The 72089-nt window shown below is 39.1% G+C and overlaps 1 protein-coding gene and 1 long non-coding RNA gene across 2 annotated transcripts; both read right to left on the bottom strand.

Annotated features, from left to right (window-relative positions):
* Nucleotides 1-25295: 25295 nt before the first annotated feature.
* LOC26514523 (cyclin-dependent kinases regulatory subunit-like) lies at nucleotides 25296-26449 on the bottom strand. The gene is given in 1 exon segment (XM_032455635.2): nucleotides 25296-26449. A coding segment is annotated over 1 exon segment (228 nt). The 5' UTR covers nucleotides 26151-26449; the 3' UTR covers nucleotides 25296-25922.
* A 412-nt stretch (nucleotides 26450-26861) lies between these two features.
* Nucleotides 26862-28679, bottom strand: LOC116656192. Its single transcript, XR_004311197.2, has 4 exons — nucleotides 28434-28679; nucleotides 28152-28378; nucleotides 27832-27942; nucleotides 26862-27766 (listed from the first exon to the last, which is right to left on the bottom strand). It is a non-coding gene; the product is annotated as an uncharacterized LOC116656192 (long non-coding RNA).
* Between the last annotated feature and the right edge of the window lie 43410 nt (nucleotides 28680-72089).

Genomic DNA, 72089 nt, shown 5'->3' with positions numbered 1-72089 from the left:
ATGCAGGAAAAAGTTCAGGAAGACGCAGCGTATGGCGGAAGTCTGTATAACAGGCAGTCTACGCACTACGCCTAGTGATGCCCTAGACACTATACTTGACCTACTACCAGTGGAACTGATTTGGGTAAAGACAGCCACTCTGGCCGCAATAAGACTGCGGGAGTCAAATCTATGGAGCAAAAATAGTTTCGGTCATACCAGACTGGACCTACACCATTTCATGCCTGAGGGGGGTACGGATTACTGTGTGCCCGTCGACCAACCCACCACTAACTACAAAGTCTTAATCCCCTCGAGGGAGGAATGGGATGCCCGGATACCGGGACCGGAGGGCTCCATTCATATCTATACAGATGGATCAAAACTTAACGGCCAGGTGGGAGGCGGTTACTTTTGCGAACATCTGAGCCTAAAGGAGTCCTTCAGACTCCAGGACCACTGCAGTGTTTTCCAGGCTGAAGTAGTAGCCATTAAGGAAGCACTTGAATCCCCAGCTCTAAGGGGCAATCGGGGTACAATATGTATCGTCTCAGATAGTCAAGCAGCGCTGAAGGCACTTGACGGATTCTCATCCAACTCCAGGGCAGTCATTGGACTGTCGCAGATCTCTCAACGAGATGGCTGAACAGCATGACATCTACCTCATCTGGGTTCCCGGTCACAGGGACCACGAGGGAAACTGTGCTGCAGATGAACTAGCTAGGGCAGGGACTACCAACACTCTCCTATCGGAGAAAGAACTTGTAGGCATACCCTTGGCTACTTGCAGGCTAAAGTGCAGGGAGTTTTTTGACCTGGCAGCCAATAGGAAATGGAGTAATCTCCAGACCTGTAGAACATCACGTCTGATCTGGCCGACACGCTCTCAGAAAAGATCGGCGAGACTTATTGATCTCACCAGAACGGAATGCTGCCTAGCGATTGGGGCAATCACTGGGCACTGGCTGATAGGCGAACACGCGGCCAGGCTTGCAGTCCCCCACAATGATTTCTGCAGGAGCTGCAGGGATGAAGAGGAGGTAGAATCGGTATCGCACCTCTTATGCAACTGCCCGGCACTCGGACGCAGCAGACTCAAACACTTCGGGTCCGAAGAACTCTCGGACCTTAACGATCTCTCAGAGATCTCTCCACGCGGACTGGTTGCCTTCATAAAGAAGCGAGGGGGTATTCTATGTCCCCCTTGCATCACCGCCCTAACCTAACCTAACCTAACCAACGAAAATAATTAATTGATAGTCGAATAAATCTATAGTCGAGACACTGAGTATTTAAATATTTGTTCGCCAGTTATTTTATCTCAACAATTTTTAAAAACAAAAGGTGGCTGTTTACTATAAAATTTCTAAACCGACGAAAAGAAAAGTACATGCACTCGGCTAGACGTTATAATTCGATATATTCAACAAAAAATAACTTAAGCCTAGCTTATTTATTGCGGCGAAGCGGGGCGAATTCATAAGACAGCGCAACTGAGCTTTTATTTCGCTTCCGCTCCGCCCTATGCTAACTTAGACTAGATTTCAATTTGTTTTCGACTTCAGTATTTAATTATGCTACACAAGACAGCGCAACTGAGCTTTTATTTCGCCCCCGCTCCGCCTTATGCTAACTTAGACTAGACTTCAATTTTTTTTCGTCTTCTGAATTTTATTATGCTACTAATCTAATCTAATTATGCTACAACCACCTTTATCGGGCAGTTGGTCCCGCAGTTCTGGGCTTCGAGGAATTGAGGGCTTTGTTGTGCCGCATAGCCTCAATCATTAATTCTAGACCCCTTGTGTCGATTTCAGAAATTCCTGCGGACCTAGATGTGCTAACTCCGGCTCATTTTCTAAATGGCGGGCCGCCCACAACGTGCATCAAACCGGACCTTACTGCCCTAAACTTCTACCATCTGGATGGGTGGCAGGGAGTCTTCTTCTTGCAGCAAGTTTTCTGGGTGCGTTGGAAGGAGGAGTATCTCACGCTGTTGCAGCAGCGTTCCAAATGGCGCACCCCTAGCCCTGTAATTTCTGTTGGTGCCATAGTCCTGGTGAAGGGTGAGAATCTACCCCCAATGAGGTGGCCTCTGGCCAGGATACTGTAGCTGGTTCCTGGGCGTGACGGAGTGAACCGTGTAGCCATACTTAAGGCAGCGGTTGGAACGACTAAGCGTGCGGTGTCAAGGTTATGTCTCCTGCCTCTCAATGATTCTGTTGAAGATCCAGACTTCAAGGGGGAGAAAATGTTGAGCCAAGCAGCCAAAGACGAAGCTATTTAAAATAATATATATTTTAAATCTGAGGAGCAACGGCGTGTTCATCGCAGTTCTGTTTTTGTTTATTTTTCCCCCGTTCGCATGCGCTTTACAGGTATTTGTAGTGGAAGCGCTTTGGGGACCTTTTTTGTAGAGCAGCTCATCTTGCAATGCACACTAGCTCATCTTGCATTTCTTTGCGTTCCCCCGCCACGCCTATTTCCAACGAAATGGTAAACAAATGCATTGTTCTGAGTTTCTATTACTAAGCTTTGATTTACTTGTATTTCGGCACTGATTTGAGCGGCTGCGAGTTTGGTTAGATTGAACCCTCGAATAAAAACATTGAAATTTGAAAGACATTTATTTGTAAAATCGTTTATTTATTTGGACGCTATTAAAAAATATTAATAGCGCAACAATATATATATTTATATTATGTAATATATATATTTATATTATATATAAATATATTATATATATCAGCTAATATAATAAATATAGTAATAATATAATTATTGTTAAAAGGAGCCCCTTATAAAAATGGTGTTACTCCAATGAGTTCCGTTTCAAAATTTTTTTTATTTCATATTCTTCTCTTACAATAAAGATACATGAAAATCTTAAACCTATTTAAAACTACTTATCAACGGACTGCACGCTGACATGCTATGTGACCCTTCTTAAGTGCTTCAAGTGCACCACATAAATATTTGTTTAGACTGCAGGAGATCGTTTTCAAACCATGCTGTTAATCACTTATTCCCATGGGTCCGATCTCTTACATTCTATGTTTGGAATTCGTATCGTGTTCAATGCTTGAACAATTATTATATTATATAAAAAAATATAATTTAATATAATAAAATAATTTGCATTTTATCGATCTTGTCCTCACCAGGCTATGTACTTTCTCTATAGATACGCCTTCAAACGAATAACTCAGGTTAACAATCTGATTGTCTTATTAGATTTAAAACTTTAATTTACCGACCATATATCCACCATGGTTAATAAAGCAATGGGTATGCTTGTTTTTATTAAAAGATCGTCAAAAGAATTTAATGACTGGTACATAACATAAACGTTAAATACATCATTGGTCCGTCCGATTCTTGAGTATCCAGTGTGCCTGGAGTCCTCAATACGGAGTACACTGGAGTTCCTGACTTTCGCCCTTAGAGGACTTAATAGGGAAGCAAATCTTCACCTCCCCTCTTATCATAGTAGACTTTTACTAATCAACTTTCCATCATTAACAAACCGTAGAACGATGCTGGGTGTCATGTTTCTGTATAATCTTATTTCTGGCGAATACTAAACGTACTAAATGTGTTTACCAATAACATTTAAATTTTAACGTTCCTAGTAGAAGGAATAGAAACTTTCATCCTCTACTCCTCAGCCATTCTATTTCGACATATACCAAACACGATCCGTTTAGGTTATTATGTTCGGACTACTGTCCTCTACCACTTCTTGTCACTTTGCTCCAAAACAAAAAATCTAACAATCTTAAATCCCTTATTTTTAACGCCATGTTTGTGCAACACTCTTCCCCGTGATATCTCTTAAACTATCTCGTATCTATCTACGCGATAAGAGCCGTACGTCACTCGGCAGTGTCCCTCGGTCGGTTGGGCGGGAGGTGGGCTATACCTGTGGGAACCACGCCATTGAAGCCGAGCGGCCGAGAAGAGTCGTCTTCAACCAACAATAACGATAAGATAAAATAAAGATAAGACAAACTTTACTTACTATATGATCGGTGATCGCCAATGATTTTGTATTAATAGTTATATATAATAACAGAACAAAATGTATTAACAAAAATAAAAGTATTAAATAGGAAGGAAACCTTATCGAATTTGAAATCGGGTCCACCGAGCGCTATTCCTGACCAATTTTTGAATTAAAAATTTTTTATGCTAAGGCCGATGTCATAGTTACTGTAGAAACTATTGGAGTTAGAGACGATAAAGACGATCTCTTTGATCGATGTTCCAACATTCCAAAGATGTGAAATTCTAATAAAAGTTATCATTCCCTCTTGGATCGGCTCTTGTAGTGGGTTCCACTGGCGGGTCCCTCTGCATTATCGCGTTATGCCTTATCCCCCTTTTGTCCACCCCTTCTTTCTTTGATTTTATTCATAGTATAGGTCGGACTATGGTCGTTATGAGGGTACGAGTTGAATATGTCAAAAATTATGAAATAAATGAAAATAATTTGAATTAAATTAAATCGATAAATAGTTCGTTGTCAGTCAAAAATGATCTGATAAAAATGAACAGATCGCTTTGGCTTGTCCACAATCCCCTGCGGACTGCGGTGGATCTAGAAAGCGTATGTATATTAACGTAACGTTTCTTATTAAATCCACGTAATGATGGTATACGATCTTGCGATTGCATTCTACTTCATATATAATATATAGAGATAAGCTTGTTGTACTTTATGTTCCTACATATTACATAAGTTGAAATGATTTAAACCAAATTTAGTGGGAGAAGCTATTTTTAAATTAAGATTAAGAATTTTTTAGCTGAGTAAATTTAATGTGAAATAAAACTATACTAAATGGGCACATTAACTTATCTATTTTACTGTATAAGGGTAAAGGCAGCAGGGCCAAGCAGAAAAACTACACTACCACATTTTCGAATATCAACCGATGGAAGAGCAGAAGGCACGGTAAGGTTTAGCTTGTGATGGTGCAAATTCTCAGCGGGCATGGCTGCTTCAGGGGCTATATCCACAAAATTGGCCATGTAGACCCGTTCTTCCAGTTGAGGTGTTGACGAGACGGCGGTATGTGCTGCCCTTCTGCATACTGTTCCGTGATGAGAATGAATGCGTCAGAATGGATTTCCGAGATGCGTCAGAATGGGCTTCCGAGATACGTCAACTGGGAGTGCTGGGAGTGTTTCTGGACGAGGGCACCGAGTGCTATGCACCTGCGAAACAAAGCATTTTTTGTACACCCCCTTAGTTTTCTCACGATTTTCATTAAATGGTGACTGGAAATAATTATTTCCAAATTGAACAAGCTTTTGGTTCAACTTTATAATTCGCTATATTCTTATAATCAAACTTCAGCCCAGCTTAAGTATCTACGAATCTTTGAAAAGACAATATAAAGGAATCTACTAAAAGAAACTACTTTTAAATGAACTGACTTGGATGCAAAACAAACAAATAGGGCAATGTACGACCTATAGGGTGGCCTACCACGAATTTTCAATTTTGTATCAATAGGGTCACAAAAATCAACACCAGATACTTCTTTCTCATTTACTATTCAAACACGCTGTCGCAAAAGACTCCCAACTTGGGAGTCCCAAGTGCTTGTGAATTAGTTAAGTAAGAGAAAAATCCTTTTATCACTTCCAATAAATAGGAGGTAGAGGACATTGCGGCTAATCCGAACGCCTTTTTTTGCTTCAATCTGTAGAAGTTCTGGTGAGAGATCAAGCTGGGGACTCGTTGGCCACTTATCTTCCGGTTTCTTTAAAAACGATGGACCTGTAAACCAGATCGAGTCTACAGTCTCTTCTACTCATCACCTCTTGACACTTTATCTGCCGGGTTCCGTGTATTTGATAAATGCCGCCACGTGATATGAGGCAAGCTGTTTCACGCTGTTTCAAAGTGCAGTGGAATTAACTCATATCAATCTGGCTTTTTAAGCCATAGTTCCTGAAATATTACCATTTCTTTAGGAGCATCATCTTTAGGAACCCAAGCGTAGACGGTAAGAAAATTGAACGTAATTAGTAATTTGATAGTGAAATAAATATTTAAAGCCATGTGGAATGGAAAATGACGATGGATGTTTAAATTCATCCTGGACATCAATTAATGGAAGAGCAGAAGGTACGGAAAGGTCTAGTTTGTGATGACGCAAATTCTCAACGGGCATGGCTGCTTCATGAGCTATCTCCACAAATTTTGCCATAAATAGGACCCTTTTATGTCCTAGCCTTTGCCATACCCCCACCGGCCGCAGGCCGCTGAAAAATATGACTGGAAATAATATCATTATATAACAGTTCAGTTTGTATGATTATTCAATTGTTTTTGTGCCCCCACCCTCGTAAAGTCGATCGGTCCTCTGCCGTCATACGAGAGACAATACTATCCCTCTCTCCCGGAATCTCCCAATCACACTGCATCATAAAGCGTTAAGCAGCGGCCCCGTTGTACTTACTTCGTTCGATCGTCATGCATACCGCATTAACTTTCGCCCTATTTTGTCATATGACAAATATATATAATAATATAATTGATTTGAATTTGGTGCATTTTATTATTATTGTGCTTGTGCGCTCCTCAAAGCCTACTCCTTACAGCTATTATAAAGGCTCAACAACTAAATACTCCTTTAAGCAAGATAGTGTCTCTCGCTTAAAGCTATTGACTGCAAACTTTACACACATTCTTTCCTTCGATGCACGCACTTTATAATTCAAAACGGATCGGCAGACACTTCATATAGCTGTTATATAACTGATAGACAGAAAGTCATAACTTTCATGTTTATTAAAACAGAAAGGGCACGTTACTTAGAATTATTAATGTGGATCAACAACCAAATAGAGTTCGTTTCTCAGTACAATAGCCAGGGTACATGAGTTATTCTGCGTGCTGCTCAGTTCAATATAAATCAGTTCAATAAAGCAGTTATAAAATCAGTATATAAAACATGAAAACAAAATAAATAAATATATTCTATATTAGGATAACCTCCTGAGTCGATATAAGCATGTCCGTCTGTTAGTCTGTTTCTACGCGAAAGAGTCTCTCAGTGTTAATGCTATCGCATTCAAACTTTGCACACATCCTTCTTTCTTTTACACACAGTATATACGTAAATAGAATAGCTGTCATATAACTGATTGATCGAAAATGGCTTAATTTTAGGGTTTTTTAAGATAGAAGATAGACTTTAAACAGATTCATTTTGGGCAAAAATATCAGATGTACCAAATTTCATAAGGATCAGCCCACTATATCCTGCAGCTGCCGTAGAATTGCATGATCGGAAATGACATAGCTTTTAAATAAACAATAGTCAAAGTTAATACAAATTCCATTCGTACAAAATAATCCAATCCTACTACATTTTGGCAGCTATAGAATATAGACCGACTATATTCTATAGAATATAGACCGACTATATTCTATAGAATATATAGATCAAAAAAGATAAGAGTTAAACATGAAAATTTGGGACTTTTACCAAATTGTTTATTGTAGAAAATTTTTTCAATAGCGAAATTTTCATAAAGATTGGTTCACTACATCTGATCCGATATTTATCAATTGTGAAAAATACTTATTAACTGCAAGGGTTTATCAATATCGGCTCCGTCTAAAGTTCGCAAAGATCAAAAAGAAACCCAGTAAGCAATACACCAGACGAGTCCCGTTTTATCGTTTGTTATGCCGCCAATAAAGACTACAAAAATTAAATGGAGATTGCATACAATGGAAACTACATACGTTTTTCGCAAAGCTTTACGACTTGTGTTTATTCGTTTTTTGCTTTTTGCAATTTTGACACATGCAAATGTGGAGTAATTGGTTTCATTAAAAGCTTAGGATTTGCTGGAAATTTAAAAATTTATAATAATCTATAATTGGCAGAGTCGGATTTTTTTTCCTTTTTTAAGCAGAGGAATAATGTAAAATTCCTTCTAAATAAGGGCAAAGATCGAAGTTTCCAGATATAGATTAAAAATATTGTTATGCTCTTAATAGTTTTTAAGAGTTTTTAACAGACCGAAGCATCTATGTCATGGCTAGGCTGATAGTCCGTAATATGTGAAGTTACAACAGCCTCAATTTCCACTGAATACGTGCTAAGGCGGCCACCGTTGTAGAGCATTTGGAACGGCAAAGCTGAAGTTCATTCGCCAGCCGCGACGAGATAAGATGCGGCCAGGCAGGAAAACTCGGCCAGGCAGGAAGGCTCCAGAACGACCAAAAACGAGTACATTGGCTGTTGGAAGGAGCACTAGCTCAGCATTGATCCTGGGTCACAACAGTGTTGATTGAGCGGTATGGGTTCGCAACAGAAACTGCACCAATGGGACGTGAGACTCGTGCGGGTGAAACATGCCCGCGAGGGTGCAACAGAATATGATGACGGTGATTGCACGTCGAGCAGCGGGAAGCTAAGCATCCGCGAGCGAGATGGCCATCCTCTAGGCCAGAGGTTCCCAAACTCTTTTCTCCCATAGACCACTTTCAAAACTTTGCTGGATCCGGTGGACCCCCTGCAGCTAAATAACTATCAATTTTCGTAATCAACGACGAATCAACAGTTTTGGAAAAAAAGGTTAAAATTTATTGCTTGATAGGGTTTTAATCATTTGATAATAAAGTCACAAATCAAATGATTAAACTGAACAAATTTTAAATTTTAATTGATTGTGCTGCGAACGCATGTCAAAAAAGAAGAGTTGGCCAATCGAAAAAGTAGCCCATAGCACAAGTACCAATCAATTTTTACAAATTTTAATTGAAAAACGTCAAAACTAAGTTGCAAAAAGAAGTAGGTATATCCTTGTGTTGTAGATATTTATTCAAATATTAAAATTATTACACTAATCATATAAAAAAACCTCTTGACGAGGTAAAGTACCGGTGACGAACCTGCATGCGAAACCCAAAATATCTGATATCAATTTTAGTGACGAAAATATGCTATATAGGTGTATAAAAATGCATATAAAAAATATTCTTGTTCGGCACGTGACTGATTTTTTTTGTTTTTCTTGCACGTGCCGAACAAGAATATTTTTTATATGCATATAATATATATACATATATGGAAGTAACCTCTGGACAGGCGATTTACACAGTTAGCAATACTTTAATTGTAAGGATAAACATCAAAACTATTTTTTTTTAACTCTATAGATTTTGACATTCAAGAAGGTGGAATAATTAAAAACCTTTCCAAAGACGTAAAGAATTTTTCAATAGCTTCAGTGGCTCTGAAGTTATGTGTATTTTTAATTTACAAAGGTTTTGGAATTTGGTTAGTTTAAAAATTTTCCCAAAAATGTATTTAAAATCCAAAATTGTTTCGTAGTTGTGGGAAACCAAATTATTTTAAAAAATTAACAGATGAGACCCCTTTCATTATGAGAGTTCCACTATATAAAAAATTATAAAAAAAACAAGAAAGGAAAGCTAACTTCGGGCGGAGCCTTGCAGTTCAGTCGCAGTCCGCTAGGTGGCGCCACGCATCTTATATTATTAGATATATAGCGGATCGTATATAGTCGGCCGATCCTTATGAAATTTGGCATATCGAATTATTTTGCCCAAAAAGTAATCTGTACCAGTCCCATCTTTCTAACTTAAAAAACACCAAAGTTATGGCATTTCCGATCAATCAGTTATATGGCAGCTATAGGATATAGTCGATCGATCCCGGCCGTTCCGACATATATACCTGCAAGGAAAAAAAGGATGTGTCCAAAGTTTCAACTCGATAGCTCCAAAACTGAGAGACTAGTTTGCGTAGAAACCGACAGACAGACGGACAGACGGACATGCTCATAGAATATATATACTTTATAGGGTCGGAGATGTCTCCTTCACTGCGTTGCAAACTTTTGACCAAAACTATAATACCCTCTGCAAGGGTGTTAAGAGGAGCCCCGTAAATACTCGTGATACTCCAATGAGTTCTGTTTTAAAACTGTTTTTATTTCACACACTTCTCTTACAAGAAAGATACATGAAAATCTTAAATCTATTTAAAACTACTTATCAACGGACTGCACGCTGACATGGTATGTGACCCTTTCTTAAGTGCTTCAAGTGCACCACATAAATATTTGGTTAGACTGCAGGAGATCGTCTTTCAAACCATGCTGTTAATCACTTATTCACATGGGTCCGATCTCCTACATTCTATGTTTGGGATTCTTATCGTGTTCAATGCTTGAACATTCTGCAAAGGGCCACAAAAAAGGTGTACATTTTGGATATTTTTAAATTTGTTTTCTTCAATATTAGAAAACTATTATTATTATAATTGTTCGATGACAATATGTCGTTAATTATATCATTCTATTGCATATTTTTAAATATTTTAACATTGTTTAAGTTATTTTATTAGCTCCCATGTTCAACTTAATGTTTGAACATCCTGCAAGGGGCCACAAAAGTGCTTGACTAATGTTTACATTTTTAAATTAATTATTATTTCTGTTCGATTTCTTAGTGGACTGTAATATATATTTTTTTTAATTTTTGTTTTTAGTGAACATCTTGAAAATTTTTATTATTATTATTATTATTATTATAAAGAAATTGCCAACAATTATAAAGTGCAGGCAATTTTGCTATGTGTTAAGCAATAGCTACAATGGCCTTCTGCTTAAAATCTGTTTTATACTATATAATAGGTGTTATGTAACAATGATGGTATATAATATGATATTTCTGGCGATAGTGGTTTTTTTTTTTACTTAAATGTATTTACATGTATTTCGAGTTTATATATGTACATATATTATATATGTGTGAATTTATTATAGTTATGTACAGTAAAGTTGCGTCTATATGTTGTTGTAGAGGTTTGTGGATTTTAGGAATTGGATAGTTGTGGTTATATTTGTGGGATCTACTATTTCTTCTAAAGTTTTTTGGAGGAATTTACATCTGTGTTCAATGTAGGTAGGGCATTCTAGGAATATGTGTGATAGGGTAAGGTTAATGTTGCATTGTTGGCATATGGGTGGAGGAGTTTTATCAAAAAGGTGGCTATGTGTCAGTTTCGTGTGACCTATTCGAAGTCTCATAAATTTAATGGTATCTATTCGAGATATAGTTGGTTTTAAAAGTGTGATATTTTTTTGTTTTTTTGTATTGATGTGTTTGTAGTGTGCAGATGTGTTGTTCCATATAAGGTCATGTTGGGTTTTTATGTGATTGCTGATGTATTTAAGGATATCTGGTAGGTTGTAGTTAATTTCTGATATTAATGGCATTGCGAGTGCTTCTTTGGCCGCTTGGTCTGCAAGCTCGTTGCCCATAATGCCGGAGTGGCCTGGGACCCATATTAGGACGAGTTTATATTTGTATCTATAGATAATTTTTCTAATTTCTAATATATAGTAGGTAGAGTTATTTGGGTTTTCTAGTGCTGTAAGAGCTGAGAGAGAGTCGGTGCATATAGCGAATTTTCCTACTTGTTTTTCGGCATATTTACATGCGTGGAGAATGGCTGCTATTTCAGCAGTGAAAATTGATGAGTAAGGTGGCAGGATTTGCTGTGTTATGATGTGATGTGTAGAGGTTACGCTGTAGGTAACTCCACTGACGGTCTTGGAGCCGTCCGTGTATAAGAATGTGTGCTGTTTGAGGGTATCTTTCATTTCTTGAAACTTTTGCTGATATACTAATGGTGGTGTGTTTGCTTTTGTTGAAGTATGTAACGATTTGTTTATTTTAGTAACGCTATAGGTCCACGCTGGTGTGGTTTCTTTTCTAATTGTTATAGGGATAGGGTATAGTTGTATTTCGTTGCATTGGTCGATCGTGTCTTTTAGTGTCGATGATAATTTTGGGATTCGTTTTTTTTTTTGAGATTTTTTTAATTATCTGTTCTAGAGGGGTTTTCTTAGAGGTGGAAATCATTTTAAAGTTTTTTAATATGGCATGTTTAGTTCTTTGTTCTATAGTGCTTATGTTAGATTCGTAAAGCAGGTTGTTTATTGGCGAGGAGCGAAATGCCCCAAGGGCTATTCTAATAGCTGAGTGGTATATGGTTTTTATTTTGTTAAGTTTTGATTTGGGTGCCTTTCCGTATAGAAATAACCCATAATCAATTTTTGACATAATAACAGAGTTAATTACATAGATAATGGTTTTAATGTGGCAGTTGAAACTTGTGCTAGAGAGACATTTTATAATGTTTAGTCTTTTAGATATTTGCATTACTAGCTGATCTATGTGTGCGTCCCATTTATAATTATTGGTTATAGTTAAACCTAGTATTTTTAGTGATTTTTCGTTTTTTAAGTTGATAGTGCTAGTTATTTTGAAGTTGCATTTTTTTTTGCGACAAATGTGTAGGTATTTAGACTTCGGAATAGAAAGACAGGCTCCAGAGTAATTGCACCATTCTTGAATGTCTGTGAGCAGTGGGTTTATGTTTATTGAGGAATCTCTTCTATTATGAATTTTTATAATTGTATAGTCATCAGCGTATGCTGTAAATTTGAACGATTTGTGGAGACCAATGATTCTATTGATCTTGTTATAGGCAATTGCAAAAAGGATTACAGATAATGGTGATCCTTGTGGGATTCCATTTTCCAGTGGTAAGGGTTGGGATTGTATATTTTGAGTTTGAACGCAAATTTTTCGGTTGGTTAGGAAGTTTATTATATATTTGATCATTTTTGGTCCTAATTTCCATTCAACGAGTTCATCTATGATTGTGTGAATTCCTATTTTGTCAAATGCTTTTGAAAAGTCTAGTGAGATTATTGAAAGGTGACTTTTTCTGGATAGGGTGGTGGTAGTCAGATAATCTAGCGTTGCTAGAGAGTCTGATACAGATTTACCCTTTCTGAAACCCATTTGGTGACTATCGAGTAGTTGGCTGTTGTTAACTAACCACCATAGTCTTTTAGATATTATTTTATCCATTACTTTGGATAGGCAGCTATTTAGGGATATAGGACGGTATGAAGGTATTTCTGTTTTGTTTGAGTCCGGTTTTAGTATTGGTATAATGTTGCTTACTTTAAATTGCTGTGGAATGTGTGCGTTGAGGATGTTGTTGTAGAGTTTAAGTAGCCTTTGCGGTCCCTACCTGGTGTTTTGCCTTTAAGTTGGTTTATGGCACTTTTCAATTCAATAATAGAAATATCGCATTCTAAGGGTTGGGTTAGAGCGGATGTACTATGGGAGAAATTGTAGTTTAAGTTTTCTTTGTGTGATCTAAATGTGGGATGGAAGTTATTATTAAGTGATGCATTCGACCAGAATTCACATAGGGCTTTTGAGATGTCATATTTATTTGTATGGGTATCGGTTGTATTATTAGGGTTAATTAGACAATGGATTTGAGTGTTAGTTTTGAGTCCACAGAATCGATTGATTTTTTTCCATATTGTTGGGATTGGAGTTTGTGGATTTATGTCTGAGGTAAATTCGTGCAGGGCTTTGCGTTTTTTTTGTTTTATTTCTCGTTTGAGTATTGCGTTGGCCTTTTTGTAAGCTATTATATTGGCTGTATTAATATTGCGACACATATTTCGCCAGGCTAATTTTTTTTTTGTTTTTAGTGTTTGTAGATCGGTGTCCCACCAGGGGACTTGTTTGGGTGAGTTTGGGTGATATTGTGGTATGGATAAATGAGCACTGTGTCTTATAATGGTACAAAGGTGGGCAGTTTCTTGGTTTATTTGTTGGCTGAGTGGTCTGTCGTCGGAAAATTGTTTACTAAATTTTTGATAGAGGGGCCAGTTGGCTTTTTCAATGTTGAATTTAGGTTTAATGACGGAGGAGTCCGTTGATATATTTTCAAAGAGTTGGATTGTGATTGGGAAGTGGTCACTACCTGAGAGGTGGTTTTCAATTGTCCATTTAGAGTGTAAGTATAGTTCAGGGGAAGCTAGAGAGAGGTCGATATGTGTAAAGGTGTGGTGTGTGGTGAAGTGGGTGGGGGAGCCATTATTAAGAGTGGTTAGAAGGGATTGGTTTATAAATTTGAATAATACGTTTCCTCGCGGGTTATTATATTGTGATCCCCAACTTTTGTGCCAGCTGTTAAAATCGCCTGTTATTAGGATAGGAGTGTTGATGTAATTGTAAGTGTCTTGTAATTCTTGTAGAGTGAATGGTTTGTTAGGAGGTATATAACTAGAAATTATAGTGAATTTGATTTTAGAATGGACTGTTACGGCGATTGAGTCAAAGCTTATATTGCGGATTTGGGTTTGTTGTTGTTGTAAGGAGTTGTGGATTAGGAGAGCTACTCCGCCATAAGGGTTGTTCGAGTTATTTATGTGGTAAATAGTGAAGTTTATTGGGATGGGAATATTATTTGTAGAGTGGAGGTGAGTATCTTGAATGGATATTATTTTAGGGTTGTGTTTTTTTATGAGTATCTGTAGGTGGTTATAATTGTTGAGGTAACCATTTACATTTAATTGTAATATTTTTAGCATGTTAAGTATAAGAATATTGGTTAAGGTTAACTAGAACTAAAATAATTTTGATTATAATTTTATAATTCTAAATCTTCATCTGTACTCATTAAATACTTATCGCCAGATGTCTTTCTTTTGGTTTGTTTATCATTTTTGGTTTTTTGGTTGTTTTTATCTTTCGATTTTAAGGAGGTACTTAATTTATTTGATTTATTTGCGAATATTTTTAGTTTTAGTCCGTCGGAAGTTTCAGACCGTGCGGCGTGTAATGATGTTGATGCACTGGTGTCCATGTGTTCTTCAGAGGAGTCATCGTAGGTGATAATTTGTCTGGTCATAGTGTTTGGTGTTGATGAGTTTGTTTTTGATGTAGTGATTGAGTTAATATGTGTTTCTATAGCTGGTGTTATTTGTGTTGAAGTTGCTGCTATTTGGGCGTATGGTATGGGTGGGTGTGTATGGCGTGTGTTGTATATAGCGCGGGCTGTCTTGTGGTCTACTTTTTGGGTTGTTTTGATTGCGGTAAGTTCTTTTTGTTTTATAAAGGCAGGGCATGATTTGTCCATTGCGTTGTGGTGTTTGATTTTGTCGTCTTCATATTTGCAGTTGATACAGGTTTGGGTTTTGGTGCATGGTTCATTGTTTATTGTGTGGATATTTTCGGAGCAGTTGGCGCATGTCTTAGGGCTTTTACAGTAGGCGGAGGGGTGTCCAAATCTAAGGCAGTTGAAGCATCTCATTGGGGGCGGAATGTATGGACGTATGTTAACTACTTCATATCCTATCCACAATTTGTCGGGTAGGGTAATTGTTGAAAAAGTTAGTACAATTAGACCTGTTTCTGTTGTTTTATTTGTGTCATTGCTGTCTTTTTTTAGTATTTTACGGACGTTAATAACATTTTGGGATTTAAGTTCTTCCAAGATTTCTTTTTCGTCTATATTCCGTAGGTCGTTGGAGTAGATTATGCCTTTGGAGGAGTTCAGAGTTTTATGTTCTTCAGCGTGGACAGGGAAATTGTGAAAGAACTTTATTTTTAGGAGTTTCTCTGCTTGAATGTGGTTTTTTGTTTTGACAAGGAGACCAGCTCTGGTTTTCTTGCAAGTTTCGACTGCACCATTGCAGGTGAAATCTACTACTTTTTTAATAATAAATGGATTTATTTTTTCAAAGGTTTCATTGTCGGTTCTATTGATAATAATATATTTCGGTTCACTTGTTAATAAGTTTATCATAGTCGACCGGCTTTCGGGTGGTCGGGACATTGCGGTGATTTTTGGGCTCGGGCCCTGCAATGTGTAAAGAAGTTTACTAGTTCTTTGTATTTTGTTGTTTTAAATGTAATTAGGCACGAAGTTTCTGTGGATCGGGTGATCTATTAAGCTGATAAGCTGTTGCTTGGAGCGTAAGTTAGTTGCACGTCTTTACTCTTTGAAGCTCGGAGTGAAGCTGAAAATTTTTATTTATTCGATTTTTTAGTGGACTGTAATATTATATATATTTTTTAATTTTTTGATTTTAGTGGACATCTTGAAAACTTTTTTCATTCGATATTTTAGTAGACTGTAATATATATTTTTTTTAATTTTTTGTTTTTAGTGGACATCTTGAAAATTTTTATTTATTCAATTTTTTAGTGGACTGTAATTTTTACTTATTTTGTTTCCTATTTTTATACCCTTGCAGAGGGTATTATAATTTTGGTCAAAAGTGTGCAACGCAGTGAAGGAGACATCTCCGACCCTATAAAGTATATATATTCTTGATCAGGATCACCTCCTGAGTCGATATGAGTATGTCCGTCTGTCCGTCGGTCCGTCTGTCCGTCTGTCCGTCTGTCTGTTTCTACGCAAACTAGTCTCTCAGTTTTAAAGCTATCGAGTTGAAACTTTGCACACACCCTTCTTTCCTTTGCAGGCAGTATATAAGTCGGAACGGCCGGGATCGGTCGACTATATCCTATAGCTGCCATATAACTGATTGATCGGAAATGCTATAACTTCGTTGTTTTTCAAGTTAGAAGGATGGGACTTTCTGTGCATTCTAATTTGGGCCAACTTATATGATCTGCAAAATGTCATCAGGATCGGCCGTCTATATCCTATAGCTGTCATATAACTGATTGATCGGAAATGCTATAACTTCGTTGTTTTTCAAGTTAGAAGGATGGGAGTTTCAATGGATTCCTCTTTTGGCAAAATAATTCGATTTTCCAAGTTTCATAAGGATCGGCCAACTATATACGATCCGCTATATATCTAATAATATAAGATGCGTGGCGCCACCTAGCGGACTGCGACTCAACTGCAAGGGTATATAAACTTCGGCTCCGCCCGAAGTTAGCTTTCCTTTCTTGTTAATTCACTTTTTGCATATTCAATCCACGTACAAATTTTAATCAAAAAGTAAATTAAAAAGAATTGTGGTTACAATTTTCATTTCGAAAAAAATGATAATATTAAAAAGAATTCTTTTTACGAAACTAAGAATTGGAGACTGAATTTTTAATTATGGTTGTCATTAGTTTATACAATGTATATTATGTTTACTATAGTTTAATTATGTTTTTTTTTATAAAAATATATGCAACAAAAAATCAGTTTGTGAATTAAAACTTTTAAATCGAAAAAAAATTCAAATATTATCCAGATACCCTTTAATGAATCAACTACAAAAAATCAGTTTCAAAATGTAAACTTTTGAACTCATATAATTTTCAATAATCCCCAAATATTATCTAGATACCCCTTGTTTTTTTTAATAAAGTTTTTTTTTTTTAAATTAAATTGAAGTTATAAAACCAAAAAGAAAACAAAACTTGCCGATGACTATAATTGCTGATGTTGTTTTGCTGCTCTTGCCGATGCTTTTGTTTCCGTTGTTGCTTTGGCTGCTGTTGCTCCTGATGTTGCTGTCGCTCGGATGTTGCTTCTGCTTGGGGTGCTGCTGCTGCTGTGACTGATGTTGCTTTTGCTGGGGTGCTCACTGCTGCATTGGCTGATGTTTTTTAAATTTTTCGATGTAGGGCCTCGGATACGCCAACACCTTTATAATTTTATTTTTTATAGTTTCATATGTTATTTATTCCGGTGCTTTCCCGGAAAAAATACTATAGAAAGGAACGATTTTAAACTGGGCTCTTTTTTGCCCAGATCGCACCCTTATTTTATGCTCATTGGCATTTACACAATTTTACTTTCTGTGCTCCTTACCTATTGGGGGAAACGACAGTTTTGTTTTTTTTCATGACTACGATTTTAAACTGGGATCTTCTTTGCCCAGATCGCAGCCTTATTTTATGCCTATTGGCACCTTTATAATTTAATTTTCTGTGTTCCTTACCTCTTGGGGGGAAACAACAGTTTTTTTTTTTCTGACTACGATTTTAAACTGGTCTCTTTTTGGGCCAGATCGAAGCCTTATTTAATGCTCATTGGCATTTTTATTTATAATTTAATTTTCTGTGTTCCTTACCTCTTGGGGGGAAACAACAGTTTTTTTTTCCTGACTACGATTTGAAACTGGGATCTTTTTTGCCCAGATCGCAGCCTTATATTATGCCTATTGGCATTTTTATAATTTAATTTTCTGCGTTCCTTACCTCTTGGGGGGAAACAACAGTTTTTTTTTTTTTGTTTGACTACGCGATTTTAAACTGGGCTCTTTATTGCCCAGATCGCAGCATAACCTGAGTCTCTTACCACAGGGGGGAAAACGTCAGGGTGTCCCGAAGGACCACATGATAAGAGGAGCCCCTTATAATAAGGTGTAACTCCAATGAGTTTTCAAACGAAACCTTATTAGTATAGGGGCTCCTCTTAGCAAGTGATCCGGCTCGAAGGACCAAATGTTAAGAGGAGCCCCGTAAATACTCGTGATACTCCAATGAGTTCTGTTTTAAAACTGTTTTTATTTCACACACTTCTCTTACAAGAAAGATACATGAAAATCTTAAATCTATTTAAAACTACTTATCAACGGACTGCACGCTGACATGGTATGTGACCCTTTCTTAAGTGCTTCAAGTGCACCACATAAATATTTGGTTAGACTGCAGGAGATCGTCTTTCAAACCATGCTGTTAATCACTTATTCACATGGGTCCGATCTCCTACATTCTATGTTTGGGATTTTTATCGTGTTCAATGCTTGAACAAAGGGTATAAAAAACAAGAAAGGAAAGCTAACTTCAAGCGGAGCCGAAGTTGATATACCCTTGCAGTTAAGCAGAAGCTTATGTTATTATTATATATATCGGATCCTATATAATTGTCCGATCCTTATGAGAATTTCACCATTAATGAAATTCTCATAAGGATCGGACAATTATATATTCACCATTAATGAAATTCTCATAAGGATCGGACAATTATATAGGATGGGATTATATAGGATTTCATTAATGAAAATATTGGATACAGCCCCAAGCATCTTTAAAAATAGAAAGGTTGTGCCGTTTCCGATCGTTCAGTTATATGGCAAGTATAGGATATAGTTGGCCGATTCTTATGAAACATAGGATTAGATTGTCCAAAACGGAAACCATAGATAGTCCCATCATTCTAGCTTCAAAAACAACAAAGTTAAGCCAATTATCCTAAAAAATTTTGCAAATCGGTCCCATCCTTCTAACTTAAAAAAACTGAAAATTTCGTTTTTCCAGTTTTTCTAGTTAAACCAATTGTTGAATGTAACAATTTATTTTGGGTGTGCGATATAAAATAATAAATATTAGAAAAGTATTGGCGGAGTTGGTTTGCCTGGTTTTTTTTTAGCTTTTAATCCATGATTTGGCCCAAAACGGTGGTGGCTGCATTTATTTATATGCAGTATATGCTCAGTGGGGGCATATGCATATAAAGCGTTCTACTCATAAAATTTTGCATTCTTCTCATTAAGACATGAGACACTGAAACACAAAGCAGAATTACATCAAAATTTGCCATCAAGCAAGAAAGTTCGAGATTAGCCGAGTGGAGAGCGTTGTGGTTTCTAACACGGGAGGGCCTGAGTTCTAATCCTAGTTGAGTCAATGTTTACTTTATAAGCCCTTTTTATTTGGATTTTATTTTTGAAATATTTGAAAATATCTTATGTACAAACTTTCATAAGGATGGGCCGACTATATCCTATAGCTGTCATAGAACGATCGGAATTGGCATAACTTTGGTGTTTTTTAAGTTAGAAAGATGGGACTTGTACAGATTCCATTTTGGGCAAAATAATCTTATTGGCCAAATTTCATAGGGATCGGCCAACTATATCCAATAGCCGCCATATAACTGAACGATCGGATATGGCACAACTGCAAGGGTATATCAACTTCTGCTTCGCCCGAAGTTAGCTTTCTTTTCTTGTTTTTCTTTGGGACCTCAAGATTGGTACCTCAACCGACCCGTCCGACATTTCTTTCAGAAGTTATTCAAGAAATTACATTTTTACAGCTTTTTCAAAAAGTTGTAGAACAATAATTGCTCATATCATATGAGTCATATGACATTAACAAAAATCTCCAATTTTATTCAGTATTGCAAAGAAAAAAATATAGACAAACAGACCCACTGGCTTCATTTTGAAAAAACTGTAAAAATCTAATTTCTTGAATAACTTCTGAAAGAAATGTCGGACCGGCTCGGTTGAAGTACCAATCTTCTGAGTCTTCTCATTAAGACATGAGACACTGAAACACAAACTAGAATTACATCAAAAGTTGCCATCAAGCAATAAAGTTCGAGGTTAGCCGAGTGGAGAGCGTCGTGGTTCCTAGCACGGAGGGCCTGGGTTCTAGTCCAACTTGAGTCAATGTTTACGTTTTACTTTTTAAGCCCTTTTTTATTTGGATTTTATTTTTAAATAAATAAACTAAAATCTGAAAAGATATACTCCATATTTTTTAGGGTATTGACCAAATATATGCAGACTCCAAAAAGGAAAGTTGCCAATCAAATACACACACATGTATAAGTAAATGCAAGCTTCACAGGAGGCTGCACAAAATGGGTAGCTGCTTTAAAGGGCTATATCTTGAGTTAACGGATTTTGCCAGATATGAGCGATATATCAAAAGTTGCGTCATCTCAAAATCTATCTCCACGTGCAATATAAAAAGGCTCAATCGACCAAATTTTGAAAAATAATTTTTTTTCTTAAAAAAAAGTTTATTTTCAGTGTATTTTTTTTTGTGTACTATATAGACGTTTGGTCCCAAAGAAAGTGAAATAGATATTTAAAAACCCCTTTCAACGGTGTAAAGCTCTTTTTAATATCTTTCTTAATTATAAAGTTATGAATTTTTTCATTAACAAAGTTTTTTTAATTTTTTGACGTAAGCTTAAGGTATTTCAAAAAGTTGTAGAACAATAGTTGCTCATGTGATAGTAACAAACATTTTCCAATTTTTTTCAGGATTTTTAAGATAAAAATAGTGCAAACAGACAAACCGACAAACCGACGCAAACTGGCTTCATTTTGAAGAAGAAGAAAAAATCGAATTTTTCGAATAACTTCTGAAAGAAATGTCGGATCGGGTCGATTGAGATATCAATCGACGCGTATTTAGCTATAGAATGCGAATATATATAAAATATTCTATCTGCGGACTAAAATGTGTCCACCAGCCTCATTTTAGTGATAAAAAAATTTTTTACTTTCACCCTAATTTCTCCCAAACCAAATAACTTTTGGAATATGTTTCGACAAAAATTATCTAATTGAAACAATACCTTTCGATTGGTATATCATTCATTTAGATCGGTTGCCTACAGAAAATTTTTAATGCTTCGGCTATATATAGAGTTTCCTCGCGCACGCCTAGGCATGCAGGTCGTCACCTCGTGGACTTCCGTCCACAGTGATAATTATTATTGTTATAACAGTCGTAATGTTATCAAAATTGAACACTTATAACGTAATGTAACTTCTACAATGGTAATTAAGAAAAATATATATAATTTTAATGAGATGGATGTGCTTGATGTATGGTTAACAAATTATCAATATTTGGCTTTAGTTTTGTAAGAAATAACCGCAAATCTCCCCGTTCTGTGATATTCAATCTGCTCCTTTTTTTGTTAATAAGTTTGTAACGGCACTAAAACTTTTTTCGACAAGATATGATGAGGGAAACGCTATGAGAAGCTTTTGCGGGATTGCCCACAGTCCAGGATATTTTTTAGGTATTTCTGTATTTTATCTAATTGAAACAATACCTTTCGATTGGTATATCATTCATTTAGATCGGTTGCCTACAGAAAATTTTTAATTCTTCGGCTATATATAGAGTTTCCTCGCGCACGCCTAGGCATGCAGGTCGTCACCTCGTGGACTTCCGTCCACAGTGATAATTATTATTGTTATATTTGGCTTTAGTTTTGTAAGAAATAACCGCAAATCTCCCCGTTCTGTGATATTCAATCTGCTCCTTTTTTTTGTTAATAAGTTTGTAACGGCACTTAAACTTTTTTCGACAAGATATGATGAGGGAAACGCTATGAGAAGCTTTTGCGTGATTGCCCACAGTCCAGGATATTTTTTAGGTATTTCTGCCTGCAACCAAAATTTCTGATACCCTTTTTTAAATGTCACTTTCAGCTCCTCATTAGTGCTGAGCTCGAGTAGCTCCTCTTGTAATATCACATTCTCCACTTCTGTTTCATCAAATGGATTTATGATCCATGGTGGTATTTCCATCGACAGAATGTCATCAAATCTAGTTTTAAAATCACCATGCAGGGCAATCAAATGTTGAATGTATGTCTGAATATCTTCATCAAGACATTCTACCTGCGATAAGTCCACGGGAGACTCGACGGGGGTCTACGTATTTCCATCGACAGAGTGTCTTCAAATCTAGTTTTAAAATCACCATGCAGGGCAATCAAATGTTGAATGTATGTCTGAATATCTTCATCAAGGCATTCTACCTGCGATAAGTTTGAAAACTGTGAAAATTCGCGCCGACCAATATTTCCCTTCCTAAACTTCAATTTACCAATAAAAGCTGAAATTACACTCTTTGTTTTTATTAAATTAAGGCTGTCCCTTTGTATTTGTAAGTTGAGGTCATTAAATTTTTTAAACAAATCTGTCAAATAGGCGACGTCTGCTTTAAAATTGATTATGAATTCATTTGCACGTTTGAACAAGTATTGCGGACGGGACGGTTGCCGGCAGCGGCGCGTCGACGATAAGTCTCGACGCGTTGTACTGAATATGGAAAAAATTTTTACAATTTTACAGGGTTTTACAATTAAAATTTACAATTAAGCCCCATTTTTTGTTACACCCAACGTAGACACAACGCGTCGAGTCTCCCGTGGACCCCTAGGGGTCCACCTGGACCATTTTGGGAACCACTGCTCTAGGCAAACAAAACAGATCAGACGCCAAACTTCTTCGTACCGTTCCTCAATTCGTAAAGCACTGAACTTTGGACAAGAAGGAAGCTCATGCGCCGAAACACCACACATGGCGTATAGAGCAGGACTGGCGTTAATTACCATGCACGAAGATCGGTTATTGGACAATCTACCTCGGCCCACTTGGTTAGCTGGTGAATACGCCGCCAAGAAAAGTCAATGCTTTCAAGAGTCCGGCACCTTTGCTCTAAGAATCGTGCCATGGATTCCCAAGATGGAAGGCTGTCGTTGTTTCCAGTGAAAGTGTGTTCCCACTTGGCCTTTGTGGCAGGATCCATTTTCTGCAGGATATCCTGGATAAGCAAGCATCCTTGGATCTCGACAGCTGATCCGGAACTAATAAGAGCCCGCATATGCCCATTGAACCGATCCGATATCTCCCGTAAAGTAGCAACAGACCCTGGCTCGACCACACGAAGGTGCAGGATCTCATTAATGTGAGACTGAAATATTAAACGCCGATTACTAAAACGATCAAGGGCGACATCGTAGTTCGGGTCAGTAATTTCCAGGGCTCTTACCGTATCCAAGGCTGACTCCCGCAGGCATGAAATGAGCCACCTTTTCCATTTTCGTTAGGTGGGGATGGCTGTCAATCGTGGTCTTTAAAATGGCGCTGAAATTCGGCCATTCGGAATAGCCGCCGCTGAATGTTGGCATCGACAACGGTGGCAAGGAGGGGGCTGGCTTGTATGGCATTGGTGATACACTGGCACCGTCGAGAAGTGTGGAGTGGGCAGCGATTCTCATGGAGGGCTTGTAAACCTCCACCTGAAAGTCCAGTTGCACATCAGTCGTCAGCTGCGAGAATCTCCAATACAGATTACTCCCGATCTCACTAAAATTAAGCTTCTGCTAGTAATAGTTTTTAATAGCAGCCGAATAAGTAGACTCGTTTCAAATCCGATTTTTAATATTTTTATTTTGGGTTCAATTTAACCCTAATCTATGCTGCTCCAATAAATTCCAAATCACAACAAACCAAGAGCGCAGGAGTTCTACCAAAGTTCCCCAAAGCGCATACACTACAAATAACAATAAAACGCATGCGAAACTGGAAGACAAAACAGAGAAGAATACATGCTGATAATAACAGCTGCAGCTAAGCATATTAAGATTATTTTACATGAATTTTTTGGTGGCTGCTTGGCCCAACAATATAGTGATTTAGAGTGTTTTATGTTTATTTAACTCAACTACTAATACTCCTAATAATTTTTAAATTTAATAGGTTTCTTGAATACCAAGGCGGATTTATCAAAGCAGAGTTGTTCTATTGCGTGTCGTGGTAATGTCACTCTTGTTCGTTCGTAGAGCGTTATGCGGCCACTACATCGAATTCGAACTCGCGGGCAAAACCGTAGATCCCGGGGTACCTAGGTACCTAGATTCTGCAAGGGACTGCTTGGTTTGACCAGGTGCTTGCTGTGATCAGGTTCGAGTGGATGTGGGGTATTTGAAGTCCTGGGCTGGTTCTCCTCAAGTACAGATGGTATAGTGGTTCGCTTGATCGACACTCGAATTCGACGACTCGAAGCAACACTCGAAGCAGGTTGGGTAACGCGGGGTCTACCTGTGGTCCGTTTCACGGGAGCAACACTCGAGGTAGACTGGTATGCCGCGGGTTCTACTTGTGGTCCGTTTTTACAGGAGCCACTCAAAGTATGTTCGATGATGAAAGTCCTACTTGTGGTCCGTTTACACTGGAGCCACGCGAAGTAGATAGCTTTAAGAGAGTCTTACTTGTGAACCGTTTTACACAGGATCACTCAACGCAGGTTGATTTTATGTGCCGTAGTTCAGACACTGAGTAACGAGACGATTCACTCTGATTTCGCAACGATGTTTATTCAAAAAAAAAATTCTTATATAAGATGCTAAATTTTTTTTGTAAATGTATGATGCAGCATTGTGTGATGATTCCTTTTGCACACCTGACATGAGAACCTAGATTTGCATGGTATTTGTATGGTATACGGATAAACAGTTTGTGCAGGCGTTCATCCTTGTTATTCTTTGTGTCCTTTCACTCGGAGTCATGTCCAAAAATTTTGTGCAGGTTTGAAAATATTTAACAGTCTGCCATTGAGACGTCATTTCCCATGACCCCTGGGAAAAAAGGTGCTTTCGCGTTGAAAGCCCAATTCCTGACAGAATCATCCGAAATGAAAAGACTAAAGATTTTCTTTTAGTACAGACCTAAAACTAGGAACTGAACAAAGGAAAAAAAATATGTAAAAATTTGATTTTTGAGAAAACCTTTTCGCAAAAAAATTAAAATTTTGACGAAATTTTTTGAAAATTTTTTTTTTTAAATAGTTGTTATCAAGATCCTTCATTCATGAAATCTTGACAACCGACTTCAAAAACACAGTTTTGAGAAAAACGCGTTTAAAGTTTAAGCTCTGCCTATACCAGACCTTGAGCGTCCACCTTTTCAGGACTGTATTTCATTGTTTTAGAAAAACTTAAAGCAATCAACGCCTCAAGCTTCTCCATAAATTAAACATATTTATTTTAATATTAGGTATTGACTAAGAATTTCAAGATCACAAATCAGATTTCCTTTGAACTTAAATGCTGTAATATTTTTCGATTCAGTGTCAAGTTTGAAATGGCTAAATGGCAACATAATATTCTATAAAATTTGTGTGAGGAAAAGTAATTTTCAAGGCGCTATGTTTCATTTGGTTCGCAATCCTCTCCGCTATGCCAACTACAATTTTAGTTCTTAACCTAGAAGGGTATACAAAATGTAGAACTTAAACGTCTAGGCGGTTTTTAAAAGCAAGAGGTAAAATGGCAGCACTATATAGGTGTATGAATGAAAGGTAGGATGTAGTTTCCAGAAGACTTTGCTCCTACTGATAATAATGATGGTGTTGTGGTTTTTATTGTTGTTGTAGCAACAGTTGTTTTGCCAGCAAACACCACCACCACCACCAATACAATCGCACACAGGCAGCGGTGGCAGCTGCCGGATGGGCATTCTTGTGGGAAAATTTATGTAGGTATGTGTATCAGAAGTTACTGCCGCCTATGCTGTTTCTGCTTTGACTGCTTCTACTGCCTCCTCTAGTCCTCCGTCTTGGGACGCCGAAATAGCAGAATATGTGGCTCCGGTTTGTGGATCATGTAGTGTATCCAGCCGCGCTACTGTTGCACCCCAATGGACCGCCACTCGGCCTCCGTCATCAGATGTATCTTGGGTACCATCTTCACCATTTCCTTCGGCAGAACTACATGTCTGTACTCGAACTGCTCATCGAAGTATTTGTCTGAGTAGTAGATGTCCTTGCTCATCGTATACTAATCCGTATACTAATACTAGGCTAATCCGGCGATCGCTAAAAAGTTTCTGGAATTTGCAGGAATGTGCAAAACGCGGCGTCTTTTTAGGCAGCCGGGTGAAAGTGGGGCCCTCGGCTAGCTCTTCTTTCCAGCGTATTGGCAATGATAGCTTGTTTAGCACCACTTTAACTGTTGTCTTGCGTGCTATTCTTGAGTTTTTATCACAATCCAGTAGTTTGGCGAACGCAATTCTCGTTTACGCTTATTTTAAATTAGGAAAAAGTGACGCGGTAAGACAGTGTTGGACAATTCACTTCCCGAAACATTTATTCAAATCGACTTAAAAATTTAAAAATTTTTTTTTTTTTATCAGCGTTTTGATAGCCGCCGAAATAATAAGACGAGGTTCAATTTATAATTCAATTTATTATGGGTCAATTTAACCCCAAAAAAAAATGCAGCGGCCGATCCAAACAACGCGGAAGTGCATAAAACCTAAGAGCTTGCGCAGAAGCTACACCAAAGCTCCCAAAGGGCATGCGCTACAAAAGAACAACAAAGCGCATGCGAATCTGGGAGAAACAACCATATTCTTTGTTTCTCCCAGATTCGCAACTGGTGATAACGGGCAATTAGTGGACCGCTGCGGCTAGTTACACTGAGACAATTAATTAGTAATAATTTCGCTATTCGATGCTGGCACAAGTCCCAAAAAACTGATTTTTTTTAATTCCGTTAATATATTATATGGACTAAAAGTGTACAGATTAATCTATTCTTAAGTTAATTAAACTAATGTCAAAGCCAACTGATTGTAATAAATATACCACAGAAATATTGAAATCTACTTAAGAAAGCGAAAAATTAAGAAAACAATATATTTTTCCTAGATCCTTTAAATTGGGTATTTTAAATTTATGTTTTGTGTATGTGTAAATACTACTATTTTGCTTATTTTTTCGTTGTATAGAAATCATGTCCCTATCATCTCAGGAGGTGATCCTGATCAAGAATATATGTATATACTTTATAGGGTCGGAGATGTCTCGTTCATTGCGTTGCACACTTTTGACCAAAATTATAATACCTTCTGCATATATAAAACACACAGTATAAAAAAAACACTTTTTGTTGAACTAATTATTGGTTGGATGGTAACTTAAGCCTAAATTAGATCCAAAATAGTTAAAAAAAATATTTGTAAAAGACCCATTTGTAAAAGTTTCCGCAATAACTGACATTAGACAAATATTTTATTTTTTTAACATCAGAAAAATTTGGAAAAGTAGATATATATGAGAAATTTTTGTATGATCTTCATTATATAAAAATATGCATGCAATGACATCCTTGGTCAATATGCTAATAGTTCATTCGGCGCGTATTCTTAAGAATTGAGTTCAAACATTCGGTTAAGAGGCAGCAAAGACTTTAAATAAAATAGAAATAGAAAATAGGCCTAAGTTTATGCTACTAAAAGTAGTCAAATTCCCCATAGTGCGCTGGAAACCCAGTTAATTGGTTTAATGTTACAACTATAAATTTCACAGTCCATTGCTGTAGCTTTCTTTTCTGCGATGATAAAGTCATAAGAATATTCCGATTGAGTGTTTAAAGATGAAGAAGGTCTATAAAAGATTGTAGGAAATAAAAATTTAAAAAATGTATATATTTAACATGTTTTACATCTCACCTTAAAATTATATGTAGGATTTCGTCAGCAAAACTAATATACTTAGAAAACCGTAGTTTGTTAGCCAGACATATGGACTGCAATAAACAGTCACGGCCACCAAAGTTATGACTTATGAAAAAAATTTTATATATTATTAAAAGATTAAAGATTAAAGATTTATTTGATCAAGTGGTCGGTAGGGCCCTTAAAACATAGGACATTTTCTACTGCAGCTCTGCCGCGACACACACACTAGAAACTAATGTAACATCATTTATACGAATGAATTACTAGCAGAATATCAATGAATTGTGTGTCGACCACTGAATTAAACTTACCTTTCAAGCAATTGTTCTATAAAATCGTAAACTTTCCACCTTATATCCATAGCATTATTAAATTTTCGTTGATTTTCAGTTTTATGAATCGTTTTATAATCAGGGAAAAATGGGTTTTGCCTATAAATACTTGCATTATAGGGTAAATAAAACTCTGCTTTTAACACATAACCAATTGTAAGGGATTCATATTTAAGATCTGCTGGTATGCCAATTCCAGTTATAAACTTCAAACGAAATAAAAAATAACTATATTTATTTATTTTTTTACAGAAAATATACCTGATGCCGCGTTGGAGCTTGTCGTGGAAATATTAAAAATCTTTTGGTTCTCGTAATCACATTTAAATTTCGATAAGTATGTTTTAAAATAGTTGAGCAACATATTGTACACAATATTAAGTAAGCCGCTATTTTCATTACAACGGTTTAACTGCAATTGATCTAAGCTCAAACTAGAAACTATTTCCTAAAAAATTTACATTATGGTGCCGAAAAGTAAAGCATAAATGTGCTTAGTAATTAACACATCCAGACTTTACTGTTTGGCACCATAATGTAAATTTTTTTAAGAAAAAATTTCTTGTTGAACTTAGAGCAATTTCAGATAAACCGTTCTAGTAATTAGTAATTTTCTCAGTAATTAACACATCTATACTTTATTGTTTGGCACCATATTAAAAAATTTTACTTGTTTAAGAAAAACAAGTAGAAAATGTGTCAAACAACGGAAAAAATTCCTATTTTTCTGATAACTTGGACAGGCGGACATGCATATTTTTTTCTTCGTCCTAATGAGAAATGAATGTCCTTATAGGGTCAGTGATTTCCAATTTTTATTGAATGAACTTCTTCTTCTTCTTATCTCAGTAACAATCTAGCTTTAACTATTCATTCTCGTAATTTTTAAACTTTTTTTACTTAAATAGTTTGCACTATATTTGCAGCTTCATAATAAAAATTGATCAAAATTATTATTATTCAAGGAATCTATTCTTATTCAAGAAATTTAATTACCAAAAACATTTTCTGTATCCCAACTAATTTAAATTAAGTAAATAAATTCTCTAAAAAAAATAAAACAAATAAATTATACGAAATAAAAATGAATATTACGAAAACAAAGAACATTGAATTGCCTCCATTCATGAATGCATTCGAATTAATTCGAATTACCCTAATCTCTCAATCATTCAATTCATATTTCCTCCCCCGAATTTTGCGAGGGAGACCTACACACCCGTACCCGTACTTTATTTCTCTGCATTCTATTTCACTCAATTCATATTCAACGTGGTGCACATGTCGTATTTTGGCTGTTTATGTAGACCTCTACTTTTTATGTAAAAATAATAATTGTTGGCACCTAGTGCCAAGAGATAATACCCTATATCCACACTTAGTAATCTGATCTAATCAATGGTCATCAGCATGCCGCAATACACAATAATCAGACCCACTAACCTATTGGCACACCTAGTAATAATTAGCAATAAGCATAAAACTATATCCAACCTAATAACCCAGCACTAGTAGACGGCGCCAGAAGCAGAAATCAGCATTATCAGCATGAAGAATGACTGACTGACCGAAGCAAGGAAAAACCAAGCAAAAAACAAGCAATGAATGAACAAGCAAGCTGAGTCAGCAGACTCAGAGGTGGGTGACAATCTCATTAACATTGGTTTCAGCACGTCCATAACATTGACCTTCCTTAGACTTAATTATGTATAATTTAGCATCTTATATAAGAATTGTTCTTTTGGAATAAAGATAGTTGCGAAATCAGAGTGAATCGACTCGTTACTCAGTGTCTGAACTACAGCACTGAAAATCAACCTATGTACCTTGAGTGATCCTGTGTAAAACGGTTCACAAGTAGGACTCTCTTAAATCTATCTACTTCGCGTGGCTCCAGTGTAAACGGATCACAAGTAGGACTTTCATCATCGAACCTACTTCGAGTGGCTCCTGTGTAAACGCACCACAAGTTGAACTTGTGTCATCGAACCTACTTCGAGTTGCTCCTGTGTAAAACGGACCACAAGTAGCCCTTCGGTATCTAATCTACTTCGAGTGTTGCTCCCGTGAAACGGACCACAAGTAGAACTCGCGTTACCCAATCTACTTCGAGTGTTGCTCCCGTGAAACGGACCACAAGTAGGAACCGCGTTATCCAACCTACTTCGATTGTTGCTCTCGTGAAACGGACCACAAGTAGGATCGGCCGATACGGAATCAGCCAAAACCCCGTACCATCTGTACTTGATGAGAACCAACCCAGGACTTCAAGTCTCTCACATCAACTCCAGCCTGATCACAGCAAGCGCCTGGTCAACCCGATATGTCCCTTGCAGAATCTAGGTACATTTAGTCAGAACTTTTTATACGTTCTTTGACTACGACTCCGGGACCTACCGTTATGCCCGTGAGTTCAAATTCGACGTAGTGGTCCGCACAACGCTTTACGGACGAACAATAATAACATTCACAGCTCAGTCCGCAAGGAGGCGACACACATGCCCTAGCTTGTAGGTAGCTCGTGAGGACACTATAGCCAAAGAATTAAACATTTTCTGAGTGCGTTCGATTTGAATGACTAATACACTAAATGAAAGGTATTTTTTTATTATGATCAATTTAATCTAAACATTTGACAAGGCGAAATAACGCGTACTTCTCTTACGCGTTCGTAACCGAAAATAATGCAAGCCCAATGCAGCTCAAAGGAAGCCAAAGTCTCCGCCTATTTATATAACATATATATAAGTATAAAACAACAAAATTATTGAGCTTATTGGAAAGAAAAACTTCCACATAAGATAAGATAATTACAGAGTATTATCAAAATATCTCACAGAGAATAAAAGGCCTGCAGAGATAACAAAGGCTCTAAAAGAGAAGGGATATAATGGTAAGACAGTCTTCAATATCCTTAACAGTGTGTAGCGACCTGTTTTGCTTGTTTACGCTCGTTACTGATGCCGCGGCTAGCTCTCATAGTTTGTGAATCGTTTCACCGTAAGGGTGATACTCATGGAGTTGATTCCCCCGCCGGATCCTTGCTGACTTTCCGAATGAAGCTGCTGGAACCAACCGGCACCCTGTCCAGCTTATGGATCGTCCTGTTGAATATCGCTCCAGCAGTAGTCCTCACGACGGCGACCCTGACCCTTCAGTCCGCGCCGGCGTGTGTTTCGACGACCCTGGCGGTGATCCACTGTTGGGGCGGCTGGTGGTCTTCTACAACGAGGACCAGATCGCCCTTCCCGACGTCTTCCTGCTCCCGATGCCACCTGTAGGCCCAAGACGTACTCCCGGGACCATCGCTGCCAAAACGTTTGCTTGATTGACGAGATAAGCCACCATCGCAGCAAGCACGTTAGACCCTGCTGGTCCGGGGTCCGCGGTGCTGGTGGGGCGATGAGCGGCCCGCCTGTCAACAAGTGCCCGGGAGTCGACGCCTCGCCTTCGCTTGGGTCCTGACTGAGGCCGCCCAGGGGCGCCCAATGAGGATGATCTGCAGCTCCTCTTCGGTCAACCTCGCGCTGCCCACCGCTCGTAGAGGTAAATCCTTTGCAGATTTGACACCTGCCTCCCATAGTCCGCCCATGTGCGGAGCCCGCGGCGGTATGAACGCAAATACGCATCCTCTTTTTGATGCTTATTGGCGCAGTTCGTCCGCCTCGTCCTTGGTTTGCTGCCGCAGTGCCGCGAAGTGACGACTAGCTCCGACGAAGTTCGTCGAGTTGTCGCAGTGCACTATCTGCGAACATCCTCGGTGCCCAACGAACCTTTGAAATGCCAATAAAAATGAATCAGTTGATAAGTCAGATACTTCTTCTAAATGAACTGCTTGGACGCAAAACAAACAAAAAGGGAAATGTAGGACTTGTAGAATGGCCTACCACGAATTTTCAATGTCGTTTCAATAGGGCCACAAAATTCTACGCCACATATGGAGAATGGGCGGAGAGCACGGATTCGATCTAAGGGTAAATTTCCCATGGTTTGAGTCATCAGATGAGGCTTGCATTTAAAACAACGTATGCATGACCGTACTGTCTGACTGCAGACTTCCTGCGCGTTTACTATCCAAACACGCTGTCGCTAGAGACTCAATGCTCGTGGACCCACATGAAAATTCGACTTGTGCAAGTATCGGACATAGCTCTGAACAAATTGAGAGCGCTTCGTCAACAATACTGGAAACTTGGCATCGTACGATATAGAAGCATTAATTAGTCGCCCCCCGACCCGCAACAACGAAAACGCAAGCCCAGCCTTAGAAGCTTCATGGATAAATGGATTTAGCTTCTGTAGACTCCGACTAACAACAAGGTTCTTTCGAAAATTTTTAATTTGCTCTTGATACTCGTGCTTTTGAACTATTTGGACAATTTTATTAATAGCTTCCCGATTTAAGTCTTTCATCATTGAAAATCATTTCTCAATAAATATTTTCTAGGGAAAACTCCAGATAGACACTTCACTTGTATATTTATGTCAAAAGGGGAAAAACTTTTGCAGATTCACATAATCAAACTATAGCAAAAAAAATAAAGGAAAGATAATTTCGCGGACGGAGCGGAGCCGATGTTGATATTATTAGTGTTTAATGAGATTATTTTATCTCAACGATTTTTAAATCAAAAGGTGGCTGTTTACTATAAAATTTCCAAAACGACGAAAAGAAAAGTACAAGCACTCGGCTCGACATTATAATTTCGCTATATTCAATAAAAAGAACTTAAGCCTAGCTTATCTATTGCGGCGAAGCGGGGCGAATTGAGCTTTTATTTCGCTCCCGCTCCACCCTATGCTAACTTAGACTAGACTTCAATTTGTTTTCGACTTCAGTATTTAATTATGCTACACAAGACAGCGCAACTGAGCTTTTATTTCGCTCCCGCTCCGCCCTATGCTAACTTAGACTAGACTTCAATTTTTTTCGACTTCAGAATTTAATTATGCTACTAATCTAATCTAATTATGCTACAACCACCTTTATCGGGCAGTTGATCCCGCAGTTCTTGGCTTCGAGGAATTGAGGACTTTGTTGTGCCGCATAGACTCAATCATTAATTCTAGACCCCTTGTGTCGATTTCAGAAATTCCTGCGGACCTAGATGTGCTAACTCCGGCTCATTTTCTAAATGGCGGGCCGCCCTCAACGTGCATCGAACCGAACCTTACTGCCAACTTCTACCATCTGGATGGGTGGCAGGGAGTCTTCTTCTTGCAGCAAGTTTTCTGGGTGCGTTGGAAGGAGGAGTATCTCACGCTGTTGCAGCAGCGTTCCAAATGGCGCACCCCTAGCCCTGTAATTTCTGTTGGTGCCATAGTCCTGGTGAAGGATGAGAATCTACCCCCAATGAGGTGGCCTCTGGCCAGGATACTGTAGCTGGTTCCTGGGCGTGACGGAGTGAACCGTGTAGCCATACTTAAGGCAGCGGTTGGAACGACTAAGCGTGCGGTGTCAAGGTTATGTCTCCTGCCTCTCAAGGATTCTGTTGAAGATCCAGACTTCAAGGGGGGGAGAATGTTGAGCCAAGCAGCCAAAGACGAAGCTATTTAAATAATATATATTTTAAATCTATTTTAAATCAACGGTGTGTTTATCAGCAGTTCTGTTTTTGTTTATTTTTCCCCCGTTTGCATGCCCTTTACAGGTATTTGTAGTGCAAGCGCTTTGGCGAGCTTTTTTGTGGAGCTGCTGCTCATCATGCAACTAGCTCATCTTGCATTTTTTTGCGTTCCCCCGCCTCGCCTATTTCCAACGAAATGATAAAAAATGAATTGTTCTGAGTTTCTATTGTTAAGCTTTGATTTACTTGTATTTCGACACTGATTTAAGCGGCTGCGAGTTTGGTTAGATTGAACCCTCTAATAAAAACATTGAAATTTGGAAGACATTTATTTGTGAAATCGTTTATTTATTTGGACGCTATTATTTTATTTATTGAATATAACAATTAACTGTTATTTATACAATTCTTATTAAAATTAATTCTAATTAAGAATTAGGCAAATTATTCTAATAGAAGAACAATCAATTTAGATTTTATTACATCTAGGGATAATTCAGGTGAAAATATATGTGACAATAGGTTATAGTTTTTACAGATAACGCGAAAAGGATCATGATCCGCAAAATTAGATCTGCAAATTGGTAACCAAAGGGGTCGGAAGGACCTGGTTGACCTGTTTGGAAGAGAGAAAAGTATCTTTTCGAGTAAAAGTTTCGAGTCAACTTGACCAAGAATAATTTTATGAAGGAGCATGGCCCCAGCACAAGTACGACGTACCTGCAATGGATGTAGGTTTAATAACTTTAGCCGACAACGATATGGTGGAATGAGACCATCTGAGTCCCAGTTTAAATATTTTAAAGCAAATAAAAGAAACTGCTTTTGTACTGATTCAATACTTCTTTGATGAACCATATACTGCGGACTCCAAACGCATGAACAGTATTCCAGGATTCGTCGAACCAAAGAGACATACAAAGTTTTAGTGGTGAAGGGATCATCAAACTCTTTTGACCAGCGCTTGATAAAAGCAAGTACTCCTCTGGCTTTATTAACTGTTACAGAAATATGTTCATTAAACGACAGCTTGCATTAAGGAAACACGATCTAAAATTGTGATTGTGAGTGATTCCCAAGTGAGTACGAGATGACATGAGGCATGCTACGATTAAACGTCATAACCTTGCACTTTGACCAAATTGCAGATGTCTGTGAAGGAAGTGGTCAGAGAAAGAAAAGCAGAGCTTGACATCATCAGCATAAATAAGTGTAGAAGCATAGCTGACGACACTAGGTAAGTCGTTAACAAAGAGGATAAACAGATGAGGTCCTAAGTGACTGCCTTGCGGAACACCAGATGTTACTTTTATAACATGAGATGTGATGTTCTTGAACAAAACCCCTATGAAGTCATCCACTGTATGATATTAGGAGGAAAACCCATAAGATTCCTGTTTCCGGAGAAGGAGACAATGATTAACAGAATCGAAAGCTTTGCTAAAATCGGTGTAAACTACATAAGTTTGCATTCGTTTTAGATAACACTTGTGGACGATCGAAGTGAATTCTAGCAGATTGGTTGTTGTAGAACGATATTTGACAAAACCATGCTGGGAGGAGGAAATTATGCTTTTGCAATGATGTTGCAGCTGCAATGTAACCAATTTCTCCAGCAGCTTGGGAATAGCAAAAAGCTTAGCAATACCGCGGTAGTTATCTATAAGTATTTTAGAACCTTTCTTATGAAGTGGAATAATAAAAGATTCATTCCATCTCTTAGGAAGGCATGAAAGGTCCAGAGATAAATTGAATAGGATGGTAAGAGGGTAGCATAGGATATCGGAGCAGTGCCTGAGAATACAGCTCGGGACATTATCAGGACCAGCAGAAAATGAGATATCCAAGGTTGAAAGAGCATTGAAAACATCAAGATGATTAAATTCACTTAATAACTTGAGACCAAGGAATTGGGTCTCAAGTGTAAGGAATTGCTCATTAAGTGCAGAAAATTGCTAACGGACATCTAAAAAGCCGTTTCTCGTCTGCTTCATGAAAGTCCGCATCTCAGACTCAATCTCTCTACAGGCAATACAAGACCATGTCAGACCAATATTCTTTGTGATAAGATCGCTTATCCGTCCGTTGTGCCCTCAGAGCAGTTGTTGCAAAGCCAGCAAGACAGATACGAGTAACCAGTGATGCATCCTCCAAACTCGCATTTCTTAGCAGTGCAAATTAGACTTATTATTGACTGAGATTTGTCCACTGTAGTGAGAGCGCGAAGAGATCAATTAAAAATTTGTGGTACAGAGGCACGTTCGGATCAGGCACGTCGAAGAGAAGACGTCACAAAAGAGATACGCCGTGACGAATATCCGCTTGAGAGTAACAATGATGTAACGGGATTACTCGACCTGAGAATAGAACTCAGGAAGGGAATATATATATGAATATTCGAAGAGCGCGGCAGAAGTAATATTGAATAATAATATTGTTTTTAAGAAGTGAATGGTTCAATGAACTACGTAAGAAAAATATGCTTCGACGACGATACGCGAAAAGGGGAAACTCGTATCAAAGATATAGGTAATCAGATGAGAGCAGATGAGAGCAATCGCAAAAACACGTCGAGATACGGCAAAGTCAGACTAAAGACCAAAGTCAGATTAAAAAATATTAATAATAATTTATATTATAATAGCTGACACGGCAGACTTCGTACTGCCAGCTGTTGTTTTTTTTTTGTTGCGTTCAGAATCTTCTTTTGTGTCAAAATTTAAAATTTTTCAAACTTAAACAAATTATTTGATACAGTAAGAACTGATGATAACTAAAATTAAGTTGCGCGGAGCTGACCAAATAAATTATAAACAGTACTACTAATGACTTATTATAATTTGTGACTCTGAAATTTTTTCGCGATCGCGATTCACTTTTGTTTAATTTCGAAACGCAACATTAGATCCCCCAAAGCACACGCAAAGAATAATTTGATTGGATTTGAACTTTGTGGAGCGGTAAAAAATTTAAAATTAACCCTTTGTCGTTAGAAACACACCTAAATTGCTTTGACAACATTGAGTGATTATAATTTAATATGAACTGTATTGATCTTGGTATCTTTGGCTCAATGGGAATGCTCTTTCGCCGTGGCCGGTACCTAATCCGTGTTAACAGACCGATTGGCTCACCTCCCAGGCATACGCCGGGCAGGATATGCTTCTCTCTGCTTGGCGGCCGGATCAGAGCACGAAGGGCCTACCTATCCCACAGGACACGCCCCCGGTCGCGCTCGCCACTCGCCTCCAAACACCTGCGTGCCTACGCTGCGCGGGGTCTATGGTAGACCAGAGGTTTTAGCGTCGCGTTTAATTTAACTCCAGGTAATACGCTGTGCATACGCCCCAGCGCCTGGATCAGGATTCTATTGATTTTCCCGGGGTATCCCTGCGGGGCTATCCCCCGCTTTACAGGATCACACCTGGTTTGAACGGTCAGGATCAGGCAAGGCGTACGCCAGGCTGACCCGTCGCTACCGCTACGACACCAGGATACCTGTTTTGTCCGGGAATAACTCAACCCGACTCCTTTTACCCTTGGCCTTCAGTTTTGCCGCGGATCCTTGATCCTTTCCCACTTGCTCCTTGCTTTCCGCTATTTGGCTGATTCGCGTTCCGCCGCCGGACTTACCCACAGGGGGTCTTTAAGCTACTGATCGCAGATCCTTCGCACTCGCTTTAAAATCCCACACTTGAGACTGTCGGACTTACCCACGGAGGGTCCTTCAGCCTATACTCCTAATTCCTCCAAGGAAAATTTCCTGCTCGAATGTCAGACTGACCCACGGGGGTCTTTCACTCAACTCTTCCAGATTCCCTAGAAGACTCGGTCCCGATTTGTTCCAGAGGCCCTCCTTATATAGTGCCTGAGGCGCCCGTTACTCCTTGCAACTTTCGCTTCCTGCCGTTAATCCTTTGCTCCTACGTTTCTCGCCGTTAACTTTCTCCAATCCCGCCGCCTTTCTATCGGCGGACTTTCTTTACTGACCCCCCCGTTTGCCCCGCTTGGGCCTCCGATCCGCATTGTTATTGTACCAGATACCCCCGCGCCCCCTCCTCGCCAAACCCAATGCATTTCTGTGTTTTCTGCATTCTTCTAAACACAGCTGCCCAGTCGCGGGCCGCTCCGTTCCCCGCCTTCCCCGCTCTCTCCTATAACCTTCGAGCGCGGCCGTGGAGGCCCGGCCGGGACCGTTACGTTCCACGGTGATTCCTCTTTCTCCTTCTTCCATTTGTTTTTGTTTGTTCGTTTTTTTCTTTTTTTTTTCTCTCTCTTTTCTTTGTGTGTGGATAGCCATATTCAGCTCCCCCCTTCTTCGGGTGATGTTAGGGTCGTTTCCCTTCCATTTCTGTTTCTGCTGTTGTATTATATATACCTCTTTTCTATTATTTTCTTTGTGCATATTAAAGGAATATGCTTCTTCTCTTTTTTTTTTTTTTTTTTTTTTTATTATATTCGTTTTTTCCGCCTGGGGAAGTCCGCATTGGGCTATTTGTTTTTTTTTACATTTGTTGTATTCCTATTTATTTCACATTTTATTTATTATTTTTTTTTTGTTTTCATTTTTTTTGTATATATTTTTTCCATTTCTTTTTTCCATATTATGTATTTTTTTTTGTTTTTATTTTTAAATTTTCTTCTCTTTTATTTTTTTTTATTATATTAGTTTTTTCCGCCTTGGGAAATCCGCATTGGGCTATTGTTGTTTTTTTACATTTGTTTTATATATTCCTATTTAAAACCTATTTTTTTTCCATATTATGTATTTTTGTTTTGTTTTTATTTTTAAATTTTCTTTAAATTATTTGGCGTTTTTTTTTTTTTTTAATTTTTCCTTTTCATATTTTTATATATATTTTTTTCCTCATTTTTTTTTTTTTTTGTGTGTTTTTTCTTATCTTTTTTTTTGTTTCCCTCTCCCCCCCTTTTTTTTTGATTCAATGTTAGCAGATTTGACTGTTCTTTATTTAATGTTTTTTTTTTGTCTTGTGTTAAAGTTTTCGGGTGACGCGTATTCCACTAGCGCCTCCGCGCACCCGACAAATTTTTGTTGACATTATTGCTGTTTGTACATTCTCCTTTTTTTGCCCTACGCCTGTGGTGCCGACTCCTCCACTTGGGCTTTTAGCTCAGTTACGTGTGCTCTCTTCTCTTTCTTCGTGCCAACGTGACGTAGAACGGCGATCACCGGCGAAATGAAATTCGTCACTGTGTACGGCCCGTCGTATCTCGGCGCTAGTTTCGCCGCGAAACCTTCGATTGCTTTTGACAAATGGTGCTCCTTTGCCCATACCGTGTCGCCGATCTTCGGGCTCCACTCCCGGCACCAGCTCGAACACTTCCTGTAATTTTGCTGCATTTTCTGAGGGAGTGGCTTTTGCTTCACCTGTCCCTAATGCCCTTTTGTCGAATATCGCTTTCGGCATTCTTGGCTCTCTGCCTTGGGTTACGAAACATGTTGAGTATCCCGTGGAGTCTGACACGCTCAAGTTCCAACTAGATCTGAAAGGCAGCACCTCGCGATCTCTGCCTTCCTCTCTACGGCTGAAATCTGTGCTTCTCACCCCTATCGCGCCGCACATCCTGCAGAACAAAATTCTGGGGTTCCTGCACCCACTGGCCCAATGGCCCATACCTCCGCACCTGTTGCATGCCTGCGCTGGGTTGTCTATATGTCCCTATCCAGGCGTCGCTGCCCACTGCAAGTTCGGCTTCCTTTGACTTTGGCTTGCTGCCCATCGTTGACTCGGCTGCTGTTGCCTTGGGACTGTCCATTGCTGGCTCGGCTGCTGTTGCTGTGGCATTTGGCGATGCTCCTCAGGCTGCCATCTCTGCCCCCACCCCTCAAAGTACCCTTTTGGCAGGAAAAAGGCCTCGAAGCTCCTTCTGAACTCCTTCCATGTGGGCCACTCCTCATCGTTCATTAAGAAACACCTTTGCGCTCTGCCCTGGAGTAGTTCTGGCATCGCCCGCGGGATTGCGTTTATTTCCATCCCGTATGTTTTGGAAGACCATGCTACTCGGTCCACGAACTCGAGAGGATCTCCTGTTCCATCGAATCGGAACGGCCACTCTCGGACTTGTTTTGCCACTTTCGCATAGTCAACCTGTACTGGGACTGGCTTCCGCACTTGTGGCTCCATGCTCCTTATGCTTTTCATTTCTGGCACTGCCAGACTTTGAATGAGCTTTTCCGACTCGGCGTAAGGAACACCAGTTGAAGGACATCCAAATGTATTTGCTTTAAATGGTCTGGGTCTACACAGTACATCCAAATAACGATGAATGTTATTATTTGCGGTTGTTGTTGGTGAATGTTCGTGGTCCGACAACGTTTAAACAACTGAAAACAGTTAATGGACAGCTGTGTGCGACTTACCGTGAGGCATGCCAACTATTACATTTACTTGAGAACGATTCGCATTGGGATAATACGCTTAAGGATTCCGTAATATCTTCATCGTCGCATCAAATTCGTTGTTTGCGATCATCATATCGACATGTTTGCCCTCGAATCCAAAAGATTTGTGGGTTAAGTATAGAGAAGACATGTCTAAGGATATTTTGCCTCGTGTGCGCCGTCAAACTTTGAATCCTACACTACAAATGACTGAAGAAATTTACAATGACACATTGATCATGATAGTAGATATGTGTTTATTGATGGCAAATAAAGTATAGTCATGTTTGGGAATGACAGCACCCAATCGTCATTTGTACGATGCATTAAACCAAGAGTTGCAAAGAGAACATCAGTACGACATTGAAGCATTAGTCGAAACAGTTCGTACAAATGTTCCACAATTAAGTCAACAACAAAGAATTGCGTACGACACTTTGATAGAAGCTGTGAAAAGTGAATCTGGTGGAATTTATTTCCTTGATGCTCCCGGAGGAACCGGAAAAACATTTTTAATTTCATAGATTTTGGCGATGATCAGATCGCGAAATGATGTTGCTTTAGCGTTGGCTTCATCTGGATTAGCTGCGACTCTGTAGAAGGTGGACGAACTGCATATTCTGCCTTGAAATTACCACTAAACATGCTAATCACCGAAACACCAATTTGCAACATCGCCAAAAATAGCGCAATGGCCAAGGTCCTACAGGTATTCAAATTGATTATTTGGGATGAATGCACAATGGCCCATAAGAGGTCACTGGAGGCACTGGACAGAACGTTGAAACATCTTCGTGACAACCAAAATATTTTTGGTGGGGCCATGATTCTGTTGTAAGGTGATTTTCGTCAGACTCTTCCAGTTATTCCTCGATCAACTGTAGTTGATGAGCTAAATGCATGCCTAAAATCATCAAGGCAGTACGTAAAGACACTCCACTTAACATGCGGGTATTTTTGGAACAAGATGAAACTGCAAAGCGAGTTTTCCCAGATATAGCGCAAAAGTTCAATAACCATAATTGGCTGGGTGAACGAGCAATATTAGAAGCGAAACATATCTTAATGCAACCATTCAGAATTTTCTTCCAGAACAATTGGTTTCCCTCAAATCAGTCGACACCGTTATGAGGAAACCAGGAAAACTGTTTTGAAAGTAAGCAACATGATGTATCGAAAATAATAATAATACTTCATTTTTTATTCAATAAATGAAGTTACATTGAATAAGAGGGTACTCTTTAATTTTTGGGATTGAAAATGATTATTAATTACACAGGCCAACAACATATCCAGCTCCCCCCTTCTTCGGGTGATGTTAGGGTCGTTTCCCTTCCATTTCTGTTTCTGCTGTTGTATATACCTCTTTTCTATTATTTTCTTTGTGCATATTAAAGGAATACGCTTCTTCTCTTTTTTTTTTTCTTATATTCGTTTTTTCCGCCTGGGGAAGTCCGCATTGGGCTTGTTAATTGAGATTAGTTTATCTCGTCGCGGAAAAACCGAAGGACTAGAATGATGGCTGTAGTAATTAAATTAAATTGCAAAAAAAACGAAAACGAACGAAAAATGCGTGCACTCTTTTCAACGTTATAAATTCGATTATATTCATATCAACAAAAACTTAAGCCTAGCTTATCTAGTGCGGCGAAGCGGGGCGAATTAATGGGAGAGCGCAAGTGAGAGCTTTACTTGCGCTCCCGCTACGCCCTAAACTAACTTATACTAGACTTCATAAAATTCCACTTAATTATCTACATTAATTATACACCGGCCTCGTTGAAGGCCTTCATTAGGCTTCAACTACTGGCAACCTCGCCAGCTTGTGGACTGCTCTCCTAAATACTGCTCCTCTACTCGTCCTGACGTCGGCGACCCTGACCCTTCCGTCCGCGCCGGCGTGAGTCTCGACGACCCTGGCGGTGATCCACTGCTGGGGCGGCTGGTTGTCCTCGGCGACCAGGACCAAATCGCCCTTCCTGGCGTTCTCCTACTCCCGCTGCCACTTCGACCGCGCCTGCAGGCCCAAGACGTACTCCCGGGACCAACGCTGCCAAAACGTTTGCTTGATTGACGAGACAAGCCGCCATCGCCGCAAGCACGTTAGACCCTGCTGGTCCGGGGTCCGCGGTGCTGGTGGGGCGATGAGCGGCCTGCCTGTCAACAGGTGCCCGGAAGTCAACGCCTCGCCGTCGCTTGGGTCCTGACTGAGGGCACCCAGGGGCCTCGAGTTCAGGACGGCCTCGACTCCAACGAGGACGGTCTGCAGCTCCTCTGCGGTCAACTTCACGCTGCCCACCGCTCGTAGGAGTAGGTGCTTTGCAGACTTCACACCTGCCTTCCATAGTCCGCCCATGTGCGGAGCCCGCGTCGGTATGAACGCAAATACGCATCCTTTTTTTGATGCGTATTGCGCAGCTCGTCCGCTTCGCTCTCGATCTGGTGCCGCAGTGCCGCGAAGTGGCGACTCGCTCCGACGAAGTTCGTCGCGTTGTCGCAGTGCACGGTCTGCGGACATCCTCGGCGCCCAACGAACCTTTGAGAAGCCAAAAGAAAGGAATCAGTTGACAAATCGGAAACTACTTCTACTGCTTTAGACGAAAAACAAACAAACAGGGCAATGTAGGACTTGTATGGTGGCCTAACACGAATTTTCAAGGTCGTCTCAATAGGGCCACAGAAATCCACGCCACATATGGAAAATAGGCGGAGAGCACGAACTCGATCTAAGGGTAAATCTCCCATGATTTGAGTCATCAAATGAGGCTTGCATTTAAAACAGCGTATGCATGACCGCACTATCTGACTGCAGACTTCCTGCGCATTTACTATCCAAACGCGCTGTCGCAAGAGACTCACTAGTGCTCGTGGACCCACATGAAAATTCGACTCGTACAAATTGAGAGCGCTTCGTCAACAATACTGGAAACTTGGCATCGTACGAAATAGGAGCATTAGCTAGTCGCCCCCCGACCCGCAACAACGAAAAGGTAAGCCCAGCCTGAGAGGTTTCATGGAAAAACGGACTTAGCTTCTGTAGGCTTGGGCTAACAACAAGATTTTTTCTAACATTTTTAATTTCCTCTTGATACTCGTGCTCTTGGACTATCTGGACAATTTTATTAAAAGCGTCTCGATATTCGACAGGGAATGATACATTATCAGAAGGAACTACTAATTTTTTACACTTCTTTATAAAACGGACCATGTAAACGAACACTCGCAGCAGTTTTAAGTGAGAGGAAAATCCTTCTATCACTTCCAACAAATATAAGGTAGAGACCATTGCAGTCAGTCCGACCGCACTCTTCTTTGCTTCCATCCGCAAAATCTCTGGTGACGGATCAAACCGAGGGCTCGTTGGCCACTTATCTTCCGGCTCCGTTAAAATCGATGGACCTGTGAACCAAATTGATTCTATCGTTTACCTTTACGATTCTACCTTTACGTCCACCTCGTGACACAATATCTGCCGGGTTCTGTTTAGTTGGTACATGCCGCCACGTGCTATCCTCTGACCACTCTTGAATCTCAGCAACTCTATTTGATACGAATGTTGACAACGACGATGGATGGGAACGAATCCAATGAAGACAAACTTCCGAATCTGACCAATATACACTTCGTTCGATCGGTGCTTTGATAAGAGGTTTTATTTTGCGACAGAGGTCCGCGAGAAGGTGAGCGGCACATAAATCAAGACGGGGGAGCTTCTTTGTCTTGAGCGGCGCTACTTTCGATTTTGCAGTCAAAAATGAGACTTTACTACCTTCTGCAAATTTGCAACGGATATAGACGCAGGCTCCATAGGCTCTCATCGATGCGTCAGAGAAGGCATGAATTTCAATTGGTGACAATGGCTCACTCATCATAAATCTCGGTATCGAGATATCTTCTAACTGTGACAAGGCAAGCTGAATTTTGTTCCATGCTGATTCCAAGTGCAGTGGAATGGACTCATCCCAATCTAGCTTATTGAGCCAAAGTTCCTGTAACAGGATCTTTCCTTTAATAAGGATCGGGCTTAATAAGCCAAGGGGGTCGAAAAGCTTTGACGTCACCGAAAGAATATTCCGCTTAGTCGCCCTTTGACCCATGACTGACATATCAATTTCGAATTTAAATACATCATCTTTAGGAACCCAAACGATTCCTAATGTTTTTGTCAGCTCTGAGTCCGAAAGTGTTATTGGCTTAACCGTGCTCTCGGATGCAGTAACTTCAGGCGACTTTGAAAACCACTTGCTCAATTCAAACCCAGCGTTTTGAAGAACCTGAGTTAATTCAGACTTAATTGTCTTTAGCTCCTCCACACAACCAGCACCCGTTAACATGTCGTCGACGTAAAAGTCAGACCCAATAACTTTAGCAGCTCGAGGGAATGTATTTTTCGCGGATTCACTTAACCTCTTCTCACCAATATCAAACACCTTATGGCCAGGAATGGGGCTGGTGCAGTGCCATCAGTAACGGTGTTGAGCTTGCACAATTTCAAGGACTCAGACGGGTCTTTTCTCCACACTATCAACTGGTATCGTCGATCTGCTTCATTTACCATCACTTGACGATACATCTTTTTTATGTCGGCTACCAGAGCGAATTTGTTTAGCCGAAATCTAAGAAGAGTTGAGTAAAGCTCTTCCTGAATTGTTGGACCCACCATCAACAACTCATTTAAACACTTCTGTGTGGATGTCTTGCAGGACGCATCAAAAACAACTCGTAGTTTGGTCGTTGTACTTTGCGGCCGCAAGTCACACTGCTGGGGTATGACGTAGGGTGGAGAAGCAAGAACGTCATTGCTTGCAGGGGACATATGGCCTAGGGATTCGTATTCTTCCATAAATTCCAAATACATTTTCTTTAAGTTCGGATCTCGAGATAATCTTCTCTCGAGCGACAGAAATCGGCGTTTGGCTATCTCGAATGATTTGCCCAAAACGCTTGGATCCGACTTAAATGGAAGTTTAACTTCAAATCGACCTGAAGGCAGTATTCCTGTAGTCTTCTGATAATGTTCCTCACATAGCTCTTGTTCTGGCGACAACATCTTTTTAGAAGATGGAACTTCTTCCAAAGACCAGAATTTTTACAAGTTTTTGTCTATTGACTCTAATATTTCTTCTTGGCAATTCAGACTAGAGACCGGCTGTTGAGGAGTTAAGGAATTTGCAAGATATTTTCCCGATAATATCCACCCAAGGAGAGTTTTTTGAAGGATGGGATGGTTCGGACCTTGCTTTATTTGGCCAACGGACAACAGTTCGAAAAATGACTCAGCTCCAATTAGCATATCTATCCGCTGAGGTTTGTAAAAATATGGGTCTGCTAACGGCAAGTTTTTTGGTAGGGTCCAATCTTTCACGTTCACTGACTGGTCAGGGTGATAGCCTGAAATTGTTTTCAAAACCCAAAAGTCGAACGGAAACTCGCTACCATTGACTATCGACTTCACCGCGGTGTGTATCTTTTTCTTTACTTGTGAATTAGTTTGACCAATTCCAAGCAAGTTGATGCACAATTCCTCCCTACGGATCTGTAAGCGTAAAGCAAGATCTTCTGTATTAAAAATTCATTTGTGACCCTGAGTCAAGTAATGCTCGGGCCAATATGTGCTCACCATTTTTTGTTCGAACGCTTACGATCGGCGTTGCTAACAAAACCCTTTCTACAGACGACGCATGCAAAGCATGTGAAGTAGAAGGGCCATCATTCGTTAACGCTGGAGGAGGATTTTCTGTTGGTGGTGGTAACGCTAAGTTATTTTCAGTCACTGTAAATCGGTGCAGAAGTTTATGGTGCGATCTTGCACAGATTTGACACCTGGTCGATTTGCACTTCGCTACCGTGTGACCTTTTCGCAGACAATTCAAACATAGGGAGGCTGACTTAAAAAACTCAAACCTTTGCTTTACAGCAAGGCGAGCGAACGGACTGCACTGGGCCAAAAAATGGTTGTTAGCGTTACAATAACTGCAAGCTGGTTTGTCGTTGGTAGAAGCACAAGCCAACGAAGTTCTATTCAGTTGCTTGCTGAACCCAGTTTTTTCTTGTTTTGGTTTGCCAGTCTCTTCAGCGGACAGATGCTGGTATCTACGATTTAGTATTTTTTCGAAATCGGACCACAGCGGCAATTCCTCATAATCCAGTGACTCTTCCCATTTTTGCTTGGTCACTGGATCCACTCTACTCAAAATTAAATGGATAATCATTGAGTTTGCAATTTTAGTATCATCTCCGATGGATAATTGTGATCCATAAATTGATGACACAGTGTCGATGAGGCGGACAGCACCAACTCGATCTAAGGGTAAATCTCCCATGATTTGAGTCATCAGATGAGGCTTGCATTTAAAACAGCGTATGCATGACCGCACTATCTGACTGCAGACTTCCTGCGCGTTTACTATCCAAACGCGCTGTCGCAAGAGACTCACTAGTGCTCGTGGACCCACATGAAAATTCGACTCGTGCAAGTATCGGACGTAGCTCTGAACAAATTGAGAGCGCTTCGTCAACAATACTGGAAACTTGGCATCGTACGAAATAGGAGCATTAGCTAGTCGCCCCCCAACGCGCAACAACGAAAAGGTAAGCGCAACCTGAGAGGTTTCATGGACAAACGGACTTAGCTTCTGTAGGCTTGGGCTAACAACAAGATTTTTTCGAATATTTTTAATTTCTTCTTGATACTCGTGCTCTTGGACTATCTGGACAATTTTATTAAAAGCTCCTTGATATTCGACAGGTTAAGGTACATTATCGGACGTAACTACTAATTTTTTACACCTGTTTATAAAGCGGACCATGTAAACGAACACTCGCAGCAGTTTTAAGTGAGAGGAAAATCCTTCTATCACTTCCAATAAATATGAGGTAGAGACCATTGCAGTCAGTCCGACCGCATTCTTCTTTGCTTTCATCTGCAAAATCTCTGGTGACGGATCAAACCGGGGCTCGTTGGCCACTTATCTTCCGGCTCCGTTAAAAACGATGGACCTGTGAACCAGATTGATTCTATCGTTTCCTTTACGTCTCCACCTCTTGACACAATATCTGCCGGGTTCTGTTTAGTTGGTACATGCCGCCACGTGCTATCCTCTGACCACTCTTGAATCTCAGCCACTCTATTTGATACGAACGTTGACAACGACGATGGATGGGAACGAATCCAATGAAGACAAACTTCCGAATCTGACCAATATATACTTCGTTCGATCGGTGCTTTGATTAAAGGTTTTATTTTGCGACAGAGGTCCGCGAGAAGGTGAGCGGCACATAACTCAAGACGGGGGAGCTTCTTTGTCTTGAGCGGCGCTACTTTCGACTTTGCAGTCAACAATGAGACTTACTACCTTCTGCAGATTTGCAACGGATATAGACGCAGGCTCCATAGGCTCTCATCGATGCGTCAGAGAAGGCATGAATTTCAATTGGTGACATTGGCTCACTCATCACAAATCTCGGTATTAAGATATCTTATAACTTTGACAAGGCGAGCTGAATTTTGTTCCACGCGGTTTCCAAGTGCAGTGGAATCGACTCATCTCAATCTAGCTTATTAAGCCAAAGTTCCTGCAACAGGATCTTTCCTTTAATAAGGATCGGGCTTAATACGACAAGGGGGTCGAAAAGCTTTGACGTCACCGAAAGAATATTCCGCTTAGTCGCCCTTTGACCCATGACTGAATGTTTTTGTCAGCTCTGAGTCCGAAAGTGTTATTGGCTTAACCGTGCTCTCGGATGTAGTAACTTCAGGCGAGTTTGAAAACTACTTACTCAATTCAAACCCAGTGTTTCGAAGAACCTGAGTTACTTCAGACTTAATTGTCTTTAGCTCCTCCACGCAACCAGCACCCGTTAAAATGTCGTCGACGTAAAAGTCAGACTCAATAACTTTAGCAGCTCGAGGGAATGTATTTTTCGCGGATTCACTCAACCTCTTCAAACACCTTATGGCCAGGAATGGGGCTGGTGCAGTGCCATCAGTAACGGTGTTGAGCTTGCACAATTTCAAGGACTCAGACGGGTCTTTTCTCCACACTATCAACTGGTATCGTCGATCTGCTTCATTTACCATCACTTGACGATACATCTTTTTTATGTCGGCTACCAGAGCGAATTTATTTAGCCGAAATCTAAGAAGAGTTGAGTAAAGCTCTTCCTGAATTGTTGGACCCACCATCAACAACTCATTTAAACACTTCTGCGTGGATGTCTTGCAGGACGCATCGAAAACGACTCGTAGTTTGGTCGTTGTACTTTGCGGCCGCAAGACACACTGCTGGGGTATGACGTAGTGTGGAGAAGCAAGAACGTCATTGCTTGCAGGGGACATAAGGCCTAGGGATTCGTATTTTTCCATAAATTCCAAATACATTTTCTTTAAGTTCGGATCTCGAGATAATCTTCTCTCGAGCGACAGAAATCGGCATTTGGCTATCTTGAATGAATTGCCCAAAACGCTTGGATCCGACTTAAATGGAAGTTTAACTTCAAATCGACCTAAAGGCAGTATTCTTGTAGTCTTCCGATAATGTTCCTCACATAGCTCTTGTTCTGGCGACAACATCTTTTTAGAAGATGGAACTTCTTCCAAAGACCAGAATTTTTTCAAGTTTTTGTCTATTGACTCTAATATTTCCTCTTGGCTAGACCGGCTGTGGAGGAGTTGAGGAATTTGCCAGATATTTTCCCGATACTATCCACCCAAGGAGAGTTTTTTAAAGGATGGCTCAGCTCCAATGACTCAGCTCCAATTAGCATATCTATCCGCTGAGGTTTGTAAAAATATGGGTCTGCTAACGGCAAGTTCTTTGGTAGGGTCCAATCTTTCACGTTCACTGACTGGTCAGGGTGATAGCCTGAAATGGTTTTCAAAACCCAAAAGTCGAACGGAAACTCGCTACCATTGACTCTCGACTTCACCACGGTGTGTATCTTTTTCTTTACTTGTGAATTAGATTGGCCAATTCCAAGCAAGTTGATGCACGATTCCTTCCTACGGATCTGTAAGCGTTGAGCAAGATCTTCTGTAATAAAATTCATTTGTGACCCTGAGTCAAGTAATGCTCGGGCCAAGATGTGCTCACCATTTTTTGTGCGAACGCTTACGACCGACGTTGCTAACAAAACCCTTTCTACAGACGACGCATGCAAAGCATGTGAAGTAGAAGGGCCATCATTCGTTAACTCTGGAGGAGGATTTTGTGTGGATGGTGGTAATGCTAAGTTATTTTCGGTCACTGTAAATCGGTGCAGAAGTTTATGGTGCGATCTTGAACAGATTTGACACCTGGTCGATTTACAATTCGCTACCGTGTGACCTTTTCGCAGACAATTCAAACATAGGGAGGCTGACTTAACAAACTCAAACCTTTGCATTACAGCAAGGCGAGCGAACGGACTGCACTGGGCCAAAAAATGGTTGTTAGCGTTACAATAACTGCAAGCTGGTTTGGCGTTGGTATTAGAACAAGCCAACGAAGTTCTATTCAGTTGTTTGCTGAACCCAGTTCTTTCTTGTTTTTGTTTGCCAGTCTCTTCAGCGGACAGATGCTGGTATCTACGATTTAGTATTTTTTCGAAATCGGACCACAGCGGCAATTCCTCATAATCCAGTGACTCTTCCCATTTTTACTTGGTCACTGGATCCACTCTACTCAAAACTAAATGAATAATCATTGAGTTTGCAATTTTAGTATCATCTCCTATGGATAATAGTGATCCATAAATTGATGATATAGTGTCGATGAGACCTCTCAACGACGACGCAGAAGGCTGGGAAATTTTCGGAAGGCTGAACAATTGACGTATTTGGTTCGCAAAGATGAGACATTCGTTATCATAAACTCTTTTTAGACTAGCGATAGCTTTGTCGTAATTACTCTCGGTGACCTGGAATGCCTTGACAGTTCCTAAGGGTTCACCAGAGAGGCAAGAAATTAAATGATTAAATTTCTCGATAACTGGAATGTTCACATCTTTGTCAACTAATGTCTCGAAAAGACTTATGAAATTTTTGAAATCCGAATAATTTCCACTGAATTTTGGCAATGCCAAACTACGAAGTCGAGCTCGAGTTGGGGCTGCAGAAATTGCAGTAGCTGAACGGGAGTCTTCAGCTGAATTAAAGGCATTACATAAAGACATGATCCTTGCCTTGGTAGTTATTCCTAATTCTTCCAACTTGGCTCCGAAATGATCCAATTCATCTATTTGCTCGATCTGGTCTTGCAACTCATTTGCTTTAGAAATTGCCTCATCTAAAACCCGAAGCCTGCACTCTAGCTCGGTTTTGTTTAGAGGAAGTGATCAATCTTCCAAACGTTCCTCCAACCGGCGAATGCTTTTAACTTTGACATTTAATCTTCTCTTTAAGTCAATAAGAGTTGTGGAATTAAGTTTTTGTTTAGTACTTTCCATTTTAAAAAAATTTGTTTTTTCAATACAAAAACGAAAACAATGCAAATTTAAGATATAATAATTTATTTAAATTTTTTGTTAAAGTAATTTTATTAATTTATCTAAATTTTTTATTAATTTTAAAATATTAATATCAAAAATTTACTAAAATAAATAACTTTTAGAAATTTATTTAAAAATTTATTGAAATTAATTCAACAACAAGAAAATGCAAAAACGAAAATAATTAATTTATCTTATTTAAATATAATAAATAACACTGTGCGACAAAAAAAAAACGAAATACACTTGTGAAACGAGATAGTGTAGGTTGTTAATCTGGTCGAAGAGAACTCAAAAATATTTTTTTTATATTTTTGGAACCCTCCAATTTTTATTTATTCAAAAAAAACGTTTTTCGGGACTTTTTTTCGCTTAAAAATTCCTGAACACGTTTTTTTCAACCGATTTCAAAATTTTTAGTGTTGTTCAATAGTTAAATGTTGAACCTTTTGAAAAAAAATATATCTTCGATTTTGTTGAACAAAAAGGACAAAATTTTTACACCTGAAACTGAAGTTTTCGACTTTTATTCGTGTTTTTCGGATTTTGATGCCAGTTTTTCGGTACAACTTACAAAAATTCGGCCATTTTTAATACATATTAATGTTGTCTCATTAATTCTGAATAAAACGAGACAAATTTCATCAAAAAGTTATGAAAATTGGTAAAGTTATAACGCTTTTCCCCAAAAAAATCAATTCAACCTTGTGTGCGCTCCGGAGTACCTGTGTGTATAAGTCAGGAATATGCTCTTCTTCTTCTTGTAGTGCTCGCATGGTTTTCTTGACTTTTTTTGGGAAAAGCTTTATAACTTTAACAATTTCTACTATTTTTTAATGAAATTTGTTTCGTTTTATTCAGTATTAGTGAGACAATATTAATATGTGGCATAAATGACAGAATTTTTGTCAGAAGAAAGCAATATACTCTTATTTTTATACACATTGTTTCTCCGAAGCGCTCTCTAGGTTGAGTTGACTTTTTTTGGGAAAAGCGTTATAACTTCACCAATTTTCATAATTTTTTTATGAAATTTGTCTCGTTTTATTCAGAATTAATGAGACAACATTAATATGTATTAAAAATGGCCGAATTTTTGTAAGTTGTACCGAAAAACTGGCATCAAAATCCGAAAAACACGAATAAAAGTCGAAAACTTCAGTATCAGGTGTAAAAATTTTGTCCTTTTTGTTCAACAAAATCGAAGATATATTTTTTTTTCAAAAGGTTCAACATTTAACTATTGAAAAACACCAAAAATTTTGAAATCGGTTGAAAAAAACTCGTTCAGGAATTTTTAAGCGAAAAAAGTCCCGAAAAAACGGTTTTTTTTTAATAAATAAAAAATGGAGGGTTCCAAAAATATAAAAAAAATATTTTTGAGTTCTCTTCGACCAGATTAACAACCTACACTATCTCGTTTCACAAGTGTTTTTTCACTGTCGCACCGTGTAATTTATTAAATTTAACCAAAAAAAAACAAAATCTAAATTGATTAATTAATTGATAACGAATTATTAATAGTCGAGGCACAGAGTATCAAAAAAAAATAGTTGGTCGCCAATGACACTGAAACCAATATGCCCGACCAAATTGTAGGGGAGCGCGTCACTTGGCGGACCGGTAAACTATACGCGCCAAAAAGTGCATATACATACATACATACAGCAGCGGATAACGGTGGGAACGAAAACGAGAATATTATCGCTGCATCTATTTGTATGTATGTAAACCAAATATATATGCACCTTTATTTTATCTGTAATAAATAAAATAATTTTTGGCTGCACTTTAGTATTTATTTGGAAGATTTGTAAATTCGAGAACGAAGGGTAGGGGGCGACAGTGATTGCAAATAATATAAATATTCTCTTTTTTATTTAATCCACAGGCAGTACATTTAGGTTAGCACATATATTTATAATTAAATTTTTAGAATTTTTATATATGTTGTTATTTATTTTTGCTCTACTATTGATATTTAACCATTCGCTCCTTTTCCTGATTCTTATACTGATCTCCTGAATTGGATTTCGAGCTACTTAACTGGAAGAACCCGTGTCTTTTTTAGGAATGTGTATTGGCGACTAGTCCACGTCATGTTTGGTGTTCCCCAAGGAATATATCAGGAGGCTCCCTCCTAAAAATTATATTTTTAATGCTTTATCTGTGCCACACTCTTCCTCGTTATAATTTACCTATCCTTTTATATCTTATTTATTTATCGCGCTGCAGCGCTTTTGTGACCTTTGGTAGAGCTTTTGCGCCCAAAATTGTTTAATTTGGCCGCTATAAAAAACTTAAAGCTTGACATTTGGTGATCCCAAGTTGATACCGCGCGTGACTTACTGTGGTTTCCATCGCCATGCAACTTTGCGGAATTAGGGTGGAATCTTGAGTTAGTGTCTCGGTTTCTGCAATAGTTCAAATCCGCCGTCGAGACCATGAGAGCGATGGAGATTATAGACGCTTATTATGATGTGATCCTTGATCTTTTACGTAGTCGTTTTAGTAATCGATGCCCAATCTTCCAGGCTCATATCAACTAGATCCGCTAGCTACGGGTAGTCGGACTCGAACCGTGCCAGCTTGATCAAGGTTCATTGCCTTTCCAATATAGGACCGGTACGAAAAGGTCCGGCAGCTGGGTCGCTGTTTAGTTTGAATAGAGGACGGCCAGTTCGCTGGCGGTAGCTCAGCTTCCCGCTGCCCAGCGGCAATCCAGGTCATCATTTCTTGTTGCACCATGGCGGGCAGTTTTCTAGCTTTTCCAATGCTCCACCAGCACGAGTCTCGGGTCCCATCATTCCGGTTAATTACCATCGAGGATCGCCATGCTGATCTAGTGCTCCCGCCAACCGTCAATGTACTAGTTCGGGTTCGATTAGGAGCCTTCCTGCCTTGCCGGTTATAGCTTTGACGCCCCTTCCGGAATTTTTTTTCAATGCCTACCCTTCGTCGGGCATGGGAGGTTGGCGGGATGATGGTGGGCCAAACAGTCACCGACAAAACCGATTAAAATAATCACAATATGTTTAGCTGCAGGAGCTAGTTATCGCCATTTATTCTGCTCTGTCTGTCTCCCAGTTTCGCATGCGCTTTGTTGTTATTTGTAGCGCAAGCGCTTTTGTGAGCGTTGGTAGAGCTTCTGCAACCATGCTCTTAGTTCTGCATTTATTTATTGGAATTGAGTTTGACCGGCCGCTTCAATTATTTTGGGGTTACGCTGATCCATAAATAAACATTAAAATTGGGCTTAAAAATGTTTAATTCGGCATTTTCAATTCTTTGCGTATTTTTCAATGCGTTATATGGCAGATATACCCCCCATATAACTGAATGACAAATTCGATAAGGAACAAATATAGGGCGCGCCGTGACGAAGTAAGAAAAAAACCCAATCATTTAGAAAAAATCTTCAAACATTATCTGCCATCCAAACAATTCACTCTTTCGAATAACTCTTGAAACCAGCACAGTAAACCAATACATAAACTATAAAAAAATTTTCTGGTTATGATTTAATCTCTCCCAAAATGTAATATCAAATTCACCAAATCCGCAGTCAGATGCATCACCTATAATTGGGAGCCAAATTAACCTTTTTTATATTTAAACATCAAACTTTTGGACATGTATTTTCAACTGAATATTAATATGGGGTTAATTTCCCCACCAATCTACCAGTCAGTTATTTCAATGATCCAGAAGCCAGGGAAAAACAAATCGAAGCTTTCTTCGCATCGACCCATTGTTCTCCTTCCGTGTTTATCAAAGCTATTTAAAAAGCTGATTCTTTTCAGAATGGGAACATATCTTTATGGAATATTTCAATGTTGGCATAGACGGCTTTCTCCATAGCCATAGAATCAAATATGTTTAGGTACGAAGTTGTAAAGCAGGGGTTTGTGTTTTAGACAAAAAGAGAAAACCGAGAGAGACATTAATTAGTCAATGACGGCAATTCGTGCCCGCACCATGTGAGTCTTCTTCGAGGTTAACTCCCAAATAAATATAGTTTTTTTTTTGTGAGAATGGAACTGAGCGAACGTAATATTTTATTACGTGTTTTAAATAAAAAGTTCCACGCCAAAATACTGTAAACGGCAGTTCAGATGGTGATGAACCGCATGCCTTAGCTTGCGCGTGGAGACTATATAGTGTCGAAGGATTAACAATTTTCTGTGTGCATCTAAATCAGAATAAATAATATACCAATTGAAAAGATTTTGGTATTCATTAGAGTATTTTTATCCAAACATTTGCCAAAAGCCGTTTGGATTGAACAAATTTTGATTAATTAAATTTTGGATAGTGGCGACATTGGAGGCACCTGGTCAAATATTTTTCATTATTTACTAATACGAGAAAAATTACGAGGGTTGCTTTATATAAGGTTGTCAAATATCTCCCTTCCGCCTTTTTGTCTTTTGAATTTCGCGGCTATGTACAAAGCGCTACAGCTCGTATCTGGCAATACTATACATAATTTGAAAGGTCTTGACATAACCTACAAAACGGCGCTATGCATGATTAGTTTGGATATTGCGTTCAACAGTTATAGACGTGTAAACATGGAGTTCACTAACGCCGAAATTCGCGCTATTTTAAAGTTTTCCTTCGTTAAAGGCAAATCCGCTAGAGAAACGTTTCGTGAGATTAATGGTGTTTTGGGGGATGGTACTCTATCACTTCGAACCGCGGAGGAATGGTTTCGACGATTAAGAGCCGGTGAAACGACACCATGGATAAGCCAGCCGGCGGAAGACCTGTGACGACAAATACCGATCATGGAATACATCGAGTTAGACCGGCATGTGGCATCTCGTGACATCGCCCAGGAGATGGGAGTTAGTCACCAAACCATTTTAAACCATCTGCAGAGGGCTGGATACAAAAAAAAGCTTGATGTTTGGGTGCCGCATGATTTGACGCAAAAAAACCTTCTGGACCGAATCAACGCCTGCGATATGCTGCTGAAACGGAACGAACTCGACCCATTCTTGAAGCGGATGGTGACTGGCGACGAAAAATGGATCACATACGACAATATCAAGCGAAAACGGTCGTGGTCGAAGGCCGGTGAATCGTCCCAAACAGTGGCCAAGCCGGGATTGACGGCCAGGAAAGTTTTGCTGTGTGTTTGGTGGGATTGGAAGGGAATCATCCACTATGAGCTGCTCCCATATGGGCAGACGCTTAATTCTACCATCTACTGCGAACAACTGGACCGCTTGAAGCAGGCGATCGACCAGAAGCGTCCAGAATTGGCCAACAGGAAGGGTGTAGTGTTCCACCAGGACAACGCCAGACCACACACTTCGTTGATGACTCGTCAGAAGCTCGGATGGGAGGTTTTATCGCATCCACCATATAGCCCGGACATAGCGCCAAGTGATTTCACCTGTTCCTGTCCATGGCGAACGCCCTTGGTGGTGTAAAGTTGAACTCAAAAGAGGCTTGTGAAAAGTGGCTGTCCGAGTTCTTTGCAAATAAGGAGGGGGGCTTCTACGAGGGAGGTATTATGAAGTTGCCGTCTAGATGGAAACAGATTATCGAACAAAACGGCGCATATTTGAACTAAATCCGATCTTTCTAACACTTTTTATAAAGCATTGAATAAAGAGCAAAAAAGCGGAAGGGAGATATTTGACAACCTTATATATTTCTGGCCTAGCCCTAATTGTTGCCTGGCGCCATCTGACGTTTTCATTGGGAAGTTTGACATGTTTTAACAGAAACGTGCTCAGAACGTCTTGACGTACGGCCATAATTTGTGTTGTTTACAGTGACTCGAAAAAATCAATTCGGCAGAAAATGGAATTAACTCGTGAACATTTTCGCGCAATCATTTTTCACTGCTTTCGACGTGAATGAGCACGACAAAAGTGCATTAATGAACTTAAATCTTTGTATGGTGATGGAGCACCATCTTAATGAATCTTGAATAATGAATTCAATCGTAGCCGATGTTCCAGAGAACATTGACGCCGTGCATGAACTGATAATGCAAGATCGTCATGTAACATACCGTGAGATAGAGGCATCCTTGGGCATTTCTTCCACCAGCGTTCAGTCGATATTGCATGAACACTTGGCCGTAAAAAAAAATTTGTTCTCCTTTGATTCCGCACAATTTGACAATCGCTCAAAAAAAGGCTCGTGTGGATTGGTGCAAAAAAAATTTGAAGAAATGCAATCGCGGTGTTTCAAAAGTTTATAAGATCGTCACAGGTGACGAATCATGGATCTATGCTTATGAGCCCGAAACAAAACAGCAATCGACCGTGTGGGTCTTCGAAGTCGAGCCGAATCCAATGAAAGTTGCAAATGGTGGACTGTTTTGTGGCGACTTTTCCGCTTGAGCAACGTAGGACGGTCAATTCTTAGTGGTACACCACAATTTGTTTGCCTGAAACCTTCGAAAAACTTCGGAGAAATTCGAAAAACGAACAAGAGAAGACGGATCATTCGGCCAAAATGTCGAATTGATGGGTCATCCGACATACAGCCCTGACTTGGCACCCAATGACTTCTTTTTATTCCCGCATATAAAAAGAAAAATGCGTGGTCAACGATTTTCGGCGCCAGAAGATGCTGTTGAAGCGTCAGTCGGAGTGGGCAAAGTTCTTCGACAATCGGTTTTACCGCATGCATGTTTTGGAGGTGTCTCAATCGGAGTGGACAAAGTGCTTCGACAATCGGTTTTACCGCATGCAAAAGTGTATAAGTCTTGCTGGAAAATACTTTGAAAAAAAATAAAACCATTTTTAATCAAAAATATTCGCATTTACATTATTAGGCCAATGACGATGAACATTTGGCCAACCAAAATCCGTGATCACCGAAAACTCCATCAAAATTGTGCGTGAATTCATAAAAAATCATCATTGAAATTCATGGAAATAGAATTGAACATCTCCAAAACATCGATTTATCGCATTTTGACCAAGAATTTGGGCTTACAAAAGGTGTGTGCACGGTTTTTTCTGCACAAATTGACTGACGTCCAAAAATTGCTCAGAATTCAACATTCGAAGAACATCGTTAAAAAGGCAAAAAAAGACCGGAACTTCCTTTACAAGATTGTCACTGGTGACGAAACGTGGTGTTTTCAATATGATCCCGAAACGAAACGCCAGAGTGCTGCATGGAAGGCGCCAGACGATCCGAAACCCAAAAAACCGCGCCTGGAGAAGTCAAAAGTGAAGACAATGCTGATTTGTTTTTATGATTCCAAGGGTATTGTCCACAAAGAATTTGTTCCACCCGGCCAAAACGTTAATGTGGTATTCTACCTTGGATTTTGAAGCATTTGGTGCGCCGTATTCGACGTGTTCGCCCCGAATATCGCGAAGATGGAAGTTTGTTGCACGATAATGCGCCGTCTCATCAATCGACGCTTGTGACCGACTATTTGACCAAAAATCACATTTTAAGCATCAACCGTATTCACCTGATATGGCACCGTGCGACTTCTACATTTTCGGAAAAATGCATTTGCCGATGAAAAGAAAGCGTTATGCAGACGTAGAGGCCATTCAAAAGGCTTGCACCGGCATACTGGCGGCCATACCGGGCAACGAGCTAAAACACTCGTTCGACATGCTTTTTGACCGTGCAAAAAGGTTTATTAAAGCAGAAGGAGATTATTTTGAATAAAATAAATTGATTTTGCCGAAAAACCTTTTTTTCTCTGTTTTTTTTTTTAAGTCTTGTTTAATTTGGAACTCACCTTGCATATAGCAACCCTCGTGTTTTTGTTTTTTTTTCTAATTTTAAATACGAGTCGATTGACACCTCAACCCGAATTCTCGTTCAAAAAAGTTATTTAAATGAAAATGAAATAAAGGTGTACAAAATTATACATTAACAAGAAGGCTAACTTCGAGTGAATCCGAAGTTGATATACTCTTGGATAGCAGCAGCTTATATTATTATTATATATATCAAATCGTATATAGTTGTCCGATCCTTATGGGAATTTCACCATCAAATCAATTTTCTTATTCTACAAATTATTAAAACAGTTTCAAGCATATTTAAGAATAGCATGGTTGTGCCATTTCCGATCGTTCAGTCATGTGGCAGCTATAGGATATAGTCGGTCGATTCTTATAAATTTGCATAATAAAATGTGGTTTATTAGTTGTCCATAAGGTAATATGGACAACTTTACTGACATAAGTTAAGGCAATATGTATACTAAACATTTAGTATCGTCTATACTGATTCTACTGCTTATTTAAAAAAAGTAAATTCATTGAATCACTACCTTTCGTATCACTAATGCGGAAACTATCCAGTACTAAAGACATATTGCCTCGAATTTTATCTGTGTACATTAGGGTGGGTTCTGTATCTTTAAAAGGTTGAAAACCATTTGCCATTTCACAGCACGTAATTCCAATAGAGTAAATGTCGATTTTTTCTGTGTACCCATGTAAGTTTTGATGTAAAACCTCTGGTGCAGTCCAATTCAGGCATGTTTCCTTTTCATTTGTCGAACCATACAAACATTTTTCTATTTTTCCATGCTTAATGAAAGTTTGACAACCGCAAAAATTTGATAGAATAGCCTTTTTAGAGTTTAGCAATATATGTTGAGCTTTTATAGAACCGTGGACAAAGTGTTGGGAATGCATATATATAATAGCTGATATTATATCTTTCAGGATTAAAGCTATTAACGTTTCAGAAAATCCTGAAAATAAAAAACACATTTTTTATCAATTATAGAATATATATACATCAATATATGGAATTAAATAAATATAATATAATTGTAAATGACCACGATTTAATCGTGTAAATTACACGATCGTGTAAAAATATATTTATAAATAGCTTCCAAGTATTAAAGCTTTAGTTTTATATAACAGAGCGGCTTATATAATTATATATATATATCGAAGTGTAAATAATTGGCCGATCCTTATGACAATTTCACCATCAAAACTATTTTCTAATAAAAAGGTTGGCAGTCTTTCCTCTGACTTTGCCGTATCCCGACGTGTTTTTTGCGATTGCTCTCATCTCATTACCTACATATATCTACATATATCTTTGATACGAGACTCCTCTTTTCGCGTATCATTGTCTGAGATAATTGACTTACATAGTTCATTATCCACACACTTCTTAAAAATAATATTATTCTTCAATATTATTTCTGCCGTGCCCTGCGAATATTCATATATAATATATATATTCCTGAGTCTATTCTCCGATCGAGTAATCCCGTTATATCATTGTTACTCTGAAGCGGTTATTCGTAGCATTCGTATCTCTTTTGTTACGTATTCTCTTCGACGTGCCTGATCTGAACGTGCCTCTCTACCACTGAACTCTTTGAACTCTACCATTGAACTCTTCTCGCTCTCACTACAGTGGACAAATCTCTGTAAATAATGAGTCTAATTTGCACTGCTAAGAAATGCGAGTTTGGAGGATCCATCACTGGAGATTCGTATCTTTCCTGCTGGCTTTGCAACAACTGCTCACATATTAAATGTGCTGGTGGTGGGCATAATGGACGGATAAGCGATCTTATAACTAAGAATATTGGTCTGACATGGTCTTGTATTGCCTGCAGAGAGATCGAGTCTGAGATGCGGACCTTCATGAAGCAGACGAGAAACGGTTTTCTTGATGTCCGTAAGCAGTTTGCTGCACTTAATGAGCAATTCCTTACACTTGAGACCCAATTTCTTGGTCTCAAGTTACTAAGTGAATCTCCAAGGAGAAAAATTCCGAATAACCCGATGGCGGTCAATCTATTGGGCACTCCTGCTTCTCATGTGGATTCATTCGGATAAATTCTTAACTCCTAATACTTCATCGCCTCCTATTGTTCCTGTGGAAGTGATCCATTCACCAAGTCTGCCAATGGAATCGTCAATGAGTCTCGTTCCACCTATTGTCCTGGATCCTCCATCGTTGGAAAACCTCCAGGTTCCTGTGGCTCCGTCACCTAGGCCTCTCACTGGTGTGGCGCCTGAGTTAAAATCCTCTGGGCTTTCGCTGAGAGCTGTTGCACCTCGTAAAGCCATATTCGTATCCCGCCTCATGCCGGATGCCACTGTGGATGATGTCAGGAGTCACCTCTTAAAACATCTTAAGGTAGCTCCTAATGATTTAGCGGTCTTTAAGTTTAATTTTAAACATAAGCGTAACATATCCTCTTTCAAAATTGTAATTCCTGAATCCTACTTTGAAAAAGCACTTGATCCGTCAGCCTGGCCCGAGCACAGTATTATTCATGAATTTTTAGCTAAAGACCCTCTGAATCACAACTTTGCCGATTCAGCTCCAAAAAACTGAGTAATAATGTTTTTTCTTGCTGCTACCAAAACGTTCGAAGTATTCTGGGTAAACTGAGCCAATTTTTTACTAAGAGTGCTTCTTTTGAATTTGATGCTATTGCACTTACTGAAACCTGGCTTAATTCCTCTGTCTCTGATTATGAAATTTTTGTTCCAAACTACACTGTGTTTCGATTGGATAGGCCTTCTTTTGGTGGTGGTGTCCTCATTGCTGTTAGTATTAAATACTCGGCTGAACTAATAACTTTCCCGAATCTGTTTGGAATCGAGTTTATCGCAGTAAAAATAACTGTTGGTCCGTCTCATATTTTCATGACCTGTTCTTATATACCTCCATCGGTTGATGATACGGTATATTTTCATCACCTTAATGCTATCAAGTACGTTTTATCATTAGTCAATGACTCTGATTTTGTCCTAATCATGGGTGATTTCAACCTTCCCCAAATCTCCTGGATCCCGTGTGAAGATGACAATTCCTTGCATTCTAGTTGCATTCTAGTTCATAACGACTTCATTGATGAACTAATTGAAATTGCTCTTTCCCAAATTAACCCCATCCTTAACACACTTAGCAGGTCCCTAGACCTTATTTTCTGTAATAGAATATCCTCTGTCACTGTTAATCGGTCTTCACCACTATCGCTTCCTGAAGATGTACACCATCCCACACTATTGGTTTCGGTGTTAATTGATGTCCCTAATATGCATAACTATGAGGCTCAGTATCGTTCTAAATGTTTCCGAAAAACGGATTACAACGCTCTTCGCAATCATTTAGCTGGAATTGACTGGGAATATCTTTCATCTTTTAACTGTATTGATGCTGCTACTGATTCTTTTTATGAGGTAATCCACAACGCGTTGGACAAATTTGTTCCAGTACTTTCATCGTCTTCGTCAACGAAACCGCCATGGTTTAACAAACACCTTTCTCGTCTTAAGAACAGGAAATCTAGAGCTTACAAAATGTTTCTTAAGTCTGGATCTTTGTTTCATCAGACAAACTTTCTTTACATTCGTAACCAGTTTATTCTTCTTAATAATCAACTTTATAAGCGCTATATTTTAAATTGTAAGGCTAACTTCCGAAATGATCCGAGCTCCTTTTATTCGTTTGTCAATATGAAACGTAAATCCAGTCTTTTTCCTCCTTCCCTATCTTATAAAAATATTTCTGATTCTTCTGATCATGGTATTGCAAATCTCTTTGCATCATTCTTTCAATCAACTTATTCGTCCGATTCTTATAATTTAAATTCTACATACCCGTATAATATTCCGTATATAAACAATATCTACTTGTCTAAATTTAATCATCTTGATGTTTCTAATGCTCTTTCAACCTTGGATATCTCTTTTTCTGCTGGTCCTGATAACGTCCCGAGCTGTATTCTTAGGTACTGCTCCGATATTCTATGCTATCCTCTTACTACCCTATTCAATTTATCTTTGGACCTTTCATGCCTTCCCAAGAGATGGAATGAATCTTTTATTATTCCACTTCATAAGAAAGGTTCTAAAATTCTTATTGATAACTACCGTGGTATTGCTAAACTTTTTGCTATTCCCAAGCTGCTGGAGAAAATGGTTACATTGCAACTGCAACATCATTGTAAAAGCATAATTTCCTCCACCCAGCATGGTTTTGTCAAAAATCGTTCTACAACAACCAATTTGCTAGAATTCACTTCGATCGTCCATAAGGGTTTTCTTAAACGAATGCAAACCGATGTTATTTACACCGATTTTAGCAAAGCTTTTGATTCTGTTAATCACCGTCTCCTTCTCCAGAAACTTTATCTTATGGGTTTCCCTTCTAATATCATAAAGTGGATGACTTCATATCTATCTAATCGTACGCAGCGGGTTTTGTTCAAGAACATCACATCTCATGTTATAAAAGTAACATCTGGTGTTCCGCAAGGCAGTCACTTAGGACCTCTTCTATTTATCCTCTTTGTTAACGACTTGCCTAGTGTCGTGAGCTATGCTACTACACTTATGTATGCTGATGATGTAAAGCTCTGTTTTTCTTACTCTGACCACTTTCTTCATAGACATCTACAGTTTGACCTTGACGAAGTATTCTTGTGGTGCTCTAATAATCTCCTCTCACTAAACTGCTCAAAATGCAAGGTTATGACGTTTAACCGTAGCACGCCTCATGTCATCTCGTACTCACTTGGGAATCACTTTTTAGATCGTGTTTCCTTAATGAATGATCTTGGAGTTCTTTTCGATCACAAGCTGTCGTTTAATGAACATATTTCTCTAACAGTTAATAAAGCCAGAGGAGTACTTGCATTTATCAAGCGCTGGTCAAAAGAGTTTGATGATCCCTTTACCACTAAAACGTTGTATATCTCTTTGGTTCGTCCGATCCTTGAATACTGTTCATGCGTTTGGAGTCCGCAGTATATGGTTCATCAAAGAAGTATTGAATCAGTGCAAAAGCAGTTTCTTTTATTTGCCTTAAAATATTTAAACTGGGACTCAGATGGTCTTCTTCCACCATATAGTTGTCGGCTAAAGTTATTAGACCTGCCATCATTGCAGGTACGTCGTACTTGTGCTGGGGCCATGCTCCTTCATAAACTCATTCTTGGTCAAGTTGACTCTCATCTTTTACTTGAAAAAATCAAATTTTCTGTTCCAAATAGGTCAACCAGGTCCTTCCGACCCCTTTGGTTACCAATTTGTAGATCAAATTTTGCGGACCATGATCCTTTTCGTGTTATTTGTAAAAATTATAATCTATTGTCCCATTTATTTTCCCCTGAATTATCCCTTGATGTAATAAAATCTAAATTGTTTGTTTTTCTTTTGAATAATTTTCCTAATTCTTAATTATAATTAATTAATTTTAAAAATTGTATATATAAATAACAGATAATTGTTACTACTTCAATAAATAAATAATAAAAAAAATTAATTAATTGATAACGAATTATTGATAGTCGAGGCACAGAGTATCCAAAAAAATAGTTGGTCGCCAATGACGTCGAAACCAATATGCACGACCAAATTGTAGGGGAGCGCGTCACTTGGCGGACCGTTAAACTATAGGCGCCAAAAAGTGCATATACATACATACAGCAGCGGATAACGGTGGGAAACGAAAACGAGAATATTATCGCTGCATATATATGTATGTATACCAAATATATATGCACCTTTATTTATCTGTAATAAATAAATAATTTTTGGCTGCACTTTAGTATTTATTTGGAAGATTTGTAAATTCGAGAACGACAGTGATTGCAAATAATATAAATATTTTCTTTTTTTATTTTATCCACAGGCAGTACATTTAGGTTAGCACATATATTTATAATTAAATTTTTAGAACTTTTATATATGTTGTTATTTATTTTTGCTCTACTATTTTTTCTACGTACGTCTGCCCCAAGAATTGAAAGGAGGCTGCAATATTCCAGCACAAGACAGATTTTAATTTGTCTTATCTCAACTTTCAATTTTTTGCACAAATACCTGGGGTTCTGCTTTCGGATCCTTTAATCATGCGGCCACTTTCCTTTGACAATCGATGCAGGTGCAGGTCATGGGGACGACAAATCCTTCCAGTAGCAGCTCGATTGGAGAAGTTTGTTTCGCGACGCGGAGAATTGTTTAATTTTTATTTGTGAATTCGCCACCACCGTCGCGAGCTACTCTAATATATATATATATGAATAGAATATATATACATGTTATATATACATATATATTTTATATATATATTGTTTATATATGTATTGTGTCACTGTCACTATTTTTTGTTGCTTTTTTATTAAATTATATTCACTACAGTCCACCCGGGGGCGCCAAAATGTTAGTTGAGATTAGTTTATCTCGTCGCGGAAAACCCGAAGGACTAGAATGATGGCTGTAGTAATTAAATTAAATTGCAAAAAAAACGAAAACGAACGAAAAATTCGTGCACTCTTTTCAACCTTATAAATTCGATTATATTCATATCAACAAAAAATTCATGGGAGAGCGCAAGTGAGAGCTTTACTTGCGCTCCCGCTCCGCCCTAAACTAACTTATAGTAGACTTCATAAAATTCCACTTAATTATCTACATTAATTCTACAGGGCTATTTGTTTTTTTTACATTTGTTTTATATATTCCTATTTATTTCACATTTTATTTATTTTTTTTTTTTGTTCTTTTCATTTTTTTTTGTATATATTTTTTCCATTTCTTTTTTCCATATTATGTATTTTTGTTTTGTTTTTATTTTTAAATTTTCTTAAAATTATACATTATTTGGCGTTTTTTTTTTTTTTAATTTTTCCTTTTCATATTTTTATATATATTTTTTTCCCCATTTTTTTTTTTTTGTGTGTTTTTTCTTATCTTTTTTTTTGTTTCCCTCTCCCCCCCTTTTTTTTTGATACAATGTTTGCAGATTTGACTGTTCTTTATTTAATGTTTTTTTTTTGTCTTGTGTTAAAGTTTTCGGGTGGAAGAGCTGCTGGAGAAGGGATGTATCGAGCCGTCCTATAGCGCCTACAGCTCACCCATTGTCATGGTGAGGAAAAAGACGGGTCAGTGGAGGATGTGCGTGGACTTACGGCAGATAACGCAAAAGATGCGTACCCTATGCCAAGGATAAACTTCATATTGGAGCAATTGAGGGAGGCAAAATTTTTCAGCAGCCTCGACCTTAAGGATGGCTATTGGCAAATCCCACTTGAGGAAGAGAGCAGGAAATACACGGCTTTTACTGTACCAGGGAAAGGTCTGTACCAGTGGAAGGTGATGCCGTTCGGATTACACTCGGTCTCGGCAACATTTCAAAGGGCCTTAGACCAGGTCATAGGCCCGGACATGGCTCCGCACACATTTGCGTACCAGGATGACATCATCGTGATCGGACGCACGAAGGAGGAGCATATGGCAAATTTGAAGGAAGTGTTCCGAAGACTGAAGGCGGCAAACTTAAGAATAAACACAGACAAGTGTCATTTCTTCAGGGAAGAGCTGTTATGGATCCCGGTATGGCATGGTATGGATCCCCTGGTATGGATCCCGGAAAAGTTGCAGCGATTACGGAATTGGAACCCCCGACAAACGTGAAAGGGGTACGGCAGTTCATCGGGATGGCGTCGTGGTATCGGCGATTCGTCCCTGATTTCGTTAAATAAAAATAAAAATAAAAAATCGGTCACAGTTACGTTCGCATTGTTGATGATGAGGGTTCCGTGGTCCACAATGGTGATTGGATCTAGATGACCTGGGAGCGTGGAGCAGTGCGCGGTGGCCCCAGAGACTATCTGTTGGGCACATGTGCCGTTCTTTAGTTCCTTGCAGAAGGCGGCACCTACCGTTGTCTTGCAGTCGCCGATATTGAGGTTTCGCGTTGGGCATTCGGCAACTAAATTTCCGCTCTCGAAGTTCAGGATTCTATTATGGCGTTGAACCGGGTAGATTGTTATTTTCTTACATACGAGCTTAGGATTAGGAAATTTAATGAGAAAGTGCAGAATGTCAAAATTTTGAAAAACACTTATGCTAGATACTTCTAATATTTCTACCAAACTAATATTAATATTAATAGGCTGTTTGTCTCTGAATTCGCTTACATCGGCACCATCTAGAATAGCTGGGCTTACAATATTTAATTTTGCTAGGGTTAGGCCCATAAGGATGTTTTCTAGGTCTGTAATGATGATTCTATTTTTTGCTAAAATGATTTCCAACAAGTGTGTTTCTTTATTTGCTTCGTATTTCTGAATCTGATTCATTGCGTTAGCGAGCTCATTTAGACGTTCTTGAAATTTTATATTTAATTCTGTCTGACCTTCATCTGCCCTCATTAACCTGTCCTGATTAAATCTTACCTGCTCCCAATCATTAAAGTCAGGCGTACCTGCAATAACCTTGAGAGCTGTACCAATTAGATTGATACTTCTAGAAGCCCTATGATGGAACTTAAGGGTGGTCACCAACTTGCGAATATGTCTAAGGTCCGTTGCTATAACCGGTGATCTGTGGTCATCTGTGAATGTCTTCGTCATTGCTTCTGTCTGGTCTGCGTAGTCTTCGTAGGTCGTCATGTTCGTTGCGTGCTGTAGGTATCCGTAATTCTCCCAGATTACAATGTCATTGTCTTCTATCGGGATATAGTCCGCGTTCGTGTAATCGTTCAGTTTTAATGTCGCGTCCGTCTTAACAGCCGTTAGTATGAAAATTAAGAAATATTTCTGTAACCTAGAAAGAATAAAGAAAGAACAAGGGGGTAGGTCAAAACATTGTGAGGGCGATTAACGTAGATTGTCCTTGTGGACCACCCTCCCTTTAATAAGGACCGTGGTCCCCAGGTCTGCATCAATAACCTCTTCCGAGCACAGTGGTGTAAGCTTATTCCCCAGGCGTTTGTTTGCTTTCAGGAAAACCTTATCGCCCACTTGGTAAGTTTTATGGGTCCTATCTTTGTTTACGTGTTCGAGGGTTTTCTCTTGAGCTTGTTGAATTTTTTGCTAATTTCAGCCTCGAATTCTGCGGGTTTTGGGTGTAAAACGTCTATGGGTTTTTCGTTAGTCACCGAGTGAATGGATTTATTATATTTATTGGTTGCAAGAAGAATTATCTCAGTGGTGTCAATTAGATTTTTTTCTAGCTTCAAACATCGTGCTATTTCGGCTAGGGTGCTATGGAATCTCTCTACCTGGCCGTTTGAGGTGCTGTGTAGAGGTGGGGCGTTAGAAATGGTAATGTTATAGTTGTTCAGGAGAATGGATTTTATGGTCTCGGAATTTAAGGATTTCTCGTTATCGCAGTAGATCGTTTTTGCTTTTGGAAAAAAATTCGCTATTTGCATTATTGGAGTTTTTACGTCCACAATAGCTCTCGACGCGATCACCTGTACTGTGGCGAATTTCGAGAATTTGTCCACACACGTAAGGAAAAGAATTCCGTCTGTGGAAAAAATGTCAATGTGGAGGATTTCCCCTATAGAAGTAGGTATAGGTGTTTGTGCTATTGCCTGTTTGGATGGGTGGCGTTTGTACTTTGCCATGGAACAGATTTTGCAGTTTGATGCCACATCTGTTGCCAGCCGGAACATTTTTGGAAAGAAATAGTCCCTTAGGACTTGTTTCACATTTTCCTGGGCTGCTCGATGCGCTCTATTGTGTTCGGTTACCATGATCTCTCTCTGTTCGGTTCCATCCGTTATGTCTTGTACAAAGCATTTTGAATGTCTGAACGTAGTGTTCGGGAATAGCTCCACGAGTTCGTGTTGAATAAATGCCAGGATTGGTAGGGAGCAATATATTGCGTTTACCACTTCGGCGTTAACCACCTCTTGCAAGGTATTTAGTAGGTTACCGCGGTCATTTATTTTAACTATGTGTCTAACTTTGCTTTTAAACAGAATGAACGTGTCTACGGATGAGTTGTTACTTTCTTCAATTATTATTTGATTCCTGAAACAGTTAACCGGGGTGTCCGTTGTGGCTATGGTGTAAGTTAGCGATTCCTCGCTATGTATGGTAGCCATATCGGAGTCCTGTTCTTCCTCTAAAGCGTTAATGTTTTGGCAACGGGACAGCGCGTCAGCGACAAAGTTTTCTTTGCCGGGTGTATAAATCACCTTTGCCCCGTGGTCGTCAATGATTTCTTTCCAGCGCTTTAGTTTAGCGTTAGGATTTTTATCAGAGACGGCGTAAGTGAGTGGCTGGTGGTCGGTAAAGATCTGTAAGTTTTTTACTCCATACAAATAATTGCGGAGTTTTTGTAGTGCCCAGACTATGGCGAGGAGTTCTCGTTCGTTGGTTGCATAGTTCTTTTCGTTATCACGCAGAGTGCGTGATATCATTGTAATTGGGCGACCAGCCTGCGATAGAACCGCCCCTAGACCAAAACCTGATGCGTCCGTTGTTAGATCGAACGGTTTCTTATAGTCTGGATAGGAAAGTAAAACATCTTCTGATGCTAAGATTTCCCTTAGTCTGCAGAATGTTTCCATCTGTTCCTTGTTCATTTCAATGTTTATTTTTCTTGATTGGTATTTACTTGTCTTGCCGTTTTCGCCCTTAAGAATGTTAGTAAGAGGCCTTGCAATTGTTGCAAAATTCTTAATAAAACATCTATAGTAGCTTGCTAACCCAATAAAAGATCTCAGCTCGAAAAGGGTCTTTGGTTGGGGAAATTGTTTGATGGCCTTGACCTTTTCGGGTGATGTCCGCAAGCCCCCTTGTGTCACTATGAATCCCAAGTATTCAACGCTCTTTTTGAAGAACTTTGATTTTTCTTGAGATACTCTCATACCTGCTTCGGAAAGTTTTCCTAGAACCCATTTTATGTCATTAAGATGGTCCTCTTTCGTCTTTGAATATATTATGACATCGTCTACATAAACATAGCATATCTTTGAAATTCCATCTCGTAGGACATCATCGATAGCTCTTTGGAAGATACTCGGAGCATTCTTTAGTCCGAATGGCAATCTACAGAATTCGAATTTACCATTGTTTATTGAGAAAGCTGTTTTTTGTCGGTCTTTCTCTGCCAGCTCTATTTGGTGGAAGCCGGATTTAAGGTCGAGTGTTGTGAAAAACTTTGACTCGCCCAGGTTCGACAATATTGTCGTAATCGCAGGGATAGGGTATCTATCGTCTACGGTTTTTTCATTTAGTTTCCTAAAATCGATAACGAGTCGCTTCTTCTTGGCCCCGTTCTGGTCAGTTCCTTTTTTGTCAACAACCCACGTTGGATTATTATAAGGAGACTTGGATGGCCTTATTACGCCGTCCGCTAGAAGTTGTTTAACCTCTGCGTTGACGAACTCGGTTACACCCATGGGGTGCGGGTACGACTTTGAGTACACCGGTTCCCCATCTGTTTTGATTGTAGCAACAGTATTTATATTGAAAGGAAGTGCTTCGTCTGGATCAGCGAAGGCTTCGTAATTTTCCCTTATCATTTTGTCAAAGGCGGTTTTTACTGCGAGGGGAACGTCCTCGTCATCTATTTTGATAAAGTTGACATTTTCTGCCTTAGCGAACTGGATCTTTTCAGATCCATTATTAGTGTGGAAAGTATTTGCAGTAAAATCGAGTTTCGCATTCACTTGTTTAAGCAAGTCGAGACCGATAATACCGTCAAAATCCTTTAGGACTTTGAGAATACAAAATGGTGATTTAACATTAAATATGGAAACAAAACATTTCTTCTCGATTTTTGTATAGCCGTGGATTGACTTTACGTTAAAAGGGGTGTCCACAGCCACGACGCCTTTCAGCCCCGGGAGTGGAGTAATATAATTTTTTGAGGTACCTGTATCGATTAAAAGCTTTATTTCCCTTCCTGCTAGCGTACGTGTAATGTACGGGAGCAGGGACTTTGTTAATTTTCTGCTGGGTCCTTGTCGATTGCCCTGCTACCCATGCCGAAGGCTGTCTAAAACGGGATGAGGAATCTATATCCATGGGCTCCGCCCTTGGTTGTTTCTGGGTGTTTCCCATATTATTGTACGGTTTTTGTTTAAAAGAACCGGGTTGGTTATTGCCTCCTTTTTGAGGTCTGGCAAAGTAAGGGGTTTTTTGTATTGCCCCCAAATTTCGACTCTGTTCCTGGTCTGCGGGCCAATTCTTCCAGCCCGCTTGTCGCTGGTTGTTTGGTTTACCCGCTTTTTCCTCGCTGTGGCGAGCAAAACTAGCCGCAAAAATACTTCTTTCGTTGCTCGATTCGGCTTCTTGGGCCAAAGCCAATGCCGATGGCAAATCTTGTGGTTGCGCGGGAAATACGGCCATTTTTAATGATTTTTTTAGACCGGATATAAACGCATGCAGGGCGTCGTTCCTGAATTTTTGATTCAAAACGGCTGCTGCGTTAGCGTCATGTGTCATAATAATTTTATTTGTCAGAAGCGTTAGCTTCCGTTCTACTTCATCATAGTATTTAAGTAAGGGTAAATCTCCTTGCCTTAACAAACTTAATTCTTGTTGAATTACGTGTGTCGGAGTTTTGTCCGCATACGTGAAATCTAAACGTGCCAATATGGCGTGAAAATTTAACACTGTATTATATGAAGACAGTGCAGCGGACGCTGGTCCTCTTATTTTGTTTCTGAGGATTGCGACTGCTTGATAGAATCGACTGCTGCCTTCGTAAGGCTCGAATACCCTGTATGCTGCTGTGGCAGCCTGCCTCCAGGAGACGTAATTCTCCTGTTTCCCTTCGAATTCCGGGACGGATTTTACTATATCCAGCGGTTCGGTACATTCTACCCCCGGTACAATTTTAATCTCCTGATACGTTTTGATATCTGGAGTTTTAATTTTTAATGAGTTTATTTCTGCCATCAATGCGGCTACTTTCTCATCAAATTCGTGCTGTTGCCTTTCGAGTGCGCCTTTCATGGCGTTCTCGATGGCTAGAAGCTGCTCTTGAGACATTTCTATTTTCTGACTGGAAAATGCAGAGGTTCCAGTTTCAAAGGCACTCTTTCGAACAAGGGTGTTGGCCCTACTGGTCGATTGATAATAGTCCTCTTGGGGAGCTCCTGACCCCCGAGATTTCCTATACTCTTCCAAAATTTCTTCGTCTGACGACGCGTAATTTCCCGTGGACATGGGTCAAAATCAAAAGTAAAACTGCTGCGGGTTTTTATATAATTTGTAATATTTTGTTTCATAAAAATAAAAAAAAATTTAATGCATTTATCTATTATGTAGTTTTTTACTAAGAAAAATAATTCCCAGTGTACTTTTATGAATCGTAAAATTGAGTTGGCTGCGCAAATGTTTTTATTCGTACTCGAATTTCGGGGAAAAATTTATTTTTTCACACTCAGGTTTCATAAAAAAAGGAAAAATATACCTCTTTAAATCTTGTATTTCTTTATTGTATTAATTTTTTATTTTTTTATTTCACTTGAACGTTATGTTTAACAAGTTAAAAAAAAATTTTTGAAAACGGAGAAAAAAAGAAATTTAAATATTTTCTCTTTCTTTTGTTTTTTTAATAATGTAGTCACTACAGACCTAGCGAATCTTTTTTATTGTTTTTTTCTTTTTTTTTTTTTTTTTTTTTAAATTTTTTTTCTATATTATTTATATTTAACGACACAAACAGCCTACTTACATTTTCTTATATTTATTTTTCGATTGGTTTTCTGCAATGCTGCCGTCGGCTTTCC

This window comes from Drosophila ananassae, chromosome 3L (genome assembly GCF_017639315.1).
Source record: "Drosophila ananassae strain 14024-0371.13 chromosome 3L, ASM1763931v2, whole genome shotgun sequence".
NCBI classification, from domain to species: Eukaryota; Metazoa; Arthropoda; class Insecta; order Diptera; family Drosophilidae; genus Drosophila; species Drosophila ananassae.
This window is presented reverse-complemented; position numbering and strand designations above follow the sequence as displayed.